Genomic DNA, 72089 nt, shown 5'->3' on the forward strand with positions numbered 1-72089 from the left:
CTCAGAGACCCCCTTGGGGCCATCTGGCTTTATGGAGACAGGACACCAAGTGTGTCCACCTGCTGTGGAGCAGGAATGGTGCTGCAGGGGGATGGATGTGACTCCATGTGCATAAATTACAGCCTGGGAGGAATGAGGAACAGCCAAAGCTCAGCTCCAGCCTGCCTGCGCCTCTATTCCCCCAGTCCTAATCTGAAACTATGTAAATAAGGATTTAAACAAGGAATTAAACCTGTCTGAGGTCAGGGTGAGAGTGGGGAGGGAGCAAGGTTGGAGTAGAAACAAAAAAAAAAAAATTGCAATAAAATCTGTAGAATTCCCTTTATTTGTGCCCTGCTGGATCTCCAACAGCTGGGTGCTTGTAACGTGGCAGGATATTTTATGACAGTCCATTCCCACAAGGTGAATTAAAACAAGGATTAAAAAGCTCTTATAAATCAGCTTTTATAGCTGCCTAAACCACCTGCAAACTGTTGGGCCTTGTTTGCAAAATCTGCCATCATTCTGGTGTCAGGCTGATCCTGGTTTCATTAGCAGGGCTGGCATTGCCTGTGCTGGCAGGAGCCACCAACTGCATCAATTACCCCCAGTGTAATTGTGAGCAATGTCTTCATTCTGTCAACAGCGCTCCAGAGAGCCAAGGATGCCCTTTGTGCACCGTTTTTAATTGTCTCTGCTGGATGAGTTTTCAGCAGATTTCACCTCAATGAGGAGTGACAGAAAGACTGACGTGGGGCCTGATGTGAAATCCAAGAAGAACATTTACCAAGGGGCTTGCTGATATTTCTGAGCAGTTTATCAGTCAAAGGGGAGCTTGAGATACTGAGGATGAGTGAAGGAGTGTCTTGGTGGCCCAGTGTAGCACAGAGAAACCTCACAAATTAAAATCTGAGTTTTCCTCGTTGAGGGGGAGTTAAACTCTGGTTCACCAAGTTGTGCTGCAGCTGATGGGAACTCTGAATTTAGGAGGAAAATCTTGATTTCCCTCAGTGCAGTCGTTCCTCCATCTGAGGTTCTTAGGTTACAGCAGGGTTTTGGAACATGGCACAAAGTCTATAAAATCTGTGTGATCAAAATCAACATCTGGGGTGTGCTTTACCCTTCTTCAAGGCTCCCCCAGTGCTGGATGCATTAAACACCTGGGAGAAGACAATGGGCTGCAAGTTCTGTGCCACAAATTCGGTGAATTGTCTCAAAATCCTTCTGGACAAATGAGGTGTCCATAAATGTGTAATTAATGAACGTGAGAGGAGCCAGCAATCACATCTGTACCCTAAATCCTGGGAGCCTGTGCTCAGAGAGTCACTCTGTGCCACCAGTGAGTTTTTACAGCTCAACGCTTCACATCAAAGGTGAATTTTTGGTTGTGAGTAAATCCTTTAAAAAAACAAACAAAAAGCCCCAAAGGGGAATTGTTAAAGCTCTGCAAGGCTCTGTGCTGTGCTTGGACCTCTCCATCATCTTTTCCTTTAAACCCTGGACTGAGGTGACCGTGGCAGGAAGAGCTTTTCCCATCAATCAGGGCTGGATTTTGGCTGCCAATGCACCCAGAGCCAATTTAGCATCTGCTCCAGTCTGGGATCTGAGTCACACTGAGGTTTAAACCTGCTCAAAATCCTATCAAAGCCAGTGCTAAGGCCCCATAAGCTGAGCTGGGTTCAGTGGAGATCTACTCTACAGATTTCTTCTGGTATCTCAGCAAATTTGGAGTTTTTTGGTCAGCCAGTACCTTTGGGTGAGCTGTGGTTAAACTTGTCTGGGACAGCAGGGTGTGGGTTCTTATTCTTTGAAATTAGAGTGGAATGTGGAATGAATGCACAGTCCTGCTCCTATTTCCAGGTTTCAAAGGTGTCAAAGAATTAACCCATGAAAATTCATGCATTTTTGGCATTTTTATATTACCTGCCTGAGCTGTTGCACTACAGAGTTTTGGCAAAAGTAAAGCTGAAATTCAACGTACAGAAAGGGCATTAACCTTGTTTATAGGGGTCAAATTTTCTATCATGCACCATCATAAGGTTAAACCAGATTTTCCATGACATTCCTGTACTTTCATTGACTTCAGTAGAATTAAAATTCCTCCTCCAAAATTGGCTTGGATAAAGGTTCTATTTTCACCTTTTTTTCCCCTTTACTTAAGTAGGTTTAAAGGCACAAACAGCATTTGTGCCTTGAGCAGAGAGCATCATCTGCACTCCAGCCAGTACCTGGTGGGAAATGTTCAGCTGGGACAGCAAGCCAAGCTCTGCCCCCCCCTTCTTGGCACTGGGTAATTTAACGCAGTCATTAACCAAATTTGATACAAATAATCTTACAACAGAGTAAGATCGGAATTCTGGCACCTCCAGCCCTGACCACTGATGTGTCACTGGAGAAGGAACCACCTGAGAAGTCCATCCGTGATAAACTGACAAAACTTCTGAGTTAAAAACTCATTACTTGCTGACCTGGGGCTGGGGTCACGGTTCAGGGGGATTTCTGGAATATCAACACAGCAAGATAAATATTCCCTGGAAGTAAATATTGGATTTCCAGCTCTGGCATGATGTGTTTAACTCAGCAGGGCGTTTTCTCTTGGCTTCCCTGTGCCCAGCCTCTCATGAACATGTTTTATTCATTAACTCCAAAACTTTGTGAAGGAATAAGTGACAGCAATTATTAAACATTTGCTGCCTTCAATTTATCCCCTTAAATTCTGCTGGGGCTTTAACAGCTCAGGAAAAAGTTTGCAAGGTGATGGAGCAGGACTCCATCTGTTCAGACAGATTAAAGGGAGCTGAGGACAATTTTGAAAGGATGAACACTTAAGGCATTGTTATTGCTCTTGCTGAGCTTAATTACAGAGAGTGGGGACCAATAAATCCATCTGCAGGACATCATGATTGCTCTGGGAATGCACACCTCGGCTCCAAGGCAAAGTCAAAGGTGTTGCAGCTGGATGTGACCTACCAGGCCAGGCAGAAAGCTGGGAAGGGAATACTGGCAAAGGGAATGGGTGGGTTCGTTTCACACCTGTAAGAGCTGAAATGAGGGGTGCAGGACTATAGGAGCTCTTCAAAATGCAGTTTATTGTGTACAAAATGCAGTTTATTGTGTACAAAATGCAGTTTATTGTATCCAACATGCAGTTTATTGTATCCAAAATGCAGTTTATTGTGTACAAAATGCAGTTTATTGTATCCAAAATGCAGTTCATAGTTCATTGTATACACAAAATGCAGTTTATTACATCCAAGATGTCACAGCAGTCCAGGGTGGTGGGTGACAGAGCTGTGCCCACAGCTGTCAGCTCCAGATGCAGGCAGGCCTGGAATTCAGGGAATTAATGATGTTTGGTGCCACCACAGGGAAATCACTGTCTCTTTAAAATCCATCCCTTTAAATCCATCCCTCATTCAGGCTCTCACTAATGGCAATCCGCGTTGGGCGCCACTGTAAGAGCTGAAATGAGAGATGTGGGCTCTTCAAAATGCAGTTTATTGTATACAAAATGCAGTTCATTGTATACAAAATGCTATTTATCGTATACAAAATGCAGTTCATTGTATCCAAAATGCTATTTATTGTATACAAAATGCAGTTTATCGTATCCAAGCTGTTGCAGCAGTCCAGGGTCGTGGGTGGCTACACATATTTTACTGGAGTAATTTCACCCTATCCATTAAAAAAAAAAAAAAAGAGGTTGCAAAATTGGGTTTTATTTCTCTCAAAGGTTTTCTGGGTTTGTCTTCCATGGAGGAACCAAACGTCCTGAGGACAGCCTAGATTGCTTCTCCAATTATGGCTGCTTTCCTAACTAATAGTTTTTAGATATTCCCTTTTTAATGCTTTTTATGCCTCTTGAAAATACCAGCAAAATTGCTCATAAATCATTGTCCTTTCCTTCAGCTCTCCTGGATTAATATAAATTCACTTTAATTACGATTCTGTTTGGAGTAAGTGCCTTGGGTCCTGCCTGGGTTTGGGGTGGGGTGGCTCAGGGCAGCTCATTAAAGAGCTGGGGTTGAGGTTGGGCTCATTGCATGGGGAAGGAGATCCTGGAAAAGGGATTTATCTGCTGGGGAAAATTCCAGCTTCCCTTCTGGAGCTTCGTTTTTTTACCTGGATGCGTTTCTGAATGGTTTCTTTGGATATTTTATCCTTAGAAAAATTAAAAAATATGCTTTGGATGTTTCCTCCTTCTCACTGCTGTTGGCTTGGTCCACGAAGCTTAGAAGCAAGTGGGTGTGAATTGATGGTGGTGGTAACTCCCCCAGGCACTCCTAGAGGTGTGGCAGTGACTGTGTTATTCCAAGCACATTATTGTCATGTGCAAATCAATATTTGGTGGTGGGAAGAGCTGGGGTTGCTCATAGGAGTCAGCAATGTTTGGTGTTACTGATCCTGCGGCTTTTCGGTTATTTATGGAAGGATTTCCCAAGCTCCATCCCTGCAGAAAGGGCCCCTCAGCCACCCTGGATATCCTCTGGAGTACAAATGCCATCATTTCATATCCGTGCTGTGCCAGAACAAACACAATCAGCTGCGCTGAAATGACAAAAATCCTGATTTATGTCCCTGGGGAGTGGAGTCCAAAGGCAGCCCAGAGGTGAGAGCAGAGGTGTAACCTCGTGTTCAGCTCCCTCCACTGCCTCTTTAAGGAAACATCCATTCCTCCTGCTAAATACCAGGGGGAAAAGGCCTCTGTGTGCTCCATTTTTCTCTGCTGACATTTTGATGTGATTAAATTCATGGTGCTGCAGAGAAATATTGCCCAGCCCAGGAAAGAGTGGGAAGTTCTCCCAAAGCCAGCGAGTGCCTCACAGCTCCACTTCAGCAGAATTAGTGAAACACCTTTCCCTCTCACCTGGAAATTGATTTTTCATCTGCATGGGGCGCTTCTGTTAAATGTTGAATATCTTCTTTTTATTATTTGGCACAGCAATAAGCAAAAATATCAACCCTGGCACGTAGGACAGACCTGGAAGTTGGATGCAGGTGTGTCACAAGCTTAGAAACAGTAATTTGATTTCTGTAGCCAATTGTTTCTGGGCTATTGATGATAATTCAGGAGGCTAATTTGATATTTATAGTGATAATCATGATATTGATAATATTAGTGATATTTAATGTGATATTCAGGAGGCTGATGTGATATTTATAGTGATAATCATGATATTGATAATAATAGTGATATTTAATGTGATATTTATAGTGATAATAATGATATTGATAATATTAGTGATATTTAATGATATTCAGGAGGCTTATGTGATAGTTATAGTGATAATCATGATATTGATAATAATAGTGATATTTAATGATATTCAGGAGGCTTATGTGATATTTATAGTGATAATCATGATATTGATAATAATAGTGATATTTAATGTGACATTCAGGAGGCTTATGTGATATTTATAGTGATAATCATGATATTGATAATAATAGTGATATTTCATGTGATATTCAGGAGGCTAATGTGATCTTTATAGCGATTTTTGGTTTTTTTAAGGAAAAATGTTGTGGTAGCCTGTGTCCTTTTGCATGTCTCAGTTTCCCTAGGAAGTGTGACTTCTGGCATTTGAGCAGGCACTAAACCATTTTCTTCTCAATTCTGTCAGTGTGGAAAAACACCTCAGTGAAAAACCAGTGCTGAGAACTGGCCTGAGAACACGGGCAATGCCATGGCTGAAGCCTCTGGCTTTATTTTTTTCTGAAGTATTTTTAAATTTTTCTGACATTCAGGATCACCAGAGGGAAGTTGTGATCTGAGGGGCAAAGAGCTGACTCACTCATTTTGTACTTGAGTCCATCTCAAGAAGAAAACCACCCTGCAGCTGACCTCAGTGATTAATCTTGGGCTGCCTGGTGATCTGGTTCTGCTCCGTTGTTCTCCCTTTTTTTTTCCTTTCTTTGGAGGTGATGGGAATGATTCTGTGCTGGCACAGCTGTGGGTGGCCCCAGAGCTGCAAGGTTTGGTTTTCACAGCATTCTTTATTTCCCAGAAATATTTAAAATAGTAGCTAGGACTGGTTAGGGGATCTTGGAGTGGTGTGGGTTGGAAGGAACCTTAAACCCATCTCGTTCCAACCCCCTGCCATGGGCAGGGACACCTTCCACCAGCCCAGGATATTATTTGTTATTGTATTAAAAGTCATTTTCAGGGTCACAAAGTGAGAAAATGAGCTGGAAACAAGATCCAAGAGGCTTTGTGCTCGTAAACACCCTGCCCTCCATGGTCACCTTGTGAAAATTTAGTGGAGACGCACAGGGAGGTTCAGCAGGACTCGTGAAGGGCAGGAACAAAACAATTTCTGTGTGTTGAGCTGGTCACTCTGAGGAACTCCACATTCCCCTGAGCCTGTCCTGGGCAGAAATCTCCTGTCCCTTCACCTCTGCTCCTGGACAGCTTGAGGGAGGGTGTGTGGCCCAGGAGGGGTGAGATGCTCCGTGTTCCGAGCCCTCTCCTTTGGTGACATTGGCAGAAGTCACTAAGCCACTTAGTTTTTCAGTGCATCCCATAAAATGCAAAGTGTGTTTGATGAGAAACCACTCACCCCATTCTTTACAGCGTGCAGACAGAGTTATGAGCTTGGCCAGCAGCTTCCTTGATGAAAGAATAAAGTAGATTTTTTTTTTTCCTCCCTCCTTCCACGCTCCAAAATGGGCAGAATAAAAATTTTAATTACTTGTTTGTCTATAAATAATTCAGAGGAGCTATAGGTCGTGCTCGTACACGTGCACACATGAGAGAGATGCAGATCTTGTGCCAGAAAATGCCTTCAGCCTCTCACAGGTAGTAAATTCTGCATGGATTTATGGCCAGGAGCAGCAGTGCCCAGGCACAGAGAAATTGTGTGTCAAGGTGATCAGCAAAGGGCAGCAAGAAGAGGCTTTTCCCTCCTGGGAAGGCACCTCTCTCTCTCTCTCTCTCTCTCTCTCTCTCTGAGGAGTTTTTCCTACAAAGAGTAAAAACTTTTGCGGGTGAAATCAGCTGATTACTGAATGCACAAATATTAACAGTTGTTAGGAAAATTAATTCACAAACCCCAGCGGTTTATGTCCGAAAAGGAGACAGAGGAGTCCTTTTTGGTTTATTGGAATAAAGGGAGAGGCCATGGGGCATCCCCTGGGGTCTCTCAGAGTTTTGGAGGATGCAGCCTCCCTTTTTATCCCAATTTCCAGCCACATTTTCCTTCTCTCTTTCCCCATTTCTGAGGTACTTGAGAGGTTCAGACTCCCCAGAGCACCTGATCCCAAAGATTCCCCTCTAATGTATAACCCTCCCTTTTCATTTTTAATTCTTACTGAATTTAGGGGTTTTTGCCCCTTGGCTGAGGTACCTGAGAGGTTTAGACTTCCCAATGCGCCTGATCTGGAAGGTTTCCCTCTAATGTAAACCCCTCCCTTTTAATTTCTAATTCTTATGGAATGTAGGGGTTTTTCCCCATTTCTGAGGTACTTGAGAGGTTCAGACTTCCCAGAACACCTGATCCCAAGATTTCCCTCTAATGTATAACCCTCCCTTTTAATTTCTAATTCTTACAGAATTCAGGGGTTTTTCTTCCCCATTGTTTCTTTCATCTTTCAATGTCTAATTTCGCCTATCAGCAACCCTAAAGTTTATTTGTAAAAGCAAATCTCTTTTTCCATTCACCAGTCAGCGGAATCCTTCCCATTGTGATGGGATATTTGAAGGAGGAGGAATGGCAATGAGGACAGATGATTGGCCCTAGAAACCTACAAAGTGCATCCTCTGAAAATGTAAATACACCTGAAGTCGGATCCAGAAAAGAAAGGGGGCTCTGGGGTGTGGAAGACCCCATTTATGTCGGATTAAATGTTCAGGTAAAGTCACTTAATGCTGTAAAATATCTCAATTTCCACTGCAGCTCTGCCTTTGGAGCTCCTGCCCCAGCAAGGACTGACATCTGCCTGAGGGGCAGAGCCAGAGATGGGAGAGAGCTCAGAATGGATCATTACTGCCTAAGTAAGCATAAAATACCCATGCATTTTCCCACAGCTCTGCTTTGGGAAAATAAAACCTGCCTGTTTCCCCCTATTTACTGCCACGGGCTCGCGGTAATCACCGATTGCAAAGTCACTCATAAGAAAGTTAAAGCCTGAGCGGTGCCGTGGGATTCGAGCACATATGGAAATTATTCTACAAGGGACCATTTCTGCAGCCCTGGGACAGGTTTGCATCCCTTGACTGACCAAACATCGCTGCTTTATTGCCCACCAAGATGGGAAATTGAAGATTTTTCCTTTCCAAAAAGCAGCTTTGGTGGGGTGATAGCAAACAGCGGGGTGGGTGAGGGATGGACCTTCCCAGGGGCCTTTCCTGAGGGATGGAGGTGCTGCTCTTTCCATCCCAGGCCAAGAACAAGTTTCATTTTTTGAGTTTTTCCAACAGAAAGAGGGAGCTGGGTGTTGTGTTTATGGGGTGCCCCAATGAAGGAAGGAATGATGAATCTGACTTCATGTTTTCAGAAGGTTAATATATTATTTTATGATACTATATTATATTAAAGAATATTAAACTATACTAAAGAATTATTATATTAAAGAATACTAATTATTGCATATGATTAGATTAGATTATTATTTTAATTATATATATCTTATATAAAGAATTTTTATATATCTTATATAAAGAATACTAATTAATACATATTATTAGATTAGATTATTTTAATTATATATATATCTTATATAAAAGGCAAATGTAAACAGGAGGAGGAGCCAGTCCAGCTTCCTACAAGGCTCCACACTTTGCCAAAAGCTGCCGTTCCTCCTGTGCCATGGTGGCTGCACCTGGGGGTGCTTCTGCTCCTGGGGGGACCCCTCTGGAATTGCAGCCTTCCAACACAAACACGGGCCAGGGACACCTTCCTGCAGGGTCTGAACCAGGTGAGGCTCCTCAAGCACGGGGATGGACGGGCAGAGGTGCTGAACCTCAGTGGGGGAAAAATAAATGGCTGAGAAAAGTGGGAAAAGGAGCATCCTGGCAGCTTTCAATGTTGTCTGCAGATGAATGGATGTGATCATTTCACAGGTTCAGAATATGCTGAGTTAGGAGGGACCCATCAGGATCAAATCCCTCACAGGACACCCCCACAACCCCACCCTGTGCCTGAGACCACCACCCTGGTTTGTGGTTGGCAGCAGATTTTCAGTTTTAACAAAAAATCATTCCAAAATTCCTTGGCTCGCCATCATTTTAGAGAGGATTCTTGTTCTGAGATGTGCTGGGAGTCGTGACATTCCTCCAAAAGGGCTCACGTGTGGAGGAGTGTCAGGAATGCCAAGATTCAGATCCTGGCAGTGCTGCCAAGACACAGCAGAAGGACAAGGTCGATTTTCAGCGTGGTTCCAAGAGAAGGAGGGAAAACAATATGGGAAGGGCATGTCTGAGACACAAAACCTGGGCAGAGAGGAGAAAAATCTGTGTTTGGTTTCTGCTGGCAGCAGGAGCTGCCTTGGATTGGAGTTTTGGGAGTCAATTCCTGCTGTGTCCTAAGGCAAGGAAAACAGGCAGTGATCGGGAGAGTGGGCCCCAAATTCCTCCTCTGTGCTGTAGGAATCCTAAAAAATGCTGAGAACAGCCCAGGAGGGCCATGGTTGGAGTGCTAAACCACTTAAATCCCTCCAGCAGACGTGGATTCCTGGGAAAATGGGAGCATGGACAGTGGGACTGGTGTGGCCACGGCTGATATGAATAAAAACTGTTCAACTCACCTTGTGAAAAATTTACTCCCATTGAGCAGAAATTGACTCCCTACAACACATTTCAACCCATGGAATGGCCCCACTGACGTTTCCTATAAACCCTAATGAAATTTGGGATGAACCACCAAGATTTTTTTCAGCATTTTTATGGCAGAAATCCTTCCCAGCGACTTTTATTTTTTTTTTTTCGGGATCCCTGAGAGTTGGAAATTAATATTATTAGAGTTCTTGAAGAGAACAAGTGTGGGACAGCTACAGCTTCTGCTGCTGCTCAGCTTTGATTAAAACCTCTTCATGTTTATTTTGGAGAGAATCATGAGGCGTTTGGGTGTTGCTAAATATAAGTGGGATGACTCAAAGGGAACGCTGAGGTCCAGATTTGGAGCAATGAATCAGGGAGATGTTTTGAGCACTATCAAACCCCACTTCAGATTCTCCAGATTGCCAGCAAATGGAAACAACAAAGCCGAAGAAATTGTTTTGTTTGGGGCTGCATTTTTAGGTGAATGAGTCTTGGAGAGAACCTTGCAGGTATGGGAGGGTTTTAATGCTGCACTCCTTAATAATTCCTATATATGTGACATTTTTTCCCCCCAAAATTTGGGCATTTGCCTGGCTTCTAATGGAGAGGGACTGATATTGAGGTGTTGAACTGAACATTGACCTTTTCCTCTGTCCCTCCTCAACTCTGAGCCTTTTTAAGGTATTTAAGCATCTAAAGAAACACATGGGACATAAGTTTATAAAATCACTTATTTAGAAATAAGTATATACAATTTATTTCTAAAAATAAGGACGGTTTCTGTCGGAAGGACCTGGAATCTCCTCCCCATGGGCAGGGACGCCTTCCCCTAGACCAGGTGGCTCCAAGCCCCATCCAGCCTGGCCTAAAGTTGTCCAGTTTTGGTGGGGTTTTTTTTTGTGTTGAAGGTAGTTGCACTCATTGGTATAATCTGAGTGGTTTGGGAAATCCTGAAGAACGTTAATTCCCACATTTAGGCAGGTGGGCACCTCCAGAAAACTCATCCACGGAGAATCTACTACTTTGTGCAGCAGGAAGAAAGGTTTGAAACCCCAAACCAATCCCATATCTGTTTCATTTGTGGTGTGATGTGTGTGATAATCACACAGATAATTTCCAAGAGTGTTTATTCTAAATCTGAATTTTAAGCCACGTTTTTCCCCACAGATTCCATTCTTTTTGGCTAAAGCTACAATGTGATGGTGTTTGCAGGGGTCTGAGGAGGAGGGAAGAGACGAGGATCTGACTCCATGTTCCAGAAGGCTTGATTGATTATTTTATTATAAATATTATATTAAAACTATACTAAAAGAATAGAAGAAAGGATTTCATTTCACAGGCCAGGTCTGTTCCAAGCCCAGATGAGATGAAGGAGCAGTGCAGGCATTGAGCCCCACTACAAATCTCCCTCTCCTTTGGACCTGGCAAAGAGCTGCTTGACTGAGCCTGAAATGCACCTTCTCAAGCTTTAAAATGTTATCATTTTTTTTGTCTGGCATTTTGTGGGCACGGAAATATTGATGCAGTTGACCACAAGTGCTAAAGAGAGAAAAAAATCCATTTTGTAGTCAGAGCTGAGTGGGTGAATTCACAAGCTGAAGATGCCTCACTGGGGTGGATCCTTTTAAAAAGGAACAGATTTGTAAATGTTAATGTACGAATAACTTCGAAGGAGAGAAATTACATGTTGGTTTTGTTAAAAGTCTTTTTATTCATGGTGCTGCTTAATTAAGGTGAATTTTTTCATTACAAGGAAAAAAAAATCCCTTTACAAAGGGGCTGTAGAATATTAGATGAAGTGCATCCTGTACAGAGGGAAGGACTTAGGATATTGAAAGAAGAAGAATCGCTGAATTTCCCATTTCCTGCCTCTGTCCACAGTGGCATTCTCATTTTCCTGTAGCCCTGACAGGCAGGAGGTGCCTTTCTGCTTAAAATACATTTCTTTAATTTCTCAAAAAAGGATTCCTTTAATTTTTGAAGTGCTGTGTTTCTGCTTTTCCTAATGCTGGGCCTAAGACAATTCCTGTCAAATTTCCAAAGGGAACAGAGTGAATCCAAGCGCTTTCCATCACATATGAAACCTGTATTGACTCTGAAGCTGGAAATCCTAATCAAGTAGAGTGCATTATCAAGTCTGATAAATCTTAACAGACCTTCTAATCAATAAAGCCTGCAGTGTGTGCCAGAGCACACAGCCAGGTCAGGAAATACGATTTTCGGGAAAGGCAGAGAATTCCTGCACGTTTATTTAGGATGAACATCTGAGCCACGGCATTACTGCTTTATGGAAGGGGTTTAAGGTGACTCTGAGCTGAACTTAGTGAGGTTTTAATCTCAATTCAGGGGGATTTTCATGATTTTTTTTTAAATCTCACCTGAGTGAAGTTTTAATCCCAATTCAGGGTTTTTTTTCCAGCTGTCATAGACCAGGGATCCCACACAAGAGAGAAGCAGCTCTTTGGAGGGGCTGTGCTGCTTGGATCAGATGTGTGTGCAGAGAGGGGATATCCTTGTGCCCCATTCCTCACTTTTCCATGTATTTATCCCTTTGCCAAAATCCCAGAAGGAGCTGAACCTCAGAGACTCAAGGGCTGAGAAGCCACTGGTGTCACTTTGCAGCTCAGGGAGCTTTGGGCTAAGCTGAGCAGAGTTTTCCATGTTCTCAGCCCTGATTTTTTTTTTTTGGCAATCCCTTTATTCCTACTGCTGCTTACACCTCCCAACAGATTGGCCACCAACCTCCAAGGAGCCTTGGAACTCCTGGAACTCCTTGGCTCTGGTTTTGGGACTTGGGGATGGGGATGAGCTCCTGCTTTGGGGGCCAACAGCCTTCCCATGGAATGCTGATAATTCCAAAGTTGGGAATTTGATCCCCAGCCGGGCCATTTATTTCAGAGCTGATCCTGGTGAGTCCCTCCCAGCTCAGAATATTCCATGGAATTTGTGTTTGGGCTGCTTTGGGCACACACAGCCCCTGTTCCAAGGGGCTGTAGATGGTGTTTTTTGTCCTTGGTGGCTCCATGTGGAAATATTCCCGAGGAGGGAAAGGTTCCTGAGGGTGCAGTGGGTGCTCTGCAGCCTTTGCTGGGTTCTGGGTGCAGCTCTCACCCCACATCCCCGGGGCAGCTGCAGGGAGAGTTATTCCCTGAACTCAGGATGCAGCAGGACAAGCTATTGTTACTTCTCTCAACTGCACATTTATTACATTTCCAACCTGAAAAGCTGTCCCCCTGCCAGGATTTCTCTACAAAAGAAGGATAACCTTGGCAGGCTGCTGAAATCCTGCTTCCCTTGGCAGGGGGAGGCCAAGTGCTGCCTGTGCCCTGAAGGCAGACGCTGCAAATCCTCTTCCTGGGGCTGCTGCTTTATTCCCACAAGGGCTCAGGACTGAGCAGACACTGCAGACAAAGATATTTCAAGCCCCTCTTCTCCCTTCACTCGGGGAAATTACATTTTGCTGTGCAGTGTTTAATCTGTCGGTTGGGCCTGTGCAAAATGACAAGTGAGCGTGATTTAATTTTATGATAGTGCTGCATTAGATGACCACTTTATGTTGCTGTAAAAGAGGAATTTGGAGTGGTGGCATGCTCTGCTTCTCCACATTTGATATCCTTGGTTCCTGGAGTCTGAGAATAAATTCTTAGGGATGTTAAGAGTGGCATTGCTGTTGAGGCCTGGTCGCCTGTGTGGATGTATTTGGGAAATTGGGTGTCACAGGAAGGTCTGAGGCTTTGGCATAATTTTATTGGGATTTGACAAAATATTCTTCTCTCCTGGAGCCTGGGATTTGACAAAATATTCTTCTCTCCTGGCTGGTTGCCCATGTTGGTGTAATTGGGAAATTGGGTGTCACTGGAAGCACTGAGGCTTTGGGATTTGGGATTTTATTGGGATTTAACAAAATGTTCTTCTCTCCTGGAGTCTGACAATAAAATCTTAGGGATGTTGAGAGTGGGATTTGACAAGATCTTCTTCTCTCCTGGAATCTGACTATAAAATCTTAGTGATGTTGAGAGTGGCATTGCTGTTGAGGCCTGGTTGCCCATGAGGGTGTATTTGGGAAATTGGGTGTCACTGGAAGCACTGAGGCTTTGGGATTTGGGATTTTATTGGGATTTGACAAAACGTTCTTCTCTCCTGGAGTCTGACAATAAATTCTTAGGGATGTTAAGAGTGGCATTGCTGCTGAGGCCTGGTTGCCTGTGTGAATGTATTTGGGAAATTGGGTGTCACTGGAAGCACTGAGGCTTTGGGATTTGGGATTTTATTGGGATTCAACAAAATGTTTTTCTCTTCTGGAATCTGAAAATAAAATCTCAGGGATGTTAAGAGTGGCATTTTATTGGGATTTGGCAAAATGTTCCTCTCTCCTGGAGTCTGACAATAAAATCTCAGGGATGTTAAGAGTGGCATTGCTGTTGAGGCCTGGTTGCCCATGAGGGTGTATTTGGGAAATTGGGTGTCACTGGAAGCAATGAGGCTTTGGGATTTGGGATTTTATTGGGATTCAACAAAATGTTTTTCTCTCTGGCGACCATGACAGGACCCAGGGAAGGGCTGGAGCTGTGTCAGGAGAAGTTTAGGTTGGCTATGAGGGGAAGGTTCTTCCCCCAGAGGGTGCTGGGCTAAATTGAGAGCCCCTCTTTCAATATCAACTCCGTGTGCTAGGGAAATCAAGACACATGATTGTCTCTTTTTTTCAGCTAAGTGAAAAAGATTTCTTTTTAATGTCTGGGTGAGTGAAAATCTCTGCTATTTGCTGTGATATTTCCTTTCAAAAGGCACTGCTTTGTTTTGGTGGATAACTATTGCTTTTCCCTTTGCTTGTCTGCCTTAAAAATTTCTGTGAGTACACACAGCTGTGATGAAGCTCCTTTCCTTCCACTGTCACTCACAGCCTTTTCAGCAAGAGCTTTGTTTAGAGCTGAAAAACCACGATGCTGAGAAGTTGCCTGAAGAAAAAAAAAATTGGAAAGTAACATGTTGTAGAGAGCAGGAGTCTTTTTTTTTTTTTTCATTTTGTTTTTATCATTATGAATTAAGTTGGCAGCAAAACAAGAGGATGAGTGAGCTGGACAAACTGAGGCTGAAGGAAAAAGAGGAGGTGGGAGGTGATATTTTCATTACACTCACCCATTTTAGTTGTCCAGTCAGTGATTGAGGGGTTCTTTAAGGCCTTTCACCAGCAGTTTTCTGTCTCTTGCTTGGCTCAAACCACAGGCAAATAAACATTGAAATTCCAACCTGAGATCAGGACAAATTTCTAAAATTCTCCATCCTCTCAGGACAATGCATGCTGAAATTGGGTATCCTGATCCAGGTGTCTTTTCCACCTGGCTGGGGGGAACACTCAGCTCTAGCAGGGTTTGCATTTTCAAATGGCATCTCCTTAAAAGCAGATTGGAGTTTTTTCCAGTGGTGTGGTGAAGCTGGTGGAGATAATTCCCTTCCTTAGGCTGCTCCATGTGTAAAATTAGATCAGGAACCTGGGGTGATTCAGTCAGACTGGAGATCTGCCTTAAGAACCTGTGTCTGCCTGAACCTTGGGGTGTTTTACAAGCTCAGGCCAAATCTCTTCTCCTTCAATATCCCAAAGAAGTCACAGAAGAATGACCTGAACAATTTGGCAAGGCTCCCCATATGCATTTCACCTGCATGAGGAAGGATATTCTAAAGGAAATTTTGAAAGGCTCTCTAATTCCCAAGCAAATCACAGAGTACAACAGAGATAAATATTTGTGTCCCTGAAATTTAAAAAATGTGCTGTAATACCTACATACCACAGGATGGAGTTACAGACTTAACTTTAGATTTGCCTGCCTTTTAGCCCAATGTTTGTTTTAATATGTTTTGGTGGTTTGTTTTTTCTTTTTATACACAGCTTACTTGCAACAGATGTGACCAAGCATATTGGAGAGGATTCTTCCACCTTACAAAGGGCAGAACAAGGTTATAGCAGGCACAAATCCTGTCTGTGGGAACAGGTTGGAAATGGAGCTTGTGCCATGGCTCTGAGTGCTTTAATCTTCTGTTATCTCCTGGGATTCAGTGCCCAACAAAGATCCCCCTCTTCCAGAAGCCACAAAATCATTCAGGTTGGAAATGACCTCTGAGATCATCCAGTCCAACTCCCAGCCAAGCCCTGGGTGCCTGTAAATCACATCCAAAGGTGCCACCTCTGCCTGGGTCCTGAACCCTACCAGGAATGGGGACTCCAAACCTCCCTGGGACTGTAACAACTCTTCCAGTGAGGAAATTCTCCCTGATATCCAACCTCAGCCTCCCCTGGCATAACCTGAGCCTTGTAGTCCTGCAAGAGGAGGGGACTGTGCTGTGCTGAGGGAAGGGTTGGACATGGAGCTTGTGCCACGGCTCTGAGGGCTTTAATCTCCTGGGATTCAGTGGCCAACAAAGATCCCCCTTTTCCAGAAGCCACAAAATCATTCAGGTTGGAAATGACCTCTGAGATGAAATGACCTCATCCAGTCCAACTCCCAGGCAAGCCCTGGGTGCCTGGAAACCACATCCAAAGGTGCCACCTCTGCCTGAGTTCTGAACCCCACCAGGAATGGGGACTCCACACTTCCCTAGGACTCTGTTCCAATGTGTAACAACTCTTCCAGTGGGGAAATATCCAATCTCAACCTCCCCTGGCATAACCTGAGCCTTGTTTCTCTGCAGTCCTGCAAGAGGGGGGGACTGTGCTGTGCTGAGGGAAGGGTTGGACATGGAGCTTGTGCCACGGCTCTGAGGGCTTTAATCTCCTGGGATTCAGTGGCCAACAAAGATCCCCCTCTTCCAGAAGCCACAAAATCATTCATGTTGGAAATGACCTCTGGGATGAAATGACCTCATCCAGTCCAACTCCCAGGCAAGCCCTGGGTGCCTGTAAATCACATCCAAAGGTGCCACCTCTGCCTGAGTTCTGAACCCCACCAGGAACGGGGACTCCACACTTCCCCAGGACTCTGTTCCAATGTGTAACAACTCTTCCAGTGGGGAAATTCTCCCTGATATCCAACTTCAACCTCCCCTGGCATAACCTGAGCCTTGTTTCTCTGCAGTCCTGCGAGAGGCTGTGCTCTAGAATGAAATATTCTCCTTCTACACTAATTCTATACTCTAGAATAAAATCTGCCCAATGCCCTGGAGCTGGGCATGCACTGGGTGCTGGCACTGCAGAACATGCAGGGATTGCAGCTGGGATGGGGAGAGGCTTCCCCAGGGATTCATTTCCAAGCTCCCCCTCAGCAGGATTTGGTATTTCTCACCTTCTCTGGCTGTGGAAAGGTGAGAGGATTTGATTACAGACTGAAAACAATTGTGAAACTGAACCTACTCATGTTTGCAAAACACTTGGAAATCTCCAGATTGTGGAATTGGCAGAATTAATAATTACCATCTCCACCAGCCTGGCACTCCCCTACCTGTCAATCCTCACACAGGAGCACTTTTTCTTGGGGAAGTTTTGGAGCAGAGCTGCTCCAGGAGAGGTGGGTGTTGGATATTTCCATCCCCAGGGAGGAGCCAATTTTCCCATGGAAAAATAGATCTGGCTCTAGTTTGGATTTTTCTAACTCCATGGAAAGAGCCTTTTGCCCTGCCTTTAGGATATCTGTGAGAAAAATCTCTTTCTTCCCCAGGTACTTTTAGATCATCATCTGCTAATAATGGGCTTTATCCCCTTGCTGTGGCAGGTGACTGTAAAGCTGTCACCAATCATTTGGCTTTACAGCCATAGCAATTATACCAGGCCTTTTTTATTATATTTGGAATGCCGTGTTAGTAGTGTAGAATAAATTAAGCTAAGCCAGAATTATGCTGGCTCTATATCCCATTAATATTTGGGATCAGGCAGCATTTACAACAGAACAGCACCTGCAGAGGTTATTGTGGACAGACAGAAGAGGTGTCTGTCCTGGCCTTGGACACTTACAGGGATGCAGCAACCACAGCTTCATGCCAGGGCCTTCATCCCCAGTAAAGAAATACTAGTTTTACACTGATTTATCTCTGTCACATGATTAAGAGGTATCTAAGGGTAATTCTTTCTATGCTGGGTTTTGGGAAATATTGACAATTTGCATTATTTCATGGTAGTTTTGGCACCTGATCTGTTGCTGTCGGTCTGAGGATAATTCCAAAAGCAAAAAAAAAAAGAGAGAAATTGCAACATTTAGTTTTGTTGATCAGTGTTAAATCAGAATCAAGATAATCAAAGGATATAATTGGGAGTAGAATGTGCTCAGGTTTAAGCAGGTTTCCAAGAAATTTCAACCCAGGCTTGCCTTGAATTTTATACTGAAATCTGTCGGTGAATGGGAAAATTCCCAGGCAGGAGCTGAAAAGCTCTTTGAAGCATGGGGAAGAAGCAGCACCAAATAAAATAAAGGAATGCAGTGATATTTCCAGGGGGTTGGACTGGGTGATCCCTTCCACCCCTTTCTGGGGTTTCTGTGAGGATCTGGTTCTCCACAGCAGCTGGGGAACCAAACCCAAACCTCTTCTCTTGTGAATTCTCTCACAACCCAGCCTGGCACTGAAAACGTGGAATGTGAATGGATGGGACCCCCAAACCAAGCTGGGGTCATTAACAAGGGGCAGTTTCTCAGTTTCGTTTCAGTGATGCTCCCCTGTAATGAGTTCAATACTCATTAATCAACTCTAAAATTCCTATAAAGCCAGATATGGGATGGCAGCAATGTGGTGATCCCATTCTGGGGTTCTGTAAGGATCTGGCTCTCCACAGCAGCTGGGGAACCAAACCCCAACCTCTCCTCCTGTGAATCTCTCTCACAATCCAGCCTGGCACTGAAAATGTGGAATAACCCCAAACCAAGCTGGGGTTATTAACAAGGGGCAGTTTCTCAGCTTCATTTCAGTGATGCTCCCCTGTAATGATCAGCATCATTTCAGTGATGCTCTCCTTCCACCCCATTCTGGGGTTCTGTAAGGATCTGGCTCTCCAGAGCAGCTGCAGAGCCAAACCCCAACCTCTCCTCTTGTGAATCCATCTCTCACAATCCAGCCTGGCACTGAAAACGTGGAATGTGAATGGATGGGACCCCCAAACCAAGCTGGGGTTATTAACAAGGGGCAGTTTCTCAGCTTCATTTCAGTGATGCTCCCCTGTAATGAGTTCAATACTTATTAATCAACTCTGTAATGCTCCTATAAAGCCAGATATGAGATGGCAGCAATATATGGTGTGATGTTACAGGCTTTTCATAACATTCCAGAGTAATTAGGACATAAAATTGAACTGAAACTTTAAAAGACCTTTCAGCTCTGTTCTCTCTCTAGATATACTGCACTTCAGCAGGCAAAGGCAGTAATTTAATATTGACTTCTGTCTGCAAGATTACCATATAATCTAAATGCTAATAACAATTAAAGCACAGCATGGTGATTAAAGTGTCTCTTGAATATTGAAAATACAGGTAATAAATGGGGCAAGGATGTGAGGCAGAGTCGGAGTTGAAGGATCTGTTCTGAGGGGCTGTGCTGCAAAAAAAAATGAGTTGGGCTGGAGAAGTTTTGTGCACAGTCTGTGCTTCTTTCACGCTCAGCCCTCAAACACAGCCTTGTTTGATATATTTTCATTCCAGGCTCTGTCATATGGAAAGCAGGCTTGTGAAGCCAACATCTGAACTCTTTTTATTTCCTTCTCCCATCTCTATAAACAATAGTTTGTCTCAGGAGAGGTTCAAGGGATGGTTTCCCTCACAAATTGAGAGGAGTATTTCCTTTTGGGAGTTAGTTCTTGTTAGCCAAGTACACACTTCAGAGTTTTCTAGGAGGCAGAAGAACCCTGAGAGGCAGCTAAAACAAGAAAGGAAGGACATGAAATGCAGAAACCCTTTAAAAAAACCTACAGTCATGTTTGAAAGAGTGTGAGATCCATTAAACTCGGGGAACACTGGGGTAAATGTGCAGCACAAAAGGTCCCTGAGCTCAGCTGTTGGTTCTTCCAAAGCTCTGTTTGTGTTTCCCTTTGCTTGTAGCCCAAAGCAGGAGCTCAAACCCTGAATTTCATGGATTTTTAATGGATTTATCCACAGTAGTTTTAATGGAGATGAAATGTAAGTGTTGGAGCAACAACGTCCCCAACTTTGTGTGAAGAGTTACAAGCCACAAGAGTTTGAATAGATTGATAGTGAATTTATCACCGGGTGAAAAAGTAGAATTTTGGGTATTTAGAATGGGGGTTCAGGAGGCAAGATGGAGGAATCTGGGTGTGTCCTGTCCTCATCCTCCTTGTCCTCCTCATCCTCCTCGTCCTCGTCCTCCTTCTTCTTCTTCATCTTCTTCTTCTTCTTTGTCTTCGTCTTCTTCTTCTTCTTCGTCTTCTTCTTCTTCTTCTTCTTCTTCTTCTTCTTCTTCTTGTCCTCCATCTTCTGCCGTGTTGGTGACACTTTTGGATTGGTTTAGAGCAGAGACAGATTGTCTAACACAGGTGATGGGTATTGGAAAATTATTGTAAATAAAGCACAGGCAGTTTTTAGTATAAAAAGCCAACACCACCCCAAGGGCAGGGACTGTGCCCCAGCCCGACCTGCTGGACAGAGCTCAGCAGGTCAGAGGAAGAATGGAATAGATGAGAGAAAATAAACAGCCTTGAGAACCAAAGCCAAAGGATCCCATCTTCTTCTTCAGTCTCGAAGCTGAGAAAAAGAGACTTTCCAACACCTCAAAGTCATCTCAACCCGAGACCTCGTCAGCACGGCAGCACCAAGAGGAGCAGCAGAAAAGCTCCTGTGCTGGCAGAGAGGAGCAGGGAGAAGCCCATGGACCATTCTGATCCCCAGCTCTGGTTGTAGCTGATGGAACAGGGACAAAGCTCCCTGTGTGGCTGAGGCTCAGCAATGAAAGGCCCCGTTGCCCTGAGTTTTTAAGATTTTTTAAGCCTTCTGATGCTGACATTCTTGTAACGAACTTTCTCACACACTTTCTGTAGATAACTTATCGCTTTCCATTATTTTCTAGAGGAGGAGAAATCTGATGGGCTGTTGGTTTGCCCAGTGTCATTGGAGAGGTGGCACTGTCACCCTCCAATCCACTGTCACTTTTGGAAATCCATAAATGTTGGAGTCAGAAAATAAACTTCCCTTTTTCTTCACCTTGAGAGCAGCAATGTTGTTTCGTGTCCTACGGTGACAGCCCTGAGCTGTCTGTGTGAGATGGTGTTCAAAGGGAAGAAAGGGGGGGAAAATTAACTCAACATTCTTGTAACCACTTGAACAAGATGCAAATAAAATGAAGAAAGGCTTTTGTGTGTGTGTGTGTTGGGGTGTTTGTGAGCTGGGATTTGCAGAGCAGATCCATTATCCTTGATGAAAACATTTTGACTGCTTTTTGTCAGAGCCCTTCTGTGCTCTAAGTGCTTCTCTTCATCATAATGGGCTTCCCTGATAGATATCCCTGCCACTGCCACCAATCCAGCTCCAAGCTTTATTCCTTTAGAATTTAAGAATGTGGGTTTTATGATAATGCTTTTCCTGTGGCTGGTGAGCAGTGCCCAGGGGTTTGAAGCATTTGTTATTGTTAATAATCCATGTTTAATAGAACCGCTTTCTTCTGGAGATGGCAAAGAACTTGATCAATTTTGCAGAGGGGAATTATTTCACCTGGTAATGAAATACCCTCATCTCCTTGGCCAGAAGAGGAATAAGATGGGACAGAGCAGCTCAGCAGAAGAAATGCTGGGTGGTTCATCAGCTGTAATAAGAATATTCTTTGCTATTTTGGGCACCTCTCTTCATTCCAAGCAAGCAAAAAAATAAAAAAATAAAGAAGTGTGATGGAGATGAAGGACCTGGGGAGATGAAGAAAGGTCATTTTCCTGACACAACTGGACACATGCAAGGAGGAGGAGGAGGAGGATCTCTGTTTTGGAGCTGTCTGTTAGGAATAGATTGGACAGGGCATCTTGGCCCCACGGGAGGGAATCAGTCAGGACTCGCTGCGAAGGCATCGCTCGCATGAGCCGGGTTTGATTCCTCCCTGAGCTGCTGGGGAGCAGCTCCTGACAGTGCCCAGCCCAGGGGTAGGACAGGGAGTTCGTGGAGAGCCTCAGGACACTGAATTTGATGGGGCCCTCACTGCCTGTCTCTGTGAACAAGGCAGAATTACAATATTTGAATCTCCTGGCAAGGGGGGGGTTGTAAGGCGTGCTGGCAAATTTGGCTGGTTTGCATTCCTGTGAATTACAGATTGAATCTCCAATTTTTAACCTGCACATTCCTTGTGTGGGTCTGTTCAAAGGGAAAAACACTTGCCTGAACGACCTGGATCATTTCTGAGGTCTGAGGCAAAATAAGGGATTGTCACTGTGCTCATCTGGGAACAAGGAAGAATTAATTTGAATCTCCTGATAAGGGGGGGTTGTAAGGTGTGCTGGCAAATTTGGCTGGTTTGTACTTGTGGGAATTACAGATTGTTCAGGAAAAGGAAAAGGGGCTTCCAGAAAAAACAGTCCCCCAGAAATCCCCTGCCATAAAACTGCCCTGTTTTATGTGCAAGATCCTGTTTGGGTGCTCCTGTAAAACAGGGAGCTCAGCTGGGCTCAGCTGCCATGGACAGTGGAGAGGTTGAGAGTCCTTGGAAAATGGGATAATCATCTGGTTCCAGTTTTTAACCTGCACATTCCCTGTGTGGATCTGTTCAAAGGGACCTGGGAAGGACAGCTTCATGAATGGCCTGGATCATTTCTGAGGCAAAATAAGGGATTGTCTCCGTGCTCATCTGGGAACGCGGCTGGAGAATTAAAATATTTGAATCTCCTGGCAAGGGGGGTTGTAAGGCAAATTTGGCTGGCTTGTACTTGTGGGAATTACAGATTGTTCAGCAAAAGGAAAAGGGACTTCCAGAGGAAACAGAGCCCAGAAAACAAAACTGCCCTGTAAGTGCAAGATCCTGTTTGGGTGCTCCTGTAGAACAGGGAGCTCAGCTGCCATGCACAATGGAGTCCTTGGAAAATGCCAAAGCAATGAGATAACATCTGCTTCCAGTTTTTAATGTGCACATTCCTTGTCTGTCAAAGGGACCCGGGAAGATCAAGAATGACCTGGATAATTCCTGAGGTCTGAGGCAAAATAAGGGATTGTCTTCCCTCAGCACTGCTGGCAGGTGTCTGTGGTCCCCAAAGAAGGGCTGGGAGCTGTGCAAATCCCTTTTCCTTGCTCATGTAAACACTTAGAATCCTTAATTTTTCTTTTAAATTAATTTCCAGTCCAGTAGGTTTTGAGCTTTGCCTCTGCAGCTCCATTTATTCCCCTTGTGGGGATTTTATCCATCTGACCTTGTGAGTGGTGAATTCTTCTGGAAAGGGGTTGTGAACTCAGGAATTTGTTTTGGTGGTTTGCTAGACACGCTGCAGTAAAGGAACTGATGGCCTGTGTCAATCCTCACCTTACCAGCAAAATTACCTCAGAATAAAGAAATGTTAAGGGTGAGAAACGTTCACCTCATCTCTCAAATGCCATTGCTGTTTAACTGTTGCATCAGCTAATTAAAATGGAATTTTTGCTCAATTTAAGGTTAACAGCCCTGAATTTCTTTAAGTCAACTGGGAGCTAATTTGGGCTCACGTGACAATTGGATCCATTTATCTCATTATGCCCATTAATTTGCTTTGCATTATGTTTCTTTTCAAGGGCTGAACCTGACTGGCTTGACACTACTTTCCACTTTAAAGCATGTGTTTAGTATTTTATTTTCTAACCAGTATTTCATTTGTCATCCTCCCCAACCTTGTGCCATAATGATATCCTCAGGAGGAGCAGCAGGATGGATTTTTCAGGCACTTAAGTTTGGAAAACTCCCGAGTTTAGAGCACTAGCAGCTGTAGCTGCTCTTCAATGATTGGTTTTAATTGATTTTAAGAGCATCCCCACCTCTTCCTGTACCTTTAGGACTCATCTCAGAAAAGGCAGCTTGGGAGTGCATTTATTTGTGCCCAGAGCTGGCCGTGAGACACCACAGGGGGACCCAGGACCAGCAAAGGTGGCCCTGACCCCGCTGAGAACACTTGATTTCAGCCTCCAACAATTCAATATTGAAAGCAAAGCAATATTCTAAACCACTCTGAGGAGCAGCAGAGACTTTGTGCTAAAAATACCAAAGGCTTTCCATTGAGCTGCTCCAGCTGAGGAGCCTCGTTTGTTCCGAGGTAATTAGCAGAGTCCTCAGAGCTTTCTCAATGGCTTTTGCACGTCCTGACAGCCAAAAAAAACACAGAAGGAATTCAGCAAGGCTACTCAGAACATCATCTAAATGCTGGATTAATGACTCATCTCCCTAGGATGGGGGAAGAGGCAGAGAAGGCTGCAATGAAAAAGCAAAAGCTCTCATTGTGTGTGTTCTCCTCAGGAGCTTCCCTGGCATTGCCAGGCAGAGGTTGGAGATTTTGGGTTGGAGTTTTTTGGTTGGAGATTTTTGAATGGAGCTTTTGGGTTGGAGCTTTTTGGATGGAGCCAAACACTTGCCACCAGCTGGGATCTGCTGGTTTGGGAGCAGAATAGAGATTTGCCTAAATTTATTGTCCTTCAACCTCCCCCAGCAATCTGTAACCCAGCCAAGTGTTAAACACCATTCTTAAAATTTACAACAAGGAAAACTTACCAAAATAAAACAACAAAAAAAAGCTTTTTGGGGTTTTTCTTTGCTGTTCAGAGTTCTGTTGGGTAGAAAGAGATGTTTTAAGGTCCCTTCCAAGCCAAACCATTGCAGGATTTTATGATTTTCTGCCCCATTTCCACCATGAGATTGGAGCTGGAGATTGGGCTCTAGACAAGAAAGTGGCTTTGTCAGATCAGAATTGCTGTGAACCCTGAGCGAGGCTTTGATCATCAAAGGGATGCACAAATTAAGTACCTGCAGCTTTGATTTCTCTCATTCACTGCTCCTTTTTTTTTTATTTCTTTTTAAAATAAAAGCAGCCAAGCCCATCCTTGGAAGGGACCTGCAAACACCTGTGGATGTGCAGAAGTGATGGAATTATTTCCTTGCCCAGCTTTGGCCCATCAGCTGCTTGTAAAGAGGATTTTTTTCCTCTGTTAAAAGTGCTTTTCTGACACTCACTCAGTATTTAATATGATTCCAGCCTCTGATTTTGGCATCTGCATATGAAATGCAGAGAATCTCTCAGCAGCACAGGTTGATGTGACCTCGGGATGCGCTGCGTGATTGCAAATGATGGGAAATAATAAATAAATAAACTGAATAAACCTTTATGACATCCTCTAAGGTCAATTTAAAAGCAGCCATGTTGTACTTGGGATTATTTGGAACTTTCCTGGGAGGGAAAAGCAAAATGTCCCACAAGGGAAACATCAAGTTCATTTCTGGTTTTCTGTTTAATTTGTGGCAACCAAAGTAATTTCTAGCACTGTCAGGGCAATAATAATTCTAATCTTACTTTGATTGTGTTTCTAATTAGTGTTTTAATATTGCAGAGATCAAAGGTGCCTCCATGCAGGTTTACTTGAGGATATGGTAAGATTTTTATGCTTAAAAAAAGCCCTATAGAACGCAGATACTGCAGACTTAGTTCTTAAAATTATTAGCAACCAAACAGTTAAATTATATAAAAATGAAAGTGATGCTCCTTAACTGAAATAATTTTAATTATTGTCATTTTAAATTGTAGTATGAAAGAAAATCACCTTGTTAGGCTTTGCTGGCTGACACTGAGTCCTCCCTTGGTGCAAGGTCTGGGGAGGATTTTGTGCTAAATCACGTTTGGGATTTGCTCTGTGGTTTTGTGTTGTTCTCCTCCACAAGGTTAAAGACTCCCAGCAATAATTATGTTTATAATCATGTGAGTTTTCAGTAGTCTCAGGAAAAAAACCCCGTATTTTAATGCCTTTGCTTTTTGACAGAATTCCAGCATTCTTCTGAATACAGAAAGAATTCAAAAGAATTCTGTGTGTTTAACAATCAGAAATTGTTATATTTTATATTGTTAAATACACAGAATTTAACAATATAATTATTCCTGTGTTTTTAACAATATAACTTTGATCTTCCAGAGTTCTAATCTGAATTTCTGCCCGTGCTCAGCATTGTCCAAGACCAGTAAAGGTGGTACAAACCTCAGCCCTTTGCTCAGCTGTTATCACTCCTCTGTTATTCCCATTGGCTCTTTTGGGGCTAATTCCCAGTATTTGGCACAATCCAAATCAGAATTTCTGCCCCAAAGAAAATTTCTGTGCTTGGAAATGGAACTCCCAGTTTATTCCGGTTTTCCTGGGTTCCAGAGCCCCAGAACTGGAAATTAGGAGGGGACTGTGTTTGCTGGTGCTGCCTGACCATGAAGCACTGTTGATTTTTGAATTTTTCCTGGCAGGAAGTGCCATAGGAAGTTTCCATTATTCCATCTGTGATGTGGCGCCATCCTTTAAATAACCCAATAATGGCAAGGAAATCACTCAGCAGTGCCCACCACGAGCCTCCACGGCTCCTCCTTGGGCACCTAAAAATGTCCACTCTTATTCTCATTATTTTTGACTATTTCTGCCTCAAAAATTTTGGGACATGGAGCAGTTTAAGTAGACCTTTTTCCATATATTTCTCTGATCTCTGTGTGGAGTAAAGCAGATTTCTGGTGACTCTGTTTTCTCTGTGGATCCCTGGCAGTGCCTGCAGTGCAGTGAGCAGAGCAGAGCTCCCAAACCAGCCCGCTTTGTGTCAAAATTATTTCCTCATTCATGATTTTGCTGCACTAAAACTCCCTGCCCTTTGTCTTGTTGCTTGAATAAAATGAGAATCTTCGCTTGCATAAGAGCTCGGTGCCTCGGAAACTGAGGTTGTAATGTTTGGAATCCAGAATCAGGATCAAACTGGCTGTTCAAGTGCAGAAAAATGGGATTTTTTTTTTTGTTTTTCCCTTCCTAGAGAGGCAGGAAGGGTAGATTTCATTTAAAAGGGAGGCTGGGGAGAAGCCTTCCTCACCAGAGTCTGCGTTTCTGGCAAACATGTCATTCCTCTGCTTATTTATCATCTCCCCTTCATAAATGTCAAGTGTAACAACAAAAGGCTTTAATAAACTTGTCAGGATTGTTTCATGCCAGATTGTGTGAAAAGGTTATGGATAATAATAAAAACAAGACCTGAAACAAGCCTGAATTCAGCTCCAGGAGGAGCCTTGGTCTCTGTGTCTCTCCTGAGAACTTTGTGTTTCACTGCTGCACTTAGAAAAAGAAATTTATTTTTTTTTGTGCCGTGCATTAAGCCCCACATCAGAACCACATACGTGCACATGCTACTGAGCAGGAAAAGGAGTATTTTAAGCCAAGCATTTCAGGCCTGATGACTCAATTTGAGGAGCTGGTGACAAGCTCCCTTTCTGAGATGTCAGATAACAAGAAATAACCTGGCACCTTCCTGCTCACTGAAATTTTTATTTGTGGGGTTTTATTTTTTTGTGGTTTTTTTTTTTTTAAAGCCAGCAAGGATCAGAATAGGTTTTTTGGACCCAGTTCAGCAAAGCACTCGCCTCAGCGCTCAACTTTAACTGGTTCTGTGCAATTTGTTGCTATTTATTAAAAGCACAGAGTACATCTCATCGCTGAGTGAGCTGCTGTCCTCCCACGCTGCCTCCACTGCGTTCAATTCCCCCCTCTCCATCCCCTTGCATAATCATTCCATCAGGGTGGCCTGGGAGAGGAGGAATTGCTGTCAGATCTTCCTGCTTGACCAGTTTCTGTCTGAATACTCGGCTGGGGACCCAGGACACCCCTCTGGCTGTCCAGGATGGCCAGGACCCCTGCCAGAGACCCTGGAACGGAGCCCAAAACACCTGTGTGGGTTTGGTTATGACCCATGGAGCAAATCACCAACCTTGGATGAAGATCAGCAAGCCACGACAGTTTAGGTAGAATAATAGTGAAGTTATCAAGGGGTGGAAAAGAAGATTTTGGGGTTTTGGTTCAGGAGGCAGGATGGAGGGAACTGGGCATGTCCAGCCTTTCTCCTCCTTCTTCTTCTTCTTGGCCTCCATCTTCTGCTGTGATGGTGGCACTTTTGGATTGGTTTAGAGTAGAAGCTCACTGTCTAACACAGGTGATGGGTATTGGACAGTAATTGTAAATATTGTACAGGTAGTTTTTAGTATAAAGACATAACCCTGCCCTGGGGGCAGGCAGAGTGCCTGGACCTGTCCTGCTGGATGGACCTCGGCAGGGCAGGAGGAAATATTTTATAAATAAGACACAATAAACAACCTTGAGACCGAGAAATGAAGAGCTCTGACTCCTTCTTCAAGCACTGGGCTGGGAAATGAGACTTTGGAACTTTCCTTGGGGTCACTGTGAGCAGCAGAGATCCCGACAGGGACCCTGTGCTCTGCACAGAGGGTTTGGTGTTTGCCTGGGCTGCTGATGGTTCCCTGAGTGCTCTTCTGAAAGATTTTTCCTCAGGGAACCATCAGCAACCCAGAGATCTCTGCTGCTCACAGTGACCCCAAGATGTGTTGGAAAATCTCTTTTCCCAGCCCAGCAGTCGAAGAAGGAGTCAGAGCTCTTCAGTTTTCATTCTCAAGGTTGTTTATTGTTTCTTATCTATAAAATTCTTTCTCCTGACCTGCCAAGGTCTGCTCAGCAGGACAGACAGGGGCACTCTGCCTGCCCCCAGGGTGGTGTTATCTTTTTATAGATAATTTTATTTTTATTTATTTTTTAATCTATTTTATTTATTTATAATATTTATTTATTTTATTTATAATATTTATTTATTTTATTTACAATATTTATTTTATTATTTTATTTTATTTTATTTTACTTTATTTTATTTTATTTTTTTAAATCTTTCTATATATCTTTTTATACTAAAAAGATAACACCGCCCCGGGTGTTAAACAGTTAAACAGCCAAACAGTTAAATGATATAAAATTTAAATGAAATGACATGTAAATACGTGTGCAATATTTACAATTGCTTTCCAATACCAAACATCCCATCACAATGGGAAGGATTCCACTGATTGATGAATGGAAAAAGAGATTTGCTTTGACAAATAAACTTTGGGTTTGCTGATAAATGACATTAGACATCGAGAGATAAAAGAAACAATGGGGAAGAAAAAGCCCCTAAATTCCGTAAGAATTAAAAATGAAAAGGGAGGGTTGTGCATTAGAGGGGAATCTTTGGGATCAGGTGTTCTGGGGAGTCTGAACCTCTCAGGTACCTCAGAAATGGAGAAAAACCCCTAAATTCCATATGAATTAAAAATTAAAAGGAGGGTTATGCATTAGAGGGGAATCTTCGGTATCAGGTGCTCTGGGGAGTCTGAATGTCTCAGGTACCTCAGCCAAGGGGCAAAAACCCCTAAATTCTGTAAGAATTAAAAATGAAAAGGGAGGGTTACGCATTAGAGGGGAATCTTTGGGATCAGGTGTTCTGGGGAGTCTGAACCTCTCAAGCACCTCAGAAATGGGGAAAGAGAGAAGGGAAATGTGGCTGGGAATTGGGATAAAAAGGGAGGCTGCATCCTCCAAAACTTGAGACACCCCAGGGGATGCCCCACGGCCTCTGCCTTGATTGGAATAAAGCCAGAAAGGCCTTAGTACCAATTCCCCTCATTTGTGAACTCTGGTGGAGGTCAGAGCAGTGAATCCTCTGCAGCCTGACCTTCACCTTGAGCCTCTGAAATCAAATGGGGTTACTCAGGATTCCTTGCCTGAGTTGGGACTCCAGGGTACAGGTGACAAGCTGGGAGTAAGGAAAAAAAACCCCAAACAATTTTATTATATCCAAAATATGACCAACAGGTTAAACTGTGAGGTGTAAAACTCGCATAGAAGGCTGGGATCTGGTTCTGGAACAGATGCAGCCCAACAGCAAAATAAGAGGCTTTAATAATGACATGGGTTTGAAATGAAAAGGATTAGTTTGGTGTGCAATAAAAGCTAAGGGAAAGAAGGAGCATGAACAAAACAAAATAATTTTGGCAATGGGGGAATAAAACCCCATAAAGCTGTTTGGAGAAGGGAAATTGAAATTAGCAAAGGCTGTGAAAATCACAATGAAATCTCAAATACTGTGAGGAATAATGAGGGAGAGAGAACTGATTCTGTGCTGTTTGCTTGCATTGCCTTCCATTTCTAAATGTGCTGGATGAAAGGCATGAAAAAGGACAAGTGTGAAAATCAAAACTAATAAGGGAAATTAGGGGGAATTAATGAGGAACATTTCAGAAATTCTTACACTGCCCTTGTTTATTGATGAGCATTTAGGAGCTCCCGTGGCAGCTCAAGGGTTTAGATCCTGACAAACTGGAAATGTTTTATGAAATGTTTTATTATGTTCCTGAAAGGAGGAGTTTTCCTGGAGGGGTTTGTCCTTCTGCTGAGGCTGTTCCTTAGGGAATCCTGGAATGGTTTGGGTGGGATGGGACCTCAAATCCCACCCAGTGCCACCCCTGCCATGGGCATGGACACCTCCCACTGTCCCAGGGTTCTCCAAGCCCTGTCCAAACCTGGCCTTGGGCACTGCCAGGGATCCAGGGGCAGCCACAGCTGCTCTGGGAATCCCATCCCAGCCCCTCTCCCAATATTTCTTCCCAAAATCCCATCCAAACCTGCCCATGGAATCCTGGAATGGTTTGGGTTGGAGGAGACCCCAAAGCCCATCCAGTCCCACCATGGTCCCACAGCTCCCACTGTCCCAGGGGGCTCCAACCTGGCCTTGGGCACTGCCAGGGATCCAGGGGCAGCCACAGCAAATCTGGGAATTCCACCCCAGCCCCTCACCACCCCCAGAGGGAAGAATTTCTTCCTAAATGGCAGAGATGCATTAGTATAGGAATGTGTCCCCTGTTGATGGAATGACAAAACTCTCCTTTTTCCCCTTAAAAAGGAAATGAGCCCAGAAGTTTCTCTCCTCAATGAGGTGAAAAGACATCTCACAGGACCTGGGGGACTTCACCTCAAACTCAAGGACACCCAATTGCACAGGAGCCAAAAAGTCCCACCTGAGCAATTTGCTAGAAAAAGAAGAGAACAAAGAAACAAATTGCTTTTGTGAGGTGTTTTACCAGGGGCAAGAACCTCTTGCTCCTGGCTCGATTTTTCTCTGTAAAGAGTTTTGTTATTTTGCCTTTTATTAAAACCTTTTTGTTTCCAGCACTGCCACAGAAGCCATCCTGCTGATTTTATGCTTTCTGAGGTAGCTGAGTGTGGTGGTGCTCACAGGGGTCCCAGGATGAGGGAAGAGACAAGGATCTGACTCCATGGTTCAGAAGGCTGATTTATTATTTTATGATATATATGACATTAAAACTATAATAAAAGAATAGAAGAAAGGATTTCATCAGAAGGCTGGCTAAGAATAGAAAAGGAATGACAACAAAATCCTGTGACTGACCAGAGAGTCTGAGACAGTCGGACTGTAATTGGTCATTAATTAGAAACAACCACATGAGCCCAATCCCAGATGCACCTGTTGCATTCCACAGCAGCAGATAACCATTGCTTACATTTTGTTCCTGAGGCCTCTCAGCTTCTCAGGAGGAAAAAAATCCTAAGGAAAGGATTTTCCATAAAAGATGCCTGTGACAGCTGAGCTACCTTGGGTGTGAAATTGATCTCCAAGAGCTCATGAGACCTGGCTTGAGGAGGCCAATATTTCATAATAATATTGGTATTAGTATTAATGTAAAGTGTGTGTGTGTATATATATATATATATGTGTGTGTGTGTGTGTGTGTGTATATATATTATACATACTTTATATATATATATATACTTTATATATATATGTATATGTGTATATATGTATATATATATACATGTGTATATATATACATATATACATATATATATGTATATATGTAGATACATACGTATGTATATACATATATACATATATATGTATGTACACATATATATGTATATACATGTGTATGTATATACATATATACATATATATATGTACACATATATATGTATATATACACATATATACATATATATATGTCCATACTTTATATATATATGTATATACACATACTTTTATATATATATATATATATACATACTTTATATACTTTATATATATATATAAAGTATCAATTAATTACTATCCAATTAGTATTAAAGCTGGGGCTGTTTTCACCATCACTCATCACTTGCTGAGGGACTCACCCAGGTTAAATCCTGTCTCTGTGCTGTTCCTCGCCTCAGTTGTGGTCCCTGTTTATCCATCAGAGCCACAGTGGAGGCTCTGATTCCACAGAACTCAGATTCTGAACTTCCTCCCTGCCTGAGCAGAGATGGTTGCAGAGTTTCTCAGTGATTTATGCCCGGGGATTTTCCATCAGGAAACTCTGGAGAATTGTTTTAGCCCTCTCACACCTCTCTGATTCATTTTTCATTTCTGGGAGGCCAAATTGCAGAGAGATACCGGGAGGAGGGGGTGTTTGTGATGGGAGGAATGGGAACGTTCCCTGGTACAGATAATGCTGCAGCTGTAATTCTTGGTGATAGAACAATTCCAGATTCTGGTATCTCCTCTTTCAACAGGGAATCAAGGTTCCGCTTCTGTAAAACATAACAAATCTCTGATGTCTTGATTGGGGATAATTTAAAGGTTTTTACCTCTTCTAAGGCTTGAGAGAACTGAGATTTTCAGTTTTCCAGGCAGGTTTGTATCTGCTCTGTGCTACATAAGAACATGACAGAGAAGATGCATCCGTGTGCCAAAAAAATTAGTTGGTGGTGGTTTCGACACAAAACAGGAATTTTATCGCTGAAATTTCTTTTTCTGGGCTGCAGGTCCAGGAAAGGATTTGGATAAATTTTGTAGAGTTCTTTTTATTAGTAATAAAAATTATACATAAGCAGCGATTGAGTTGGAAACTGGAAGGAGAGATTTTAAACACAATTATCTCACTGCTCATTGTAAACACTCGGGGTGCAACAACCCTGTGTGGGCTTCTTTATGAGTTGAAATGAATCCTTTAATTTAAGTATTATAAGTAATTTGAAGCACTGGTAAATTGTACACAGTAAAAGTTAATGATTCTTAAATATTAAAATATGGGTTATAAGGAGATTTTCATGCTCTGGTTTAAATTGTAGAACATGTCCTGGCCATTATTGACCTGGAGAGTGACACTGTCATTAGTGACTTAATTGGCACAGCGTGGGCAGTTTGTCCTGGTGCCATTTCTTTTGAAGATGTGGCTGCTCAGTGTCCCCTTTCAAAAGAAAACCCACAAAATCTGGTTTTGTCATTAACAGAAACGGCCAAGTTAAAAACACGCTGTTAAATATCCAATAAATCTTTAGTCTCTTTCTTGTGACCCGATCAAAGGCTCTGTAGCGATACAACTGCAGCTGATAATTTAAGAAAATGTCTTTTATTTTCTGCTGCCAGTCCTGGGGACAATGGCCCTGTGCTTCAGATCAATAGATATTTTCTTCCAGGGCTGATTTAGCTTTGACTGGAAAGGAAAGCAATTAAGTCAGGCAAGGAAGGTTTGGAAATGTGGAGATGCATTCGTAGGGGTGGCAGCTTAATGACCTACTTTTGGTGATAGTATTGAAATTATAGCATCTTTCAAGTAAATATCAAATGCCAGCCAAACAGTTTCCATAGTAATGATAAAGGAAATGGAATTGCAGTCAATCAAATGAATATTCAGTTGATGCAGTTCATTTGCACAAAGGTGCACTCGTTTCCAACCTGTGTTTTACCGTGGCCAAGCAGGGTTTTTTTTCTGCAGTTGGCAAAACATTTCTCACCCTTCAGAACTTTTGCTGCCAAAATTCCACTGAAGGGCACTGGGCAACTGCACTGGTGCTTTGAGTGTTCAGTGTTTATTTATTTTCCAAGTCTTTATGAAGGTGGAAATTCCAGCCAGTGGGAGAAGTCTGGCCTCATTTCTTTGGAGGGAAGCTGAGCGTCTCGTGTTTCCTGATGCTCCTGTCAGGTGCGGATAAATGGTTTTATTTATTCCAATTGATTTGTTCAAGACTTCCCTGGAAATTTCCTGTATAATCCTGGTCAGGATTCCATTCTTAAGCTTGCCCATTTGTATTTTTGGGGAAATGTGTATCTGGACTTAAATATCCTCTGTTTAGGATAAAAACCACTTGGAGGGGTCCTTGAAGACACAAGAAGGGACAGAGAAAGTGCTGGTAAAAACATCACTGTGTGTTACCATGGTCCTTAAAAACAGTGGATTTTCTCAATGATTTCTACTAATGAGAAATATTTATTTCCATTCCAAAAGGAATGCCATGGCTGCTGCCTTCAGAATGTCCTTGAGTACGTTTTCAGTGTGACTTTAATCAAATGCCATTTTAACTCCAGTCCTATGCTGCAAATCTCTGGTGAAATTCTATTAATTTTCAATTAAACTTCAAGTAAACCAATTAGCATTCTCATTTCTACAGAGCAACAAAGGCAGAATCTGTAATGAGCCTTTCCAGTTGCTCACAGAGGAATAAATGGTCTGGATGGATTTCTCCAGTGTGTATCCCTGGGAAACTTTGTCAAGAATATTACCTTTATCATCTCCTGCTCTGCTTCAGGCTCTAAATTGGCTTTCTTGTGGTGTACAAAACCATCTTCAGCCCCTTCTCTCACTGAGCTGCGTCCCAGAATTCTTTGTCTCTGCTGGAAATCTTTAACCTTGCACAAAAGTGTGGTTTCATCAAAGTCAGAGCTGAGGCACCCTCCTTGTCCTGAGCAGCTTCAGGACCTCAATTTGATGCAGGAGGAATTTTCCTTTTTCATTCTAAACACACAAATGGGAGTGTCTGGTTTATCCCAGCTCCAGCCCAGCTTGTTTGTGCCTCTCAACACCACAGCCCATCATTACGGGTTGATGCTAACTGGCACCAAATTAAGTGAAATTCCCTGATTTGAGATTTAGATCCAAAGATTAGGGGGAAAAAAATGAAAAAAAAATTAAAAAAAAAGAAAAGAAAAGGAGATTTCACTGTTTACAGGTTCAAAGAAGTTTACAAGGCTCCTAAACAAGTTTCAGTGGGATGTGCAGCTTCTTGTGGCACTTGGCTCTTTAAAGTTCTATTTCTGTAACCTAAAGCCTCCTGAACAGTGTGTAAATATGTCTGTAATTCCATTTAGCACATGTGAATGCAGTAAATGAGATAAATACAGGAGTGGCTTCCCTTGCACAAGTATCCCAGCCTCCTGACTGGCATGGAAAAGATGGAATTTTCACTCTTCCACGTTTGTGCTCTACTCTATAAGAGCCCATTTCCACAATAAATTGTATTACTGCTTTAAGTAAAAGTGAAAAGTGAAGGATTTGGGGCTTTTAGGGAAGGAAGAGCTGCAATGTGAACAGAGATGGTGCTGCCAATGATGATGGTACAAACAGAAAAGAAGTGGGGAAAAGTTGGTGGGGTTTGTTCAGGTTCCCAGCAGCCTGGATTTTTATTCTCTTTCCAGCACAAACCAAGCCAGTACCAAAGACAAAGCCAAGGCACGCCAGAAGTGATTTACACTTTTATTTTCCCCCCTTGAAAAGCAGCAGAAAAGAGAGATTGGGAACTTCAGAGAGCTGCCTTGGAGAGTGGGACACTTACCCAGGGAAGCCCAGATAAACTGAGGAGCTTCATTCCCTTCCTGCTCTTTAAAGTTCCATTTCTCTGTTCCCTCAGGAACCCCAAACCTCCTGAGCAGGGAGCTGGTGGTGCAGCAGGTGGAGTCCTGGCTGTGTTTGCTGGGCTGGAAGCAGAGGATTTTACTGCCGTGGCACTTGGCCCCTTCCTGTTCCAGCCCTCACAAACAAGCCGGGAGTTAAGTGGCCGGAACTTGTAGGAACAGGAGAAATCGTGTTAAATTAAATAGAGCAAAAAATGGGGGTGTTTGGGCAACGGGAGCCTTTTACAATGATGTTTGGCTGTTTCAGGAGAGAGCAGCAGGGAGGAGGGAAAAACCCAGAGCTCCTGCTGCTGTTCCTGACAAACCAGGGCAGGGTAACACGCGGGGAGGAGGGGATCCAGCAGGAGCTGTAAAAGCAAACAAAGAGCAATGAAAACACCCAATTAAATCTTCCTGAAACCCCAGGGAAAAAGCTGCACCCAAACCTCAATCTGACGTGTGGCCTGCTCATGGAGATGGGGGTGATGAGGAGCCAACAGGAGCTGCCTTCATCCCCCTGGGGCTGATGAGGAGGCAACAGGAGCTGCCTTCATCCCCCTGCTCCGAGAGAAAACCCTGCTGTGCCCCATTGTATTTGTGGGGTTCCCAGAGGAAGGGAGGAATGATGAATCTGACCCCATGTTCTCAGAAGGCTGATTTATTATTATATTATATTATATTATATTATATTATATTATATTATATTATATTACATTATATTACATTACATTATATTGCATTACATTACATTATGTTATGTTATGCTATGTTATGTTATATTATATTATATTATGTTATATTAATTATATATATTATATTATATTATATTATATTATATTATATTATATTATATTATATTATATTATATATTATACTAAACTATACTAAAGAATACAGAAAGGATACAGACAGAAGGTTAGAAAGATAACAACGAAAACTCGTGACTCTTTCCAGAGTCCTGGCACTGATTGGTCAAAAAGTCAAAACAATTTACATGAAACCAATCAAACAATCACCTGTTGGATAAACAATCTCCAACCACATTCCAAACCAGCAAAACACAGGAGAAGCAAATCAGACAATTATTGTTTTCCTTTTTCTCTGAGGCTTCTCAGCTTCCCAGGAGAGAAATCCTGGCCAAAGGGGATTTTTCCAGAAAATGTGACAGTAACAGAGCCCTGGCTCCCCATGGCATTCCAGGGGCAATCCCAAAATCCCATCCAGCTCCTGGAGCCCACATGCTCACCACACTGATGGGGCTCTACTTCAGTTTTAAGGCATTGATGAAATAATTAAAACATTTATTTTGCTCTTCTCAGAGCTGTTCAGTTGGTGAGACAGGAGCAGAGCAGGTTGAGCTAAAGGCTGAGGGTTTAAATGCACATTTCTCTTGCATTTCATGTTATTTTTGCTCACGTAACTCTGAGTTCAGCCCAGTGAAGTGAAACACCCTGAAGTTACATCCTTGGACTGAGAACAGCCTCCTTCCTTAAGGAAGAAATTAAATGCAAATCCTTCTTCATTTTCCTTTCACGCTTGGTTTTTTTGCAGCAGAAAAAAACAGTGCAGGGTTATTAATGCTGCAGGTTGCAGGATTGACCTTGGCTTTGACAAAAAGCCATTTTCAATTTTTCACCCTGAAGGACTTTGGAAAATCTCTGTATGAATAAGTTTATTATTTTAACAGTAATAATATGGGATACTGTGCTGCGTGATACGAAAATTGGGGTATCCTGTGAATTTTAGCAGCTGAGCCAACACACCTTGGGTTTGAAATTCCCTTTACAGCCAAAGCATTCTCAAATGCTGGCCTTGAGCAGACTGAAGGCCTTGCTGTGACCTCTGGTGTTTGGGACTACTGGTAATGACAATAATTTGGGAATCTTTTCGTGGTCCCCCGATGAAAGCGAATGTGTGATTACAGATTTGAATTAATTATGTTGCCCTGGAGTTAAGTGAGATGCCAAAGGCTGAGTGAGTTCCCCAGGGGTGGTGACAGAGCTGAAAATAAACAAAATAAAGCACAAAACTTTTCACCTCTGTGCCTTCCCCTCAGGGTTGTTGTGTCTGGACCCCAGAGCCTGAGGGAAGAGGCTTTTCCATGGGAAATGTGCGGCCAGTGGAGAGCTCCAGAGTCCTCAGGGAAGTTTTATGAACACACTCCTGTAAATCCACCCTTTTTATACACTTGGGGTGACCAATTAGAGCAAACAGCCCGGTGATGAACTGCTGTAATTAGAGAAAATCAGCCAATCCACTAATTGGAGGCACAATCCATCCAGAGAATTTATATATTCAACCGCCCAAGGACTTGCAGGAATTTCAAGGGGGAAGCCAAGGAATTGTTTTCTTTCCCTTTGCATGGAGAAGAAGGATGTGGAAGCCTAAGGGTCTGGAACTGGTACAAAGGTGAATTTTGGATGCACTTTTCTTCCTTCTTAAAGCAGCCACAGTTCTTGGGATGACACCTCAGAACCTCCTGGAAAGGAATTTTTGTTCGGTTTGCGACCCAGTGGAATTCCTGGCGTGAGCTTAAACAGGTTGTGACAAATACCAGGTGTTGATGTTCAATGTTTTTCCCCCAGATATACTTGAAACATTATTTTCCCAGCAGCAATGATAATAGTTAATTATTATTTAACTTGGTTCTGTATTAGTTATTACTGTAATTGATCATTTGGCATAAATAAGCTCTTCATTTGCATTCCTGCAAAATTTTTGTGCCTATCCTTAACAGGAGTAAAAAAAAAAAAAATGCAGGGAAGCAGAGGTGGTTGTGCTTAGCTGCAGTTATTTTTGACACAGTGTATAATTATGTCTGTAATTCCATTTAGCACATGTGAATGCAGTAAATGAGATAAATACAGGAGTGGCTTCCCCTGTACAAGTATCCCAGCCTCCTGACTGGCATGGAAAAGATGGAATTTTCACTCTTCCACATTTGTGCTCTACCCTACAAGAGCCCATTTCCACAATAAATTGAATTACTGCTTTAAGTACAAGTGAAAAGTGGCCTGATGGATGGTGCTGGAATGGGGCAGTTTGGGGAAGGTTCTTCCTGTAATTCTTCAAACATTTGTGCAAAGCAAAACTTCTCAAAGTGGGAAAAACCTGAGGAGCTGAAGCCTCAAGTAGCACAGGGCGTTTTTGTGTTGATTTTCCAATGGAAGCAGAATTAGGAAAGTGCCCAGCACTGGCCCAGGGTTTATTTGAGGCTTGTGAGCTAATTTGACTGACCTTATTCAGTGCCTCATCCCACACCCAGTTCCATTTAAATCAGAAGCAGAGCAGGGGCATTTAAAGCTTTTTTTTTTTTTTCCTGATATATTTATTAGTGCTGAAACACTTACATCATCATTCTCTTTGTCCTTGCTTCGAGCCCATGCAAAGTTCCCCATGAAAATACACAAAGTTTTGGAGAGATTCGTGCTCTTCCATATTTCTCTCATTCCCTGGGCAATATTTTGTGTTTATTTTGCCCTCCCTGTTTCTGATGTGCATCTGCAGAGAGCAGCGAGCAGCCATCCAGTGGGGGCTGGATCTGATTTTAGGAAGAGTTATGCAAACACATTTTTTCCCTGTTTACCCAGCAAGGTTTGAGTTGCACTGACTTTCCCTACAAAGCAAAGAGGAAAGCAGCATGGGGATAAAAAGAGGAGGGATGATAAAAGTGCCATTTTTCCTCTTAAGAACAAAGCAGTTTTACACTTTGCCACAAACCCCTGCTTGGTAATAAATTTAGGATGATTTAGGAGCGCTTTAGATTTTTTTTAGGGGTGGATTGCAGGATTTCTGCAGCTGTGCAGTTTCTGTAGAGCTTTGAATAAATGAAATATTATCTCAGCTATTGTCCTCCATTACTGAACTATCAGAGCCACTCTTAACCTTTAATGTTCTTACTCTGACAACAGCCCTGGGACTCAGGCAAGTTCTATTATTCCTTTCACACATGAAGAACTGAGGAACAAAGAGGCTCAGAGTGAGATTTTCTTCTCAGGCTGCTTGCCTTGGTTTGAGTGAGAACTCTCATCTCAGTCTTTTTCTGCACAGAAGTTTATTGGTGGTGCACTATTAATTGGGGCAACACCTGAAGCCCTTTTAAAAAAATAATTAGGAAGGCCAGGATGCAAGTCTGAAGCCAGAGGAAGTGAAATTATTTTGCTCTGTGTGGAATGTTCTGGTTGAAGTCACTGAAATTAAAATTATTTCTTTTTAATACGTTGTATGGATTCTCTTTGCAGAAAGTAAATAGAGTCTGAACTGGTTTTTAGAGGAACTAATTTGGATTTGGGGGATTATGTGATGTGATGTGATGTGGTGACTGGAATAACAAATTGGTGCCTTTTCCTTTGAAATATGAAATAATCCAAAGCGATTTTTCAAAATATAAGAAGGGGGAATTGAGGAAGTTTAAAAGCAGAGGTGATTCCCCCATTGTACCACCAGGACTGTAGGGGAAAACCCTCCCACTGCCCCAGTTCCCAGGTGTCCCAAACCCTTCTGGGCTGGGCCCAGAGTGCCTGAACTCCCCTGAGATCGGCTGGGCTGGATTAATCCAAATTCCCAATTCTGCCAGATTTGGGCTCCTGGCCTACAAAAAGGACCTGGGGAGCTGCCCCCAGCCCAGAGCCTTCCCCAGCTCCCTCAAACCCCATCACAAATGCAGGAGTCCTCCCTCTGGGCCCCAAAATCGGACTGGATTCCCCGTGGAGCCCCCATTCCAAGTGGGATTTCTCTGAACTGACAAACTCCATACCCAGCTGAAGGATTTCATGGTATGGCTTGGATTTCGTGCCTGGTTTTGACCCAGAAACCAGAAAGCTCTGGTGTGGAGCTGGGTATGGAGTTTATGAGTTAGGAGAAATCCCACTTGGAATCAGGGCTCCACTGGGAATCCACTCAGATTTTGTGGGTGGCTCCAAACTCGGATTTCTGCTCCAACCCATGCTGGAGCTCTGCTGATCAAGTCACTAATTTGCCTTTACCTTCCTATATATCCACAGGAGAAAAAAGAAAAAAAAGATTAAGATTGGGAATTGATTTCTTTATTTGCTTTGAGACCCACTGATAAATGTTGTAACCATTGCCTATTTATATTTTACCTATATATATATATATATATATATATATATATATATATAGGTAAAATAAATAAATAAAATTATTATAAATAAATAAAAAATATATATAAGTGTGTATATATATTGGTGTGTATATATATATATATAGGCAAAATATAAATAGTATAGGTAAAATATAAATAATTATCTATATTACCAATATATAATTATATATAGGTATAATATATAATTATTTATATTTTAATATATATTTATATTATTATAAGTTAATATATTATATTATCGTTTTATCATTATATATTATTGTATATTTATATTTATATATAATTTATATTTTGAATATATTTACACTGAATAATCACACAAGCAGATGTTAAATAATCAATTCCACAATCATTAATTCTTATGGCTGAGGGTTTTGGTTTTTTTTAAGGGATTCTAAGACCAAGTCTTGGATTGCTAAATTTCCTGCTCTTTCTGTAAATTTGCAGATTGCTGTAAATGTTCTTGGCGATGATTTTACCTTCACGAACCTGAGCGTTTCCAGGCACAAAGCTTCATTTTCTTGGCAGGAATGAGGGAAATGTCAGGGAAATGCGTCCTGCAGGTCACTCAGGGATGACTTCACCCCCGCTGCCGCCGCCGTGACTCCGGTGCAGATGAGCCCCTGGATGGCAAGCAGGTGATGGAATGTCCCGGTGAGAAAGATTTTCGGTTTGTTTCATGGGGCTTTCCTTGAATTTCAGATCAATCTGACGGTGGAGGCAAGGCCAAGCTGCTTTTGCCCGGGAGAAGTTAAAATGCTGATAATCTCGGCTGGTTTTTATCAGTGGAGATAAGAGGATTGTCTTCATTAACGTTTGTTCATTTTCTCTTTCATTTGCAGCCCCTTTTGAGATGCTGAAACCCAAGTTTCTCCTTACAGCCTATGCAAATAACCCACAAACAGATCGTTTCCTGTGGGAACTCAGCACATCGCTCCTGATGTCCAGAGATGCCAGGAGAACCCTTGGCGGTCTCAGAAACCCTGGAATGTTGCCAAGAGTGCTTGGTGGCTTGATTTTGATCCATCCACAGAAGTGACAGCAGTTTGAGGACATGAGAATCACTTTAGAGTGAAGGGTGTAAAAGGGACACATTTAGAGGGTGAAATATAAACTTTAAGGTTTTTGGTACAGGGGGGTTATGGAGACAAGATGGAGGGATCAGGGCGTGTCTCGTCCTTCTTCTTTCTTCTTCTTGTCCTCCATCTCCTGTGGTGATGTTGGCACTTGGGGATTGGTTTATGGTGAGGGTGCACTTGCTAACACGGGTGAAAAGTATTGGAAAATAAAGGTAAATATCATGTACGTAGATTTTAGTATAAAAAGACATGACCGCCCCGTGGGTGGTCAGAGTGCCCTTGGCTGCCTTGCAGATCAGACCTCTGCTGGGCAGACAGAAAATTTTGTAGATAAGAAACAATAAACAATCTGAAGATGGAAAAGCTGAAGAGTCCAGACTCGTCCTTTGAAACGCGCGCCACCCAAGAACCGCCCTACCCGTGTCGGGGCAGAGACAGACAGACAGACAGACCCGACAGTTTTCCATCCAGGTTCTATTCCTTGCTCTTTCTTCTGCACTTCCCAGCTGCTGTGTAACTTGAGTTACACCACAGAAATGACAGAAATTTTATCATTTATTTTTCAGAAAACTAACTCTCCTTAAGTTATATGTTGCATTTCATCCAGGCCCATGGCAGGGGTTTGGAACAAAATGATATTTAAGGTTCCTTTCCAACCCCAGACCAGTCTGTGATTTATGGTTCCGTGGGTAAATGCAGCAAAATTTCACTTGAACGCTTTTGTTAGCACAGCCAGAGCCCAGCAAAGGTTGGATGTGCAGCCTGCACGCTGTGTCAGATTTGTTTCCTTGGGTGGCAAGGTCATCAAACATCATCTGTTGGCTCCAGGTGAGGTGGGAGATGCTGTGAAGGTAAATAAAACCAAACCCCCTCCCTGCTCCCCACAGAAAGCACCCAGAGCCTCCTGCCTGACAAACTGCAGAAACGCAATCAGGCTGGCTCAGCCCTCGGAGAAGAATGGGGTTGTTAAATCCCAGATTAAAGATAGGCAATTGGTGATTTTATCTCTCTCACAGACAAGATCCAATTTAGCTGATAGGGAGCTGAACCTGGAGAGAATTCTGTGGGTTGCTTTATTTCCCCCAGAAATGCATCGCTGATGTTTAATTTGCAAAACGTGTCCTTGCCGCGTTCCTTTTCAACCCTTTTACCTGTCAGGAAAATCATGGGGAAAATGAGGAAATAACCTGTTGTGTTTTATTCAGCTCCTGTGAGCAGCCTGGCCTTGGGAAAGGTCAGCTCCAGCCACAGGTGCCTAATTCCAGAAACTTCCAATGGGCTTAAACCCTGCTGGATTTGCTGGAGGTTCTGCACCACGTGGATGATTTTCCTGGTTTTTTTTTAAATATCTCCTGCAAAATGGAGCTTCCAAAGGACACCTGTAACCTGCAAACTCACCAGGCTTCCCTAGAGCTCCCTCTGTTCTCTGGTTTTGCAGCAGAGCTGGGCAGGAAGAAGAAAATAAAATGGTTTTTGTAGAGCACGAGAGCCTGGGAAATGTAGTAGAAATCGTACAAATAAAAGGATTAATTTTAATATTTTTTTTTTTGGTCTCAGCAGTGAGAAATGGGATTTGCCAGTGCAGTTTTCCTGCTTGTCAAGATTTGAGTGATATTTTAATGTATTTGAGCTTTCTCTGAAGGGCTGAAGCCTCACAGGAGCCACGCCATTGTTTTCCAGGTGTTCAGTAACTGAGGGATCTCAAAGCTGCTTTCATTTCAATCTCAATTACGGTTTCCATATTCTCAGAATCTTTTGCCAGGCAATCCCATTGATAAGGATTTCCTGTTCCATCTTCCCCAACAGCTGCCCCATCTCTGGACGTGTCCAAGGCCAGGTTGGGTCAGTGTGGCCCAGAGCAGCGTTGGAATAAGAGGAGTTTTCAGGTCCCCATCCTTCCACTGGGACCTTTCTTTGGGACAACAAAGCTGTTGGAGAGCTGGATGCTGGTAATCCTGCAAGGTAAAAAAATCCCAGGTTCGGGTCTTTGTGCTACTGAGATTTCAATTTGAGATTTGAATTTGAGATTTGAATCTGAGATTTGAATCTGAGATTTGAATTCGAGATTTGAATCTGAGATTTGAATCTGAGATTTGAATCTGAGATTTGAATTCGAGATTTGAATCTGAGATTTGAATTTGAGATTTGAATCTGAGATTTGAATTTGAGATTTGAATCTGAGATTTGAATTCGAGATTTGAATCTGAGATTTGAATCTGAGATTTGAATCTGAGATTCGAATCTGAGATTTGAATTCGAGATTTGAATCTGAGATTTGAATTTGAGATTTGAATCTGAGATTTGAATCTGAGATTTGATTTGCAAACCCCTCACAGCCCAGGCGCATCCAAGTCCATGTCCAGATCCTGGCTGGATTTGTACTTCCTTCACAAAATAAATAATCCCCTCTTTCTAACCACCTTTTTTAGGTACATTCATGCAGCACCTCACATTTTTTTGTCTCTTGAAAGAGGAATTTTCAGAGCCTGGAGAATGAGGGCTCTGGCCTGGCTTTGATGGATGGTCCCTTTATCCAGGGCTGTGCTGGTACTCGTGCACACAACATCCAAAGTATCGCACACATTTTCCAATTGAATGGCTCTCCTCAGTGAAGAAAATCCATATTCTCTGCTCAACAATGTGGACCAAAAGTCGAATAAACAGTAAAAAAATAAATGGAGTAACCAGGGATTAGCAGACAGTGCATTATGTTGATTACCCACATTGTCTTCAGCTTAATAAATTCTATTTTGCTGTAAGTCAGCTCAATTGTGTGTGAAAATAGAGAAGGTGGAAAATGAGACTGAACAAGAGGGTTAAATGACAGTGTGCAGTTCCAGAGGCAATTAAAAACCAAAAACTCCAGCCCTTGAGGAGCAGAAAAAGAGGAGGTTTTGAAGTGTAAAATAAAAGACACAATTCTGTGTTAATGTGGGAAGTTAAAATTGTGTGTCCAAGGCTCTTCATTAAACCTACACCAAGGCAGAACTTTTTACTTGCAAGCCTAAAGATGGGCGAAGAGGATGGAGCAGGGATTTCAAGCCATGATTTTGGAATCCCACTCACTGCACCCAGATTAAAATCCCTTGGATTTGCCATCAGTGCTCTGTCCTCAGTGGGACCCTCCTGGGTCTAAGAACAACCTTGCAATAAAGTTTCTCGTGCTTTTTTATGTGGATAATTCTTGTTTTTGCATTCTTTTCTGGAGGAGGAATTTGATGGACTCTTGGTTTGTCCAGTGTCATTGAGAGGTGGCACTGTCACCCTCCAGTCCACTGTCACTTCTGTAAATCTATAAATGTTGGAGTCAGAAATTAAAATTAAAATTGAAATTGAAATTGAAATTGAAATTAAAATTGAAATTAAAATTGAAATTGAAATTAAAATTAAAAATAAAATTGAAATTAAAATTGAAATTAAAATTGAAATTAAAATTAAAATTGAAATTAAAATTAAAATTGAAATTGAAATTAAAATTAAAATTAAAGCTAAAAGTGCTTTTTTCCCTTGAGAGAGCTGCGTGTGCATTGTTTTATTTTGTGTCCTACAGCAACACCTCACCAGGTGTTTTCTGTGCATGGGATCCGGGATATTCCCAAATATGGGAATATTAGGGATAAAAAACAAACAGAAAATGACCAAAAATGGCCAGAACAGTTTTAATTCTGCCAAAATCTCTCCAAAAGTGAGTGATAGAAACATGAATTTCCTTCTGCTGCGAGTTCCAGCTTCCCAGGAGACAAAAGTGCTCCCATGTGGAGATGCCCGAGTGTCTCCCTGCTCCTCCAAGTCCTTCCCAGCCTCCTGATGTGGGATTTTTCCTGGGGGTGCGGAATTGGGAAGGTGGAAACAGCTGAGGAGGGGACAATTCCCTGCCCTGGGCAGGGGAAGGGTGGTGGTGGCTGAGGCAGGGGTGACACCGGTGAGGGCCCAGGGAGCCAGAGCCCTGTGAGGAGCATTGAACTGTGGAGCTCTGCAGGCAGAAAAATCCCTTCAGATCTTCCTGTGCCTCCTGCAGGCCTTTGTCTCTCCCTTTTTCCTTCAAAGCTGCGATTTTCCTTTGTGTTTCTCTTTTTTTTTCTCCTTTTTTTCCCCCTTCCCTGCTCAGCAAAGGCTCTCCTGGAAGCCAGGGCTGAACTGGGCAGGCTCAGCCAGGCCGGAGCTCAGTGCCTGCAATTTTCCTTTGTGCTTTTCTGGTTCTTTTCTCCTTTTTTCCCCCTTTCCCTGCTCAGCAAAGGCTCTCCTGGGAGCCAGGGTTGAACTGGGCAGGCTCAGCCAGGCCGGAGCTCAGTGCCTGCAATTTTCCTTTGTGCTTTTCTGGTTCTTTTCTCCTTTTTTCCCCCTTTCCCTGCTCAGCAAAGGCTCTCCTGGGAGCCAGGGCTGAACTGGGCAAGCTGAGCCAGGCTGGAGCTCAGTGCCTGCAATTTTCCTTTGTGCTTTTCTGGTTCTTTTCTCCTTTTTTTCCCTCCTTCCCTGCTCAGCAAAGGCTCTCCTGGAAGCCAGGGCTGAACTGGGCAGGCTCAGCCAGGCCGGAGCTCAGTGCCTGCAATTTTCCTTTGTGCTTTTCTGGTTTTTTTCTCCTTTTTTCCCCCTTTCCCTGCTCAGCAAAGGCTCTCCTGGAAGCCAGGGCTGAACTGGGCAGGCTCAGCCAGGCCGGAGCTCAGTGCCTGCAATTTTCCTTTGTGCTTTTCTGGTTCTTTTCTCCTTTTTTCCCCCTTTCCCTGCTCAGCAAAGGCTCTCCTGGGAGCCAGGGCTGAACTGGGCAGGCTCAGCCAGGCCGGAGCTCAGTGCCTGCAATTTTCCTTTGTGCTTTTCTGGTTCTTTTCTCCCTTTTTCCCCCTTTCCCTGCTCAGCAAAGGCTCTCCTGGAAGCCAGGGCTGAACTGGGCAGGCTCAGCCAGGCCGGAGCTCAGTGACTGCAATTTTCCTTTGTGCTTTTCTGGTTCTTTTCTCCTTTTTTCCCCCTTTCCCTGCTCAGCAAAGGCTCTCCTGGAAGCCAGGGTTGAACTGGGCAGCTCAGCCAGGCCGGAGCTCAGTGCCTGCAGGATAAACTGCTGGATTCCTATTCCAAATGAATTCCCAGCGCAGCCAGCACGTGGGAATATCCTCATCAATGCTTTCATTTCCCCTGGAATATCACAAATATTCCGAGTGTGAACAACAAAGACCCCGACACACCCAAAGTGATCCATCACTTTTGGGGAAATTGCCTGGATAGACAGGAAAAAACCCAAAAAACCCCACTGCTCCCTGCGCTGCTTTTCTTAGCCCTGTTTTATTGTTTCTACTTAATGAACTGGCAAATAAATTATAAAAATATGGTGTACAAGCCCATTCCTTATTAATTCCATATTTGCTGCAAGGGGGTTGCATTTTGAGCATTAATGAATCAAGGAGATGGAAAAGCCTGGTGATTTAATTGCACAATTACCATTGCTGTAACATTTGTTTTAAGGATGTGACAAAGTTAATGGAAGTTTTATTTATTTATTTCAAGTGATCTTCAAGTAATATTTGGATTTTTTTTTAAATGTTTGTTTTATTTTGTTTTATTTCCTGTCTCTGGCTCCTTTATTTTTTTAAATTATTATTCATCTGAACCAAAAAAGGAGATAATTATTTCTACATATCTCTATATTCTAATTATTTCTGTAGATTTCTGTAATTATTAATTACAGAATTTCTAATTATTTCTGTAAATTTTCCATCATTTTCTGTATAAACTTTTAACACTTCATCCATTTTGATGTTTGAAGCTTCCCCAGTGAAACAAATCCTTAAAATGGGGTTTGAATAAAATTCCCTGCTGAAAAAAATGAAGAATTCACCAAGGAAGGAAACATCTCCCATTAATCCTGGGAGTGGAGGAGACATTATTGTTATTAATTCCAGTAATTAGCAGGAAAACATAACAAATTACTCCTAATAAGCCTTTCAGACAGGATTTTCTTTTAATCACCAGGCTCATTTCTATTTATTTTTATATTTTCACCAGCTGAACTTGGCATTATCTGCACACTCTGCAATGACCTTTATTTGTTTGCTGACAGAAACAGCCCAGAGGTTGAAATCAAAGTGATTTGGGGTTAATTTATTTTAATTTAACAGTCAGGACAAAATAAGAGATAAAGGTATTTTGGTTTTTTCAGTTTGTGGATGGATTTCCACTCTCTCCATGCATTTCTTCCTTAATTCTTCCAAAGATGGGAATATTTAAATATATAAATATTTATTTATAGATTTTTGACTTTCTGACTATTTATATTATATTTATTATATATTTAAATATATAAAAATATAAATACAAATATTTATAAATATGTAAAAAACAAAAAAAAAAACCTTATTTTTTTCAAGGAAAGGTAAATCCACACCAGCCCTTTTTAGTAACTTTGACACCTCAAAATGGTCTCTAAATGTGACATTTTTAGGGATTTCCTCCTCCAGGGGTGTTTTGGATGATGGAGAATCCTTCACAATTCCGAGGCAGACACTGCACGGGTGTTTTTAGCCCACCTGAAAGTTTTATTTCATTCATTCTTGTGGGAGCTGCAGCTCTTCCAACCTGCAGGATCTTCCTCCCAGAGAGGATCTTCACATCCGAATCTTCGCCAAAACTCAGCTGGGATTGAATTATTTTTTTTTCTTTTTAAATAAAATTTAATTTAGAAATTATAAATTTATAATTTTATAAATAAATAAAATAATATTATATTTATAAAATTATAAATAAATTATAAATTTATAATTTTATTATATTATATGATATAAAAAAATAGAGGGAGAGAAGGGGAAACTTGGGGCAATTGCAGAAGATATTGGAAAGAAAATTCTTTCCAATTTTCTTTTGGAAAAAGAAAATTTTCCAAAATTTTCCAAAAAGAAAATTTTCCAAAATTTTCCAAAATTTGGATCTCCAAGTAGGGAATTTTCATAAGTGCTGTGGCTTTTTCTCTTGTGGGCTTTGGGTTAAAAAATCCCATTTTTGGAAATGGGGTTTGATTCCTTCCCTTGCTCTTTTGGCAGTTTCCATTCAGTTTAAGGCTCCTGAGTACAAACACAACCAGGAATTGTTTTCTTATTTTGATTTCAATCCTTTTTGGAATAAATAATTGGCTGCAAAATCTTTTTTGGAACTTGAAACCAGTGCAGGGAAAGGAACCTTGAGCTGCTGCTTCCCAGCTCTTGCCTTAACCAGCAATCACTTATTTTAATCCAATTTCCTCACATGTAATGAGAGTATTTTTAAGTATCTTTAATTTTTTTTGCAAGGGCAGAGCTGCAAAAATTTTTTGCAGGGCTCATTAATAAAATTTGTGCCCGTGTGTGTCTTCACAACCCAATGTTGCTAATTCAGATTTTCCATGGGCTCTAATTCAGATTTTCCATTGGTTCTAATTCAGATTTCCCAGGGGTTCTAATTCAGATTTCCCATGCGTTCTAATTCAGATTTTCCATTGGTTCTAATTCAGATTTCCCATGGGTTCTAATTCAGATTCCCCAGGGGTTCTAATTCAGATTTTCCATTGGTTCTAATTCAGATTTTCCATGGGTTCTAATTCAGATTTTCCATGGGTTGAGTTCTTTTCTTTTGGGTCACTTTCTTTTTTTTTTTTTTTTGTTTGTTTTTCTGTTGTTTTGGGTCAGTTTTAGGTCACGATCTGACCATAAATTTTTGCTGTGCATTACAGAAAAAAAGAGAACATTTTCATCCAGGAGGTTCAAGAGCTGACCTGGAATATTTAAAAAATCAACTTTGCCTTGAACTCCACAGTTTGAGCTGCTCCTGCTGTTCCTTACAATGGGAATTTTGTCTCCTACTCCCTCTTACATTTTTTCCTGTGATTTATTTATAAGGCAGAATTCGATATTTTCTCTTCTTCCACTCGCTTAAATCTCTTCCTTTTCTCTCCCACGTTCCACCAAAACTCCTCTAAATTCAGAGCTTTTGTTTCCAAACCTGCAGCTGCCTCTTCCTTCTATTCCAGGCATCACCTGAGCACCCCAAATTTTATATATTTTTTTTTTCAGCATGGAGAGAACCAGTTCTGCAAAGGGTTAGAAAACCTCTAAGGTATTTGGGCCGACCTGGAAAGAGTTAATGTGTGGTCACAGCTGCCAAAGCTGAGCCATCTGCTGGGTTCAAAGTTGATTAAGTATCACTGCTTTTAAATTAATAAAGGCTCTGTTAGAAGAGTAATTGGAAGTTGCATAAAATATGGATTTAAGACTTGGGTATGGAGCATATATTTGATAAGAGCTTTAGACTATTTCTATAAAAAGTTCCACTTTTGTGATTACTGCGGCTTTGAATTCTGTAGCGTTTGTGGCCTAATCCCATCTAAAGATTAGGATTAGGATTAGTAGCACAGCATTATTCCCGAGCTCCCCGTTATTAAACACTGCCAGGGGAGGTTTGCCCTTCGGGAGAGGAGCTCCGAGCCCTGGGAAACGCAGGCTCCCTTTGTTTCCCGGATTTCGGGGGGATCGCCCTGATTCCATCAGGACCATGGACAGCGGGAGGGAATGGAACGGGAACGGGAACTGCCCAGCAAGGCTGGAAACGCAGCTCAGTTCCACCCCAGCTGGGAGTGGGGCGGTGTTTGAGGGTCCACAGGATGAGGGAAGGGATGAGAATTTGACTCCACGTTGCACAAGGCTGATTTATTATTTTATTACATTATTATATCAAAAGAAAATTATATATTAAAACTATACTAAAGAAAGAGAGACATTGATCGGATGCTGAGCACAAGAACCCTGAGTGTCTGAGTTCTTGTGAGAAATGTCAGAATTCTGGAGTGGTTTGGGTGGGAAGGGACCTTAAATCATGATTAAAATCTCTCTGTCGCAGACACATTTTATGGAAAATCCTTTCCTTGGGATTTTTCCTCCTGAGAAGCTGAGAGGCCCCAGGAACAAAATGTAAATATTGATTATCTGCTGCTGTGGAATGCAACAGGTGCATCTGGGGTTGGGCTCATGTGGTTGTTTCTAATTAATGGCCAATCACAGCCCAGCTGGCTTGGACTCTGTCTGAGCCACAAACCTTTGTTACTATTCTATTCTATTCTATTCTATTCTATTCTATTCTATTCTATTCTATTCTATTCTATTCTATTCTATTCTTAGCCAGCCTTCTGAGGAAATCCTTTTCTTCTATTCTTTTAGTACAGTTTTAATGTAAAATATATCATAAAATAATAAATCAGCCTTTTGAAACACGGAGTCAGATCCTCGTCTCTTCCCTCATCCTCAGACCCTTGTGAACACAGTCACATCTCTACATTTTTACATTTTTACATTTTTACATTTTTACATTTTTACATTTTTACATTTTTACTGCTGCTCTGTGTTTAATAATCTTTGCTCTGAGGCAGTGAGTCCTCAATATTGGCAACACACGCTTGCAAAATTGATCTCTGTTCTTCTGGTGGACAAAATCCCACCAGCTCTGAGACACAAAAGTCATGGAATAGGGTTGGAAGGGACCTGAAAAATCATCCAGGGCCACCCCTGCCATGGCAGGGGCACCTCCCATTGTCCCAGGGTGCCCCAAGCCCCATCCAGCCCAGCTTTGGACACTTCCAGGTCTCCAGGGGCATTAAAAATCCTTCCAGTAGAAGTCGTCCCTTATTCCACTTTTTATTTTCAGGTGTGTGGAAGAGCTTCAGTAAATGATTTTGGGTCCTGAATATGAAACCCACATCCATGAGAGCTCTCCCAGGACTAGGAGTGCTCATCCTGCAATGCTCTGACAGGCAGGAGAAAGTCACCCCTCATTTTGTTGTTGTGTAGCAGCACTGGTCAAACATTTTATAACTTATTTTAGGTGATTTAATCCCATTAACATGCAGCTAATTTAGCATGACACGAGCTGTAGCTGTGCAGCTCTGGCTTTGTTCATTAAATCCAACATTAAGTCATTGTTCTGACACCCCAAAGAGGTACAATCAGCCAGTGATTAATTAGCACCGGGATGTCAGGCTCTAATAATTGACCAAAGTTTATCTTGTCAGAAACGGCCTTTTGGTGAATTTTATGCACTCAGTGAAACGGAAAACACAGCCCTGGAAGGCAAGGGCAGATCTCAGGGGGCACCTGCAGGGTTTGTGTGCCAGGGACATCCTCCAGGGCTTCCTGCAGCTGCCACAGCTCCGGCAGCACCTTCCCACTGCTCCCTTAGGAAAGATGAGTTTGGTTTTGTGAGGAAAAACTGTTTGCTGTGATGTCGTCTTCTTCTGTGCTTCCTGATCTCCTCCTGTGTTTCCTGATCTCCTATTTCTGTTTCCTGACCTCCTATTTCTGTTTCCTGATCTCCTCCTCCTGTGCTTCTTCATCTCCTTCTGTGCTTCTTGATTTCCTTCTTTTTTTTCATTTTGTGAGGAAAAACTGTTTGCTGTGATCTCGTCTTCTTCTGTGTTTCCTGATCTCTTCCTGTGCTCCCTGATCTCCTCCTGTGTTTCCTGATCTCCTCCTGAGTTTCTTGATCTCCTATTTCTGTGCTTCCTGATCCCCTCCTGTGTTTCCTGACCTCCTCTTTCTGTGCTTCTTGATCTCCTCCTCCTGTGCTTCCTCTATTTTTCCTGAGAGATCCATTAATAGTTTAAGCAGAGGAACACGAGGCAGCATTTGTTGGATCACAGCTCAAGTGGCCTTTTCATTATGGGCTTCGTCTGCCACCACTGACAGAAACAAGGGCCAGGACTGAGCTGAATTGGCTCTTATTGACCAAACACCAGCCTGGCAGGGCTGCAACAAAAAAAATTACTGAATTACTGATTTTTTATTAAAAAATAAAAATATAAGGTCTGCTGAGGACAAGATAATACCTAAGAACCTTCATCCCTGAAAGATCAACGTTTTTCCATTGGTTATAGGTGTAGAAAGTTCCCGTATTTATGCACATTGCCAGGTTTCCAAATGCAGAAAATGCCCAGGGAAGGAATTCCAAGGAATCCTCTCCCTCATGGAAAGAAAGTTCCCATATTTCTGCACATTGCCAGGTTTCCAAATGCAGAAAATGCCCAAGGAATGAATTCCAAGGAATCCTGGAAAGAAAGTTCCCGTATTTGTGCACATTGCCAGGTCTCCAAATGCAGAAAGTGCCCAGGGAATGAATTCCAAGGAATCCTGTCCCTCCTGGAAAGGCTGCCAGGGCTCCAGTCCCTCACCTTGCAGAGCTCAGAGAGGCAGCAGCTCCAGGTCTGTCCCCAGGCTGTGAAATCTTGATTTGTTCGTGGCTACAAACCCTTGAAAGAAACATCATTACCACTGGAGTTTGCTTTATGAGCCTTGAGTCAAGTTTGGATTGTTAGAGGGGTTTTATGGATGTCTCCAGCACGAGCAGCGAGCCCGGGGTTGGGATTGCAGTGCCACTCGTAAAAGGCAGGTATTTACTCCTCTCCCTGCTCCCATCACCTCATAAACTGGGCTCCCCTGACCTGAGGTGTAGTTAAGATTTAAAGGTGACAAATCCCAGGAGCAGGAGGCTCGGAGCAGTTCCCAGCCTGGCAAAGGCGCCCGGGAAACACAGAAAGAGACCAAGAGGCACAGGGGGAGATCAGGAAACACAGGAGGGGACCAGGAAGAGCAGAAAGAGGAGATCAGGAAGCTCTGAGCTCAATAATGGAGCTCTGAGCGTTGTTTTGAGGCTCACAAGCAGGGATTGTATTTGAAATAAGCAAGCATTGTTTAACCAAAGGTACCTGTGCTTGTAGTGGTTGGATGGAACCACTGTCAATATAGAATATATATTATTCAGATATAAATACTGTCAATGTGCTTTTGCTTTGTGGGATTGGTCAAAACACTTATAAAGTGAGTTATAACATTGAGTTCTTGGTCTGCTACCTGGGATGTGAGCTGCTGGCATCTTCCCATTGTCATAACCATGGAATAGTTATAAAATAAATAAAATAAAACAGCCCAAGGCACATTCCCAGCAGCCCTGTCCTGCTGGTGGTTTGAACACAGCCCCTGGCCTGTGATACTTCTGAGCCTTCTGCTGTTCACGTTCTTGTCATGAAGTTTCTCACACACTTTTGTGTAAATAATTATCATTTTGCATTCTTTTCTGGAAGAAAAGAAATTCGCTGGGCTGTTGGTTTGTCCAGTCTCATTGGAGAGGTGGCACTGTCACCCTCCAATCCACTGTCACTTTTGAAAGTCTATGAACGTTTGAGTCAAAAATTAAACTTCCCTTCCTTTTTACCTTAGAAGTTCCAGCGTTGTGTTGTTTTATTTCTTGTCCTATTGCAACGAAGAGGAATATTGTTCACACAGAGGAATATTGTTCACACGGAGGAACATTGTTCACACGGAGGAATATTTTTCACACAGAGGAATATTGTTCACATAGAGGAATATTGTTCACACAGATGCCTCAAAGGTGTTTCTCTTAGGTCATTTGGAGCTGTTTGATAACTCCACAAGGTCTCTGCCAGCCCAGGAATTCAGCTCAGGCAGGGCAGGCACGGGGAGTGCAAATGAAGCCTCTAAAATTACCTTGAGCGAAGCAGGGCTCATCTGACTGGAGGGAAATGCTCCTCTGGCATCACCTTCCCGCCGTGGTGCTAATAAACCATAATTCCAAATGGTTTGTGAGCTGTGTAAATAATGAGTGACCTCCCATTAAGGGCCGCTCCAGGATGAGCCTGGCTGCGGTTTGGGCTGCAGGACCAGGGGCTGATCGTGGTCTGTTCCCAGGGTGATTTACACCATCCTGGCATCCAAAGGGGAATTAAGGGAACATAAATGTGATCTATGCCCACTTTGAGAATCCCTTTCCTGCCTGGGTGTTGAATAAAGGGAGCTCACTGTAAATAAGGCTGAGAAAAATGACATTCAGTGGCTGTTTTGGCAAGAGAATGAAGCTCAGTAATCCTCGGGGGGGGGAGGGCTGGAGCAGAGAAATTTCAGCTCATGAGAAAGGGGACAGGATCCTCACAAGGTATTGAGAGAATAAATTCAACTCTCTTTAGCCAGGTGACCAAAAGCAGCTCCCGGTGCCTTTCCTGCTCAGGAATAGGAAACGTGGGAATGGGAGCCCTGCGCTGGGAAGGATTTCTGGTAGCACTGAACTGAATTTCACGGCCAGAGAGTCACATCTGTGCCATGACAACAACAAAGCTCCCCGTGGTAAAAGCTAAGAAATAAAAGAAAGCAAAAATTCCCCACAGTGAAAATGAAGAAATGAAAGAAACCAAAAAATGCCAAATTCCTGACTGATAAAATACAAAGCAGAACGCAGCACATTGCGAGATGGTTTGATGTCACTGAAATATTTTATGAAAAATCCCTTGGCAAGATTTCTTCTCCTGGGAAGCTTCAGCTTCTCCATGTTTTGCTCCTCTGGAATGGGATTTGGAGAATTGTTTACCCGGCATGTGAATTGTTTTTACTTAATGGCCAATCCCAGTCCAGCTGTGTCAGACTCTGGTCAGTCACGAGTTTTTATTTCTGATGTCTCCTTTCTCTTTCTTTAGTGTAGTTTTAGAATATACTATAGTAAAATATAATATAGTATAGTATAATATAATATAATAAATATAATATAATTAATATACTATAGTATAATATAATATAGTATAATATGATATAATATGATATAATATACTATAATATACTATAATATACTATAATAAACTATACTATACTATAATATAGTATAATATAGTGTACTATAATATAATGTAATATAATATAATATAATATAATATAATATAATATAATATAATATATAGTATAATATAGTATACTATAATATAATGTAATATAATGTAATATAATGTAATATAATGTAATGTAATGCAATGTAATGTAATGTAATATAATGCAATATAATATAGTATAATATACTATAATGTAATGTAATGTAATGTAATATAATATAGTATAATATAGTATAATATGATAATATAATAATATAATATAATATAATATAATATAATATAATATAATATAATATAATATAATATAATATAATATAATATAATATAATATAATATAATATAATATAATATAATATAATATAATATAATATAATATATCAGCCTTCTGAGAACTTGGAGTCAGATTCTCATCTCTCACCTCGCCCTGGCACCCACAACAGTTTTAACCAATGAAGACCCAGCAGATCCCAAGCTCTCCTTCTCAGCCATTCCCAGTAAAAACCAGGCCCAAACTGGGGCTGCAGGGAAGGAGGGATGGAGCAGGCCCACCCCAGCCCTGTACCTGCTGGTTTTTGCCAAGGCAGTTTCCCCCAGTTCCCAGCTGCACCACAAATTCACCTCCAAGAAGCAGAAGAGAGCAGAAGAGAAGGGGGCCACACGCTCAGCAGTGACAGGAATTCCCTGCAGGTGACAAAAAGCAGCTTTTCCATCAGCAGCCTCCTTTTGTGCCTGACTTTGAGGCACATTATCCTTGCAGAAAGTGAAACGTGGGGAACCAAAGAGGGGAAAACAAAGCCCGAAAACAGCACGGAGCAAATCTCCCAGGCTGCCCAACTTCACTGGAGTGGAAGGAGCCGAGCGTGCTGTGGGCTCCGTGCTCTGCCAGGGCAGCAGCTCCCGGCCCACGAGAGGCACAGAGAGCTCACACCAGCTGCACTCGTCCTAAAATGCTCTTAAATCTTCTCCCATTCCCTTCTCCCAGCTCCCTTCCCTCCCACACAGATCCCAGCTGCAGATCCAGGCACTTGGCAGCACCCACCTGAGCGAGGGCTCTGTTTGATGCCTCCCATCCTCCCCGCGTGACGCGGCTCAATCCCACAGCTGCTGCTCCCACGCTTGGAAATCTGCACTGAGATAATCGGGACTGGAGTGCGGGCAGAACCCTCGGGGCTGGACAGAGCACAGGGTGTGCTTCCTCCAGAGGTGTAAGAGCCGAAGTGAGGGATGCAGGACTCCAGGAAGCTCTTCAAAATGCAGTTTATTGTGTACAAAGTGCAGTTTATTGTGTACAAAATGCAGTTTATTGTGTCCAAAATGCAGTTTATTGTATACAAAGTGCAGTTTATTGTATACAAAGTGCAGTTTTTGTACACAAAATGCAGTTCATTCCATCCAAGATGTCATAGCAGTCCAGGGTGGTGGGTGACAGAGCTGTGCCCACAGCTGTCAGCTCCAGCTGCAGGCAGGCCTGCAGACCCTTTGGTTTTGGTTACATTGCATTATTTACTTTTCTTTTGGATACAATGCATTATTTACTTTTCTTTTGGTTACAATGCATTATTTACTTTTCTTTTGGTTACAATGCATTATTTACTTTCCTTTGCTGAGCATCTTCATACAGTAGAACCAATCTATACCTGAACTATTATCTATAGCCAATCATAACTACTATAATTACCATATTCATGTTGGAATATTCATTCACAATCACTCAAAGTCAGTACATTACAGTTTAAGCCAGGAGTTGTTTTTCAGTTTTCTTGCAGAGGAAAATTCTGAGACCTTTTTTCTCCTTGCCACATTTGCTGCCTTGTTTGCCTGTGCTCTCTTCCTGCTTGGTACAAACATCTTCTTGTTTGGGGTGGGTTTATCCTTTGCTCTAAGCCATAAAAACCCCTCCTAACTCACACACCCTTTGCTCCTTGGTTATCCAGTGAGACTGGCTTAGCAATTCTTTTCTTCCATATCAAAACTTGCTTCCATCTCTATTCCTTCATCAGACACCACATTCAAAAATCTTTCTGCCAAGTGCACAAATCTGTGAGACTTTCCTGTCAAACACAGAGGTTATGAAATGATTCAGGCTCATTTGATATTTAACAGCTTTGTTTTACATTTAATATCCCTGGCAGTGCCCAAGGCCAGGTTGGAGCACCTGGGACAGTGGGAGACGCCCCTGACCTGACAGGGGTGGGCCTGGATGATTTTTAAGGTCCTTTCCAACCCAAAACCATTCCATGGCTTTTGTGTCTCAGAGCTGGTGGGATTTTGTGCACCAGAAGAACAAAGATCAATTTTGAAAGTGAGTGTTGCCAATATTAAGGACTCACTGCCTCAGAGCAAAGATTATTAAATACAGAGCAGCAGTTAAAACGCAGAAATGTAGAGATTTTAATCAATTGTCTCTCGTGCCTGTTTTAGGGAGAAAAGCCACTTGAATGAGGATGAACAGATGGATATTGGGCAGCACTGAAAGGCAGTAATGAATAACCTCAAAATTAAGAGCAGGAGAAAATAGAAAAATCTTTTCTGTTGTTTGCACCACTACATAAGAGTAGAAGAGTTTTGTGTTTTATGAGAAGAAAACGGCCTACAAGTGATTGTAACCCAAACCTCACCAGAAAATCTCTGGTGTCAGCAAGGTGAGGTCAAATCTCAGAAGCTGCTGGTGATTCCTTCCCAGAGGAGAGCGCATTGAGCACTGCAAGAATCCACCTGGATTCCAAAAATACACCTGGGTTCTGAAAATACACCTCGATTCCAGAAATACACCTGGGTTCTGAAAATACACCTGAATTCTGAAAGTACACCTGGATTCCAGAAATACACCTGGATTCCAGAAATACACCTGGATTCTGAAGATAACATGGATTCCGAAAATACACCTGAATTCCAAAAATGCACCTGGGTTCCAGAAATACACCTGAATTCCAGAAATACACCTGCATTCCAAAAATACACCTGGATTCTGAAAATAGACCTGAATTCTGAAAATACACCCGAATTCCAAAAATACACCTGGATTCTGAAAATACACCTGGATTCCGAAAATAACACCTGAATTCCAAAAATACACCTGCATTCCAAAAATACACCTGCATTCCAGAAATACACCTGGATTCCAGAAATACACCTGGATTCTGAAAATGCCCCTGCATTCCAAAACCACACCAGGATTCCCAAACCTCTCCTGCATCCCTGCTCTGCCCAGCTCCGTGTGGCTGCTGCTCTGTGCCTGAGCAAAAAGAGAGAAAACTTCTGCTGCTGCTGCTGCTGCCAATGAAATTTGGATGAAATCCCCACCAACAACAGGAACAAGAAGTTAATTTGAAGCCTTCCCTGTCACTTCTGTTCCAGCCTCTGTTCAGTCACTCCAGGCTGCACCAGCTTGGTTCTGTTGGAACTGAGCCTCAGGAAAGGAGACAATTTACCTTAAATTTGCCTTAAATTTGCTTTAAATCCACCAAATTATTCCCCTCCACTGAAACAACTCCATGGCTGTGGAACATCTGTCCCACACAGCGACCTCTGTCACATTCCATGGCCACCATTATTTATGAATATATTCAATAATTAAGATTCAGTTTGGATGACCTTGGCCAGCCCCTGGCGCTCACTTTTCCCTTCTTGGGCAGCTTGAAATGCACTTTGGGTATCTCGAATCACGCTTTAGGGAGTGTGGGGAGGATGATGACATTGGCCAGGAAAAATCCTGCATTTGATGCAAATTCCCACGTGAGATTAGAACGCAGAAATGGTTGAGACTCGTTTGGTATTTAACAGCATTGTTCTACATTTAATATTTGAAAGCAATCACCACCAATAAAACTTAAAAAGCCCAAATCAGGAGAATCAACCCCCCCTCCCCAGCCTTCCCTCCTAACTGCACACAATAAATCAGGGTGGTTAAGGAGTTTTAAGCCATAAAACTGCAAATCAGGCATTTTGTGCTGCAAATCGATTTCTATTGAGAGCTCTCCCTCGTGCAGCCTCATTTGGAGCTGCCAGGGGTTGCTAACAGAGTTTGCAGCAGCAAACCCAGATGACAGGAACCCATCTGCCTCTGTGGGGGCAGCCCTTGCATCTGCAAGAGAAATGGGAATTTTGGGGTGGTTTTTTTGGTTTTTTTTCTCCCTCCGAAATGCAAAGCAGGTAAAATTGAAAGCAATTTGTGCGAAATTGAAGTGCAAGTTAAAGTGCTGCTGCAATCCATCTCCAAGAGTTCAGCTCTGCTATGCTTGAATTTTTCTTTTTTCATTTGTTTTTTAGCATTTATTACAGCGGGGAATGATGATGCCTTAGGAAGGGGAGATTTAGTGCCGTACAGGAACAGGAGCAGACCAGAACTAGGAGCACTTTGTGCTGTCTGATGCCAAATAATATCTTTGCCTGATTCTAAAATGCACTACAAATAAAAGCCCTGCATTCATGCACTACATTAGCACTGAAAAGGAGCCCCAGAGAACATCTCATTTCTGCAGCGTGGATTATCAAGCTGCCAAGAAAGAACTACTGCAAACTGATTTTATGATGCTTGTTACTGGCTGATAAAATTAATGTTGTCACGCAGCAAACACAGATTCTTAATACTTGGATAAAATAGCAGTTGTCATAATGAAATCAGGCTGCCTGGGAGCCAAAATAAAACAAAAAACCAAAGGGAGACGGCGCTTTAGACAATTTGGGGAGTTCAGTGGAGACAGAAAATATTAAGACAGACCTGAGCTCGTTCCCCTTCTCATCACAGGAAAATTGGATTAGTGGGCACCTGGTGGTTGGCTCCTTTGTTTGGGTCCTGTCTGCAGTGGAGGGACTGGGTGAGGAATGAGAAGGGATTGGGTGATTCCCATCCTGCATCCTCAGGGAAGGGACGCCAGCCATGAGAGGATGTGTGGCTTCTCCGGGCGAGCTCAATCGCAACACTCACACAGCTGAAGGTAATTACCCGACCCAAATCCTTTTCTGGGTTGGGAATGCACTGCTGGGGCTTTTCCAAGGGAAAAATGCCACACAGATATTCCCAGTGAAGGCGCTGCAGGCACTGAACTTGTATCCGGAATTTCCTCAGAGTCAGAACAATTTCAGGCACTGAAATTGCTCTGAAAATTTTATGGTTTCTATGAAATCTTGGCCCCGTAGGAAACTTGCATCACCAGCTTAGTGGGGGACATGATTTCCCCAAAGTTCATTGTTTATAGTGCAGGATGTGCCTAATTAAAATCCATATAGGAAGTTGTTTTCCCGGAGGTGTAACTCGGGTGCAAAGCTGTTTTTAGACAAATACACAAAGGATGCCCAGACACCCCTCACCATCCTCCCTGCTCATGTGGGAGCCTCACATGCACATGAAGACATTTACTCACTCCATAAAGTTTATAAAGCCATCACTGAATATAATTAAAGGTATATTTTCTTCTAGCTGATCTTTTTAAAGTGGGTCATCATGTTGATTTAAGTAACTGCAGTGGTGCCTGTGAATGTTTAATGAAAATAAAGGCCAGCGAGGAACAAGCACAGACAATTTATTGTCCCATTCCCATTTCACTGAGGTTCTTACTCTCAGCTACAAAGCCACTTTCAGAAGTGGTAATAAGATCATTTCCTCTCCTCCCCCCCTTCCCCGTCCCTTTTATTCCGGGAAGATTAAAAAGAATAAAAGGATGTGGTCATAAAACCTGAAAGGGACAAGATTCACAATGGCTCTGATCCCTGTTCAGCCTGCGGAGCGTGGCTCAAAGGGGCTCTGCCCCTGGCATTGTGACATCCCCAAGCAGGTCACTGTGGGGTGGTGCTGTCCTCAGGGGTCCCAGGAGCAGGGAAGAGATGAGAAACTTGACTCCATGCTTCAGAAGGTTGATTTTTAATTTTATTTTAATTTATTTTAATTTATTTTATTTTATTTTATATATATATATATATACACACACACACACATATATATACATATATATATACACATATATATATACATATATATATACACACATATATACATATATATACATATATTATATTAAAACTATACTACAAGAATAGAAGAAAGGATCTCATCAGAAGGCTTGAAAGGAATAGAAAGGAAAGATAACAAAAACTCGTGACTCTCAGAGAGTCTGACACAGCTGGGCTGTGATTGGTCATTCATTAGAAACAACCAACATGGACCAATCACAGATGCACCTGTTGCATTCCACAGCAGCAGGTAATCATTGTTCTTCTTTTCCTCTGAGGCTTGTCAGGAGAAAAAAATCCTAGCAAAAGGATTTTTCATAAAATATCGTGGCTACGGGTCACAATTCCTGAAGCACAACCTGCCACCATCGCATTTTCTGGAAAAATCCCTTTGCCCAGGATTTCTTCTCGTGGGAAGCTGAGAAGCCTCAGAGAAAAATGAAAACAATAATGATTTGATTTGCTTCTCCTGTGTTTTGCTGCTTTGGAATGTGGTTGGACATTGTTTATCCAACAGGTGATTGTTTCATTGGTTTCATGGGAATTGTTTTCCCCAATCATGGCCAAGCTGTGTTGAGGCTCTGGAAGGAGTCAGGAGTTTTCATTTCTATCTTTGTAGCCTTCTGTCTACAAAAATCCACCTGCATTCCAAAAATACGCCTGGATTCTGAAAATACACCTGGATTCCAGAAATACACCTGGATTCTGAAAATAACATGGATTCCAAAATCCTCTCTGTATTCTTTAGCATAGTTTTAGTACAGCATTTCTTTAAAATAATATCCAAAAATAACAAATCAGCCTTCTAAGAGCATGGAGTCAGATTCTCAATCCCTTCCAGCCAGGGGGACCCCAGAAAACCCCACACAACCCCACAGCACCTTACAGAAACCAGCCCTCAACCACAGCAGGGCTGCAGCACAGGACGAGTTTGGGTCCCAAGCCCTATTTCTGAGCTCTGTGCCCCACTCCCATCACTCCGGGCACGTCTCCCACGCTCCAGGGTGGGAAAAGAGTGGGAAAAGGAGGAGAGCCGAGCTCCCAGCAGGCTGTGCACTGCACCTTTGCCGGGACCTCAGCTCTGAGAAGGGATCATCCACCAGAATTCCTCTCCAAGCCTTGTGCCGTTACCAATCCTATAAATATCCAGCGCTCTCCAATTAAGCAATCACCCCAATTATTAATCCATTAGCAATTCCACTGCAGAAAATTTCACTGTAAAGTCTGCTCAGAATGTCTGTTCTTGACTGGCTGTTTTTTTTTTTGGGGGGGAGGCATTGTTTAATTATGATTTAAAAGCTTGGCCTCCTGAACTTCACAAAGAATTAAAACCTTGAGTTGCTTCATCTGACTCTGGCAAAAACTGCTCCCAAATTAACTGTACACCCCCTGTTCTCTGCCTTGAGAACTTCTCAGGGCATGCTGAAGCTCCTTTCCTCTCCTTTTCTGTGAGGAGGAGCAGGATTATGTAAGAAAATGGCAGCAATTATGATATTAACATAATGGGAACAATTAGTGCGGCAAAATCCGCGAGTTAATTGAAGTGCACTCATGTCTTTTGAGGAAGGGCTTTGTCATATCTTGATTTACCTTCTGGGGGTTACAATGCTCTGCTTTCTCTGAGTGGGGGTGAAAGCCAAGTGAAAATGTTCAGGAATTGCAGGGGAAAATAGGGGGAAAAAAATGGAAAAAAGCTGCTTTGTAACTCTGACACCTGACAGGGATCAGATCAGAAAACCATTGATGATTTTCCCTTGAATCCTTTCAGGAAGAAGGATGAAGCATCTAAAATAAAACATCACAAAACGTGGATTTTGTCCTGGCAAGAAACTCTTAGGAAAGCAAAATAAAACATCACAAAACGTGGATTTTGTCCTGGGAAGGAACTCTTAGAAAAGCAAAATAAAACATCACAAAACGTGGATTTTGTCCTGGCAAGAAACTCTTAGAAAAGCAAAAATTTACCTGTTGAAACCTGGGGAGGGTGGAATTTCCAGGGTCAAATATAAACCCAAAACCCAACGGCTGAGCTGAGACAAAACCAGCTCAGGCTCCCCACTCTCTGTTTGCTCTTTGTATCTTCAAAGCAGGCAATTGATTTAAAAAAATTTTATTCTTTTATTTTCCCCTCATAAAAATCCTCTGCAAAAGGGGTGGGAGAGGAGATTGTCCTGTGGGAATGAGCTGGGCAGCAAAGCAGAAAAGGACGAGGACACCTTTGGGTGTTTGTCCCAATTTTGCCTAACTTGGCGTGTAGGGCAACTTGATGAGCTTAATTAGCAAATTATAGCCAGTCCATTATCCAACTTGTGAAGGTAGAATTGTTTTTCCACTTTCTGCAGTGTAAAGAAACCCAGCCACGTGGCAGCAACAAACTCTGTTTGCTCTCCCCGCTGAAAATTGGCTTTTATAGTTTGATTTTAATATTTGGAAGTGACTCTTGCTGCCTCCCCTCAGCAGCATATGGTTTCCTAAAGGCTTGGAAGGAGAAATTCCATTTGTGTGTGTGCGATTCCAGGCACAGTTCCTCTGCCTGAAACCCCCGAGGATGTGTAAAATGTAAAACTGCTAAAAAAAGGAAAACTGCTACGGCTTCCTTTGATTAATGGATGGCTGAAGGAAAAGGTTTCTGCAGGAAATTTCCGAATTGAGGAGTGTTTGCTTCAGAATATCGTCAGCAAATCAAAAGTGCGGCACAGCAGCATCGTGGGTTGATATGTTCCAGTAGTCTTGCCCTTTCTGGACAGAAAAATGAAATAATAAAAGCCATTTCTTCAATCACAAATGGGCAGAATAATGAGTTTGTTTTGTTGGTAGGATGGATGGCTCCTGACTTTTGAAAGGTGCAGTGTCATGTAGAAATTGTAGCTGGTATGGGAGCTGTGATTTGACACCTGCTGACTCCAGATATTTAATTAAAACTCAGGGCAGGAAAGCAATAATTTACCAGCATTATAAAAGGCTTTGGCTCGCAGTGAGAGCCATTGGGGGGACCAAAGATCACAACCTTGCTGAATAAAAAGGGGCTCGGTTTAATGATCACTGATCCAACATCATTTAAATGTACAGCTGAAAAAAAAAAAAAACCACCCCACAAACCCATAATGGGATGTAACGGAACATAAATTCTCCAAGGAGGAGATAAAACCTCTGTGTGTGTCCATATTTTATATCCCAAAGGTTTGGCAAGGACGTGGGTGCAGCTCCCTGGTGCTGGGGGTGCTGATGGAGAGCTCAGGAGTTTGGGGCTTGGCTGGTGCCCCCAAACCCTCGGAGCCCAATGGTCCCACGGGGAGGTGCTGCTGCCTCTGGGAGCTCCAGGGAGGGGATTTGTGCCCCTCACCTCCCCCTGCATCTCCTCCAGTCATTCCCTGCCAAAGCAGAGCTTGAGTAGGGTTTTTTAATTCTATTTTCTAATTTTTTTAAATTTTTTATTACATTTTTATTCTATTTTTTAAATTTTTAAAATTTAATTCCTATTTTGTAATTTAATTTTAATTTTAATTTAATTAATTTTCAATTTAATTTAATTCTTAAATTATTTTTCATTTTTTAATTTTAATTTAATTAATTTTCAATTTAATTTAATTTTAATTAATTTTATTAAATTTTTTTATTTTAATTTAATTAATTTTAAATTTAACTTAATTTTTAAATCAATTTTATTATTTTTTAATTTTAATTTAATCAATTTTGAATTTAATTTTTTTTAATTAATTTTATTAATTTTTTATTTTAATTTAATTAATTTTAAATTTAATTTAATTTTTAAATTAATTTTATTATTTTTAATTTTAATTTAATTAATTTTAAATTTAATTTAATTTTTAATTAATTTTATTAATTTTTAAATTTAATTTAATCGATTTTAAATTTAATTTAATTTTAAATTTAATTTTATTAATTTTTTAAATTTTAAATTATTTTAATTCTATTTTTTAAATTTATTTCAATTTTTTTTAATTTTAATTTTAATTCCATTGTTATAGACTAAAATCAATAAAATAAAATGTTTCTTTCATTCTGTTGTCTATTGGTGTCACAGATGTACAGGCTGACAATATTTCTTCTGGCTCTCAGTTGAATGAAGCAGTTTTGGAAGGTTGGAATTGGGGAGGGACGGCAGGACAAGGAGTCTTGGCACTGTTTTGTCAATAATTCCGTGGTGACTTTGCAAAGTTGTTTATCCCCAGTGGAAACACCCCAAATCTTCTGTCAGAAATAAACTCCACTGGGCTTTTATTTCGTGTATCTGCACTCAAAACTTGTGCGGTGGTTTTGGTGTGGCAGGGATGGTCCCAGAATGTCACAGCAGGGAAATAATTCCTGGTGCATTGAGCAGAGCATCCCCAAAATTGGATTTTCTTCCAGAAAAACAATCACCTCCTGGACCAAGAAATGGAAATGGGGGGAGGATGAGTGTGGTGGTGTTCAGAGGGGTCCCAGGACCAGGGAGGAGATGAGAATCCTGACTCCGTGTTTCACAAGGCTGATTTATTATTTTGTGATCTATATTACATTAAAAGAAAATGATATATTAAAATTATACTAAAAGAATAGGAGAAAGGATTTCATCAGAAGGCTTGAAAGGAATAGAAAAGAATGATAACAAAATCTTGTGACTGAGCAGAGAGTCTGAGACAGCTGGGCTGTGATTGGCCATTAATTAGAAACAACCACATGAGCCCAATCCCAGCTGCACCTGTTGCATTCCACAGCAGCAGATAACCATTGTTTGCATTTCATTCCTGAGGCGTCTCAGGAGAAAAACTCCCATTAAAAAAAGGATTTTCCATAAAATATCAGGGCGACAGGTGAGGAGGAGGAGGAGGAAGCAGCATTTTCAGGGACTTTGTGAGGAATAAATTCAGTCACAACCAAATCCCTGCCTTCTGAGACCTATGCCTGAGCCAAATTCCAAATTTCAAGGGACCAGAATTCTGCATGAGGAATTAATAGCGAGCGTTAGCATGAACTGCCCCAAGGAGCTCACAGCACAGAACATTTTTATTTTCTGTTATTAATTCCAGACTTGCTGCTGTTCCCGGTTTCGGCTGCAGGATCACGACTCAGGCAACACATTGCTCGCTGTCCCTGCTGCAATTAGTGGTGACAACAAATAATTATGAGCAATTGGTAATCAGAGATCTGTGTGGTAAATCACACTGAGCCGTTCTGGATCAGAGAAAATGCTTAAATAGGGAATATTTATATGGACAATTTATTAATAGACGGCAGAATTAGAAATTTTAGGCTGGAATTTGCGAGGCTGAGTTGGTTTCAAGTCCCACTAAATATGAGATCAAGGCTTTTCCCTTCACTGTCCTTTTACTTTCAGATCCCATTGTCCAAGTTTGTGCTATTTCAGCTTGGTCTGTCTCTGCTTTTAGTGCCAACCCCATAAATAAAGCCTTGGCTACAAGAAATTACACTTCCAAATGCTGGAATTCTCAGAACCCATCAGTCAGGCACTTCAGCAGACACAGGGAGACTTTGGTGCACTCACACCAGGATCTCCCACATGAATTATGGAGCTGAACCTCCTCGGAGACCCTGGATATCTCCAGCAAAAGCCCACACGCGCAAAACCAGAAAATTATTTTTAATATCGCACATCTGTCGTGTTCAGGAGCTGCTGAGCTGCTTTAACACCAATTAAAGCTGTGTTTTTCTGTAGCTCCTGTAGTCCCTTGATCTGCTGCCACGGGCAGGAGTTTTCTGTTGATTCCTCCTCCTCACAGTGAGGGATTTTCAGGCCGACCTGCGAACACCTGAGAGCGTTGTGACAATTTCCTTCACTCCAAACCACCTCATGCTCCTTCCTGCTCACTGGGCCAGCACCAGGAGCTTTTTTCCTCGCTGGGATTTTTTTCCTCTGCCTCTAAAAATGGTGCAGGATCAGGCCAGGGGAGGAAGGAGCTCTTAAAGTTAAGCACGTGCTTAAGTGCTTTCCTGGATCAGTGCCCTGCTCCATCCATGTTCCCGGTGCCATTTGCAGGAGCTGTAATTGCCTGCCCACGTCTGCAGCGGCTGCTCAGCACTAAATCTCCGCGTCCTCTCCTCCTCCAGAGGCTCTCAAGGTCACTGGACAGCCACGGGCCCGCTTGGGTGAGGAATCCAAGCCTTGGGAGCGTCGCTGTGGCTGCTGACTGTCCGGTTCGGCTGTCTGTCTGTCTGTCTCTGCCCCGACACGGGCAGGGCGGTTCTTGGGTGGCACACGTTTCAAAGGACGAGTCTGGACTCTTCAGCTTTTCCATCTTCAGATTGTTTATTGTTCCTTATCTACAAAATTTTCTGTCTGCCCAACAGAGGTCTGACCTGCAAGCAGTCACAGGCACTCTCTGACCACCCACGGGGCGGTCGTGTCTTTTTATACTAAAATCTACGTACATGATATTTACCTTTATTTTCCAATACTTTTCACCCATGTTGGCAAGTGCACCTTCACCATAAACCAATCCCCAAGTGCCAACATCACCACAGGAGATGGAGGACAAGAAGAAGAAAGAAGAAGGACGAGACACGCCCTGATCCCTCCATCTTGTCTCCATAACCCCCCTGTACCAAAAACCTTAAAGTCTATATCTCACCCTCTAAATGTGTCCCTTTTACACCCTTCACTCTAAAGTGATTCTCATGCCCTCAAACTCTTGTTACTTCTATGGATGGATGAAAATCAAGCCACCAAACACTCCTGGCAACATTCCAGGGTTTCTGAGACCCCCAAGGGTTCTCCTGGCAACTCTGGACATCGGGAGCGATGTGCTGAGATCCCACACTGACGGCAAAGGGGAAACGTTTGTGGGTGGGCGGTGTCAGCGTTTTTGGGATTTAATTGTCACAGCCCTGGGAGGGAAGATGCTCATTGAATCGTGGAGTGGGTTGGGTGAGAAGAACCTAAAAGGTGATCCAGGTTCAACCCTTGCACCTCCCACTGTCCCAGGTGGACTTGGACAATCCCAGGGATCCAGGGGCAGCCACAGCTGCTCTGGGAATTCCATCCCAGCCCTGCCCACCCTCATTCCTTCCCAATATCCCACCCAGCCCTGCCCTCTGCTGCTCTGAAGCCGTTCCCTGTGTCCTGTCCCTCCGTCTCCTGCCCCCAGTCCCTCTCCAGCTCTCCTGGAGCCCCTCTTCCGAGATCTTGGGAATTTCAAATCTGTCCAGGGAATGGTTTGGGTTAAAGGAGCCTCAAATCCCACCCAGTGCCACCCCAGCCATGGCAGGGACCCTTCCCACTGTCCCAGGGGGCTCCAGCCTGGCCTTGGGCACTGCCAGGGATCCAGGGGCAGCCACAGCTGCTCTGGGAATTCCATCCCAGCCCCTCTCCCAAGATTTCTTCCCAAAATCCCATCCAAAACCTGCCCATGGAATCCTGGAATGGTTTGGGTTGGAGGAGACCCCAAAGCCCATCCAGCCCCACCATGGGTCCCACAGCTCCCACTGTCCCAGGCTGCTTCCCCCTGGGCAAAGGGTGAACAAAACCCTGGCTAAAGTTGCACAGAACTGTTTTAAACCTGCATAATTTCCAACAATTTGACCACCACGTTTTTATTTTTGTGTCCAGCTGAAAAGCAAGGTGGCAGCAGCAGCTTAAAATGTTCCTCCCTTGGCACATAAAGGTTGGGATTTTTCCTCTCTCCTGAGCCTGCAGGACTTTGCAACCAACCACAAAAAGCTCAGGGGTGTCAGAGGGAAGATCTATGCTCTAATCAGGAGGGATGTCTCCTCAGGGCCCTATCAGTTGCCAAGAAACTACTTCTGCAAAAGTGGAGGTCTCAGAGAGCTCCTCAAAGAATTGGCTGCAGGGACACGGAGTGACCTGGCTGAGCTTGGAGAGGTTTCCTGGAACAGGGGCTGAGGTGCCACGACCAGGAGCGTGCTGGAAATGCACAGGCCCTGCCAGCAGAATGGGCGCTTTAATTGGATTTAAATCCTTCTCGTGCAGCAGGAGCAGCACAGATTGCTCTGAGCCCAGCACCTCCAGCAATGACAGCAGCACTTGGTGCTCACTGTTAGAGGGATTGAACACGGAATCCTGGAATGGGCTGGGTTGAAAAGGACCTTGAATCCCACCCAGTGCCACCCCTGTCATGGGCAGGGACACCTCCCACTGTCCCAGGTGGCTCCAAGCCCCGTCCAGCCTGGCCTTGGGCACTTCCAGGGATCCCAGCTCCTCTAGGAATTCCATCCCAGCCCCTCTCCCAAGATTTCTTCCCAAAATCCCATCCCAACCTGTCCATGGAATCCTAGATTGATTTGGAGGAGACCCCAAAGCCCATCCAGCCCCACCATGGGTCCCACACCTCCCCCTGTCCCAGGCTGCTCCAGCCTGGCCTTGGGCACTTCCAGGGATCCAGGGGCAGCCCCAGCTGCTCTGGGCACCCGGAGCCAAACAATCTGAATGTTTAGGAATGTGGAGCTTGGAGAGTTAATAGTTTTTCCCTCGAGTCATCCCTCAGCTGCTGCCACTGCCATGCTGAGCCCTTGCCCTCGAATTTGTGGTGGATGAGGCCCCATTTTTTAAAAAGCAAAACCAATTCTACTGTAGTGGCTGTGATTTAGAGCTTTGTTCCATGCTAAAACACAAAAAAAAATTGGGAAGATTTAGGTGCTGCACCAGCTTTTACAACAAGGAGGATTTAGGCTTGTGCTTCCCACCAACTTTTGGTGCTGTTGTTGTTGTTGTTGTTGACTGAAGTTTTCTTCAGGGAAGTTCTGGGCTTGGCTGGGAATGAGCAGAACTTTCCCTGGGTGAAACCACAGAGGGTCGAGAGCAACACAAAACACAAAATTCCCAGAGCAGCTGTGGCTGCCCCTGGATCCCTGGAAGTGCCCAAGGCCAGGCTGGAGCCACCTCAGATGGTGGAAGGTGCCCCTGCCCATGGAGGGGTGTCCCAGGTTGCAAGGCAAGATGCATTTATTACCATCTGTATGGCAGCTGGCTCTTATCAGGTGGGCAGTTTCCTTATCTCTCTCTGAGTGATCACAGCCACTCTTCTCTCAGGAAGGAACATCTGCTGATAAGAGGCCATTGAATGTCCCTGCATGGCTGATAACAACTGCAGCATCCCATTGGGAGATGTGAGCCCAGAGGGAGGAGCCAAGCATTCCTACCTGGATATAATCTGGAGATTCTGGAACACCAGCCAAGCATTCCTACCTGGATATAATCTGGAGATTCTGGGACACCAGCCAAGCATTCCTACCTGGATATAATCTGGAGATTCTGGGACACCAGCCAAGCATTCCTACCTGGATATGATCTGGAGATTCTGGAACACCAGCCAAGCATTCCTACCTGGATATAATCTGGAGATTCTGGAACACCAGCATGGCTTCTGCACTGGATTCCCCAGAGGAGCAGCAGCTGCCTCTCCTTCCCCTGGATCTTCAGAGGAAGAGACTCCACCCTTCTCCAGGATCCCTGCTCCAGCAGAACCAGCCCTGGCACTGCAGGAGGGCTGAGCCACAATTCCAATGGTTCTGCTGCCCACACCCTGACCCACAGGGTGTCAGGCTGGGTTCTGACTCTGGCACTGTTGGTTTAGTTCACTGCATTGTTTATTTTATCCTTTATTTTTTCTCCCCTATTAAAGAACTGTTATTTCCTGCTCCCATATTTGTTGCCTGAGAGCCCCTTAATTCAAAATTTATAGGAATTTGGAGGGGTGGGGAGGGTTCACATTCTCCATTTCAGGGGAGGCTCCTGCCTTCCTTAGCAGACTCCTGGCTTTCCAAACTGAGACAAGGGGGCAGCACTGGACGGCCTTTGAGGTCCTTTTCAGCACAAAATATTCCAGAATTCCACAATAAATCCTCCCTCCAAATGTCTGCACAAGAAGTCAAATCCACTTCTCTGCTGCGTTCCAGTGTCTCAGACAGAGCATCCAGAAATTCCATCATCCCAAAGGCGAGCACCAAATTCTACCCCTCTGCTCTCGAAAGTTTTTGCCTAGTAATAAAAATTAGCTCAGGAGAATTGCTAAGTAATTTCAAGTACCATAAAGTAGCTGCTGGGAATAAAAAGTGTCGTAACTGCGAAAGCATCAGCCCAGTTTCTGCAGGAGTGAGTTATTATCATTAATTATCACTCTATTTTATAGTTATTGCCTGTAATTTCAGACTTTAAATACTCCAAAGCATAAACAATGCTAATTTAATTACAGTGGGAAAGTCATAAAAATTTGCATGCAGAGGAAGAAATAATTAATAAAGTTTATTGCAAGAGAAACTTAAAATAATAATTAGCATTTGTTGGCATTTTTAGTGTCATGGAATTAAGTATAATTTCTTAGTTTGGGCCCCAGGTATTATTTATATTTGTTTGAGATGGAGGATTGTGGAGAGAGTTGCATGACCTGTGAGTGCTGAGCAGCACAAAAATAATTCCTTGGTGTAAATCCTTTCCACCAGGTTCAGCACTGGAAAAACCATTCCTGGGAATGGGAAAATCCAGATCCTGGTCCTGCTGCTGAAAATATTTCCACAGAAAGGTGAAATGTGCCTCCAGGCAGGGGATGGAAATTGCATTTCCTCTGATTTATGCCGTTGTTTTCTGTAATTTCATAATGATCTCCTGTCCTCTGTCAGGAACCACTCCTGTAAGTTGTGCTTCATCTTTGTCAGTGGGATGGTCACTTACATCAATTCTGGGCATTAATGAAGTGGTTAATTAGTGCAGAGCACCACAGCATCCTGCTGGAAACAGAGTTGACATGGAGTTATTTTTCTTCCCATTCGTGCTACACTTGGAGGCCTGTTTATGTACAAAGATATCTGCTTATTATAATTATATTATTAATACTATTATAATATTATAATTATAATTTAATATATTATTGTATATTAATACAATTAAAATATTATAATTATAATTTAATATGTATTATTATTGTACATTAAATA

The 72089-nt window shown here is 42.7% G+C and overlaps 1 long non-coding RNA gene across 1 annotated transcript; it reads left to right on the forward strand.

Annotated features, from left to right (window-relative positions):
- Positions 1 to 8712: 8712 nt before the first annotated feature.
- LOC143696171 (uncharacterized) lies at positions 8713 to 41745 on the forward strand. The gene is made up of 3 exons (XR_013185604.1): positions 8713 to 8895; positions 40929 to 41135; positions 41324 to 41745. It is a non-coding gene; the product is annotated as an uncharacterized LOC143696171 (long non-coding RNA).
- The last annotated feature ends 30344 nt before the right edge of the window (positions 41746 to 72089 follow it).

Source organism: Agelaius phoeniceus, chromosome 30, assembly GCF_051311805.1.
Source record: "Agelaius phoeniceus isolate bAgePho1 chromosome 30, bAgePho1.hap1, whole genome shotgun sequence".
Lineage (NCBI taxonomy): Eukaryota > Metazoa > Chordata > Aves > Passeriformes > Icteridae > Agelaius > Agelaius phoeniceus.